General features: G+C 48.4%; 2 protein-coding genes across 3 annotated transcripts in view; one reads left to right on the forward strand and one right to left on the reverse strand.

The window, feature by feature from the left end:
* Window positions 1-1,339: 1,339 nt before the first annotated feature.
* Window positions 1,340-15,820, reverse strand: BNIP3 (BCL2 interacting protein 3). The gene is made up of 6 exons (XM_019034878.3): window positions 15,390-15,820; window positions 7,420-7,570; window positions 6,668-6,752; window positions 4,514-4,620; window positions 4,288-4,437; window positions 1,340-2,223 (listed from the first exon to the last, which is right to left on the reverse strand). The coding sequence occupies exons 1-6, from the start codon at window positions 15,628-15,630 to the stop codon at window positions 2,178-2,180; spliced, it is 780 nt and encodes a 259-aa protein (XP_018890423.2). The 5' UTR covers window positions 15,631-15,820; the 3' UTR covers window positions 1,340-2,177.
* A 54,813-nt stretch (window positions 15,821-70,633) lies between these two features.
* Window positions 70,634-71,002, forward strand: part of JAKMIP3 (Janus kinase and microtubule interacting protein 3) — a 139,525-nt gene continuing 139,156 nt past the window's right edge. The window contains exon 1 of one of the 2 annotated variants that reach the window (XR_010135329.1): window positions 70,634-70,860. The gene's annotated coding sequence lies outside the window, so the exon portion shown is untranslated. The remainder of the gene's footprint in view (window positions 70,861-71,002) is intronic. The other variant, XR_010135314.1, reaches the window with a different exon arrangement.

The following is a 71,002-nucleotide window of genomic DNA, read 5'->3' on the forward strand; positions in this document are numbered from 1 at the left end:
AACCACTGTAGAAAAGAAGGGTTATTTACAAAAGCTATTCAGAAGGCACACTGCCATTATCCTACCTCAAAGATAAAAGCATTCAGATACGCACACACATCAAACTTGTTTCATTTTTAATAGAATGTCTAATGTTACAATCTAACGAAAAACACCTCCAGAAAATTTGATTCTTGGTCTCCCATCTGTCTCAAGCACTCCAGTCCCAGAGTTTTTTTTTCTGAAACAGGGTCTTGCTCTTGCTCAGGCCGTGTGCACTATCCTGGCTCACTGCAGCCTTGAACTCCTGGGCTCAAGGGATCCTCCTGCCTCAGTCTACCAAGTAGCTGGGGCTACAGGTGTGTGCCACCACACGAGGCTAATTTTTGTATTTTGTGTAGAGACAGGGTCTTGCTATGCTCCCCCAGGCTGGTCTCGAACTTCTGGACTCGTGATCCTCCTACCTGGGCCTCCCAAAGTGTTGAGATTACAGGTGTGGAGCCATCACACTGGCCCAGTCCCAGAGCTTAGTACCTCCAACTGGTTTTTTGTTGTTTTTTTTTTTTTGAGGTGGAGTCTCGTTCTCCCTCCCAGGCTGGAGTGCAGTGGCATGATCTCCGCTCACTGCAACCTCTGCCTTCTGGGTTCCAGCGGTTCTCCTGCCTCAGCCTCCCAAATAGCTGGGATTACAGGCACGTGCCACTGCGCCCAGCTAATTTTTGCATTTTTATTAGAGACGGGGTTTCATCATGTTGGCCAGGCCAATCTTGAACTTCTGACCTCAAGTGATCCGCCCACCTCAACCTCCCAAAGTGCTGGGATTACAGGCGTGAGCCACTGTGCCCGGCCATACAGCTGGTTTCACTCAGAGTTCAGCCATTGTCATCTGTGAGGGGGACACGTGGTTGGCTTTGTTGTGTGCTAACTTTGATGGTGACCAGGGGGTTCACTGAGCTCTGTAAGGTGCTGAAACTCCACCGATGTTTGTGATGAAAGACAAACAGCAAACACATTTGCTCTAAAACAAAAACGGAATTCCCTTGACCAGCGTGCTTCGATGATCTCAGACTATTCTGAAGTTAAATTATATAAAGGAATTCTGATGTCATGCCATCCACATTCTCCAAATGTAAGACTGAGAGATGACTGCTTCCAAGGTAGCATCAACAAAGATTTTTACAAATGAAAACGTTAGATTTAACACCCGAATTAAGCGTGGAAAGGTGAAACATCAAGGCGGCAGGCAGCCTTTCTAAAAAGCTTGCTGTAGGAAAGATAATGTCAAAATAGGGACCAGTCCTGGTTTCATTAAGAAGCTATTATGACGTCTGATTTTAAACCATATGTAAATACAGTAATCTGAAGGATTTGGCAAAGATTTATTTTTTTTTCCATTTCCAGTTTTTTAAAGTAGACACAGATTTGCTTAGAATAAAGCTGATTTTAAAAGCACACAAAAGTTGAACCAAAGGAGAGGATTAAATTCACCAATGCAGAGTGATAAACAGGAAAAGATACTGAGCAGGTGCCTTCAGCAGAAAACTGATCATCCAGGGTGATCACCTAATAATCGGAGACTTAATTCCTTATAACGCAAAAGCAAGAAGAGTTTAGTGTACGAACTGTACAGCTGAGTTTGTAGCTCTATCTTGGTTTCTGTTGATTATGAACAATTAGCATAGTTATGTATAATCTTTCTTTAGTAGACAACCTGCATCCATTTAAATTAAATAATACTTTCTACAATAGTGTGATATATAAGGCCATAATATTTATTTTGGACAAACCCCTTAAAGTAGCGATTTTATTATCAATGTTATTCATTCTTTTGAAATATAAAGTACTTCAACTGAATTAAGGTTGCAGATAATTTTTAAAATACAACACACATCATGACTAGTATATTAAAATTATTTATATTCAGATATTTGTATCTAATATCAAATGAAAATTTACTACCAAATTTTTTACAGTAGACATTAATCAGTCTGACATGCTTATTGATCCCATAGGTATAATTATAGATCAACATCATTTTAGTGTCTATTCTTTTATTTTACTAAATTAGGAACGCAGCATTTACAGAACAAATAAACACAAGTGACGTGGCCACCCCAGGATCTAACAGCTCTTCAGTGAGCTATGTTGCAAGCTCAGAAGTAATCCACTAACGAACCAAGTCAGACTCCAGTTCTTCATCAAAAGGTGCTGGTGGAGGTTGTCAGACGCCTTCCAATATAGATCCTTAACAGAAAAATGATCAGTAGTTAATGTATCTTGTGATTCACAGGAGACTGTGTTACAGCTGAAACATGGTAGCTCACTGTGGTTAGAGCTTATGCAAGGGGACTGGTGATTTTATACCCATTATAAAAATTTTGTAATGAATCTATCTGTAATCTTTTATCTAGTGTTTTATCAATATGTATTTTGTATTAATTAACTTAGAAAACATCAGATCGTATTCTTACATAGAAGGATCACCAAACCGAATGCTGTTTCCACCCAGAAAGCTTCTGCTTTGTTCCAACTCAGTGCTGGGGGAAGTCACCTACCAGGGCAAGATGGTGTTGCTAGTTCATCACCACCAGCCTCACCAAAGCCAACTGCTTAAAAATGAAGCCCCTGCCCTCATGTGGTTTAAGTTTGGTAGTGGGAGAGATGTCCCAAACTAAAGATGCAGGAGTGTCAGAACAGGCTTTTCGGCAATAGAGAGGCTCACTCCAGCTGACCAGCGGGCATCACTCCCGGAGGGAGGAGGATGGGTCTCCAGGAAAGGGCAGAATTGGAAGCCTGGCTGGCCTGGCCTGTGGGCAGTGGTGTGGTGGGCACTGTGAGGGCAGACAGTGCTGCAGCAGCTTTCGGGGCAGATTTTATCGTGTGGTTCTGAAAAGCAGCTGAGGGGGTGTGGGTCGCCAGTGGCAGCATCAGGCTCTGAAAACCCGGGCAGGACGAAGGACAGTAGCTGGGAAGTAGTGGCTGCAGAAATCCATCCTGAAAGGAAGGGCTTAAACCTTGTATTTCAAATGAGGATCCCGAGGCCTTGCCCCCAGTCTGCTTGACAGTTCTGGAAAAGTCTCCAGAAAGCAAACTGCCTGGTGATGCTGATGCAGTCTGTGGGTCTGACTCCAAAAAGCACCAGCAGAAATGAAGGTGATGGGACGGGGTGGACGTGAGAATGTGCCCAAGAGCTAGGAGAAAACCACGCACACGGGAGGGCGAGGTGGAGACACGGGCAGCGCTCAGGTCCCGGCCCAGGAAACTCAGTGGCTTTTATCCCGTTTCCTTCAACCCCAGATGTGAGCCCTCTGGCCAACCTACCTAACCCATCTGCCCCCAGTGGCATTCCGGTCTTTCCAGTCTGTCCAATACACGGCAGCCACAGAACACTGTCTGCACGCCAGGACTAGAGCCCTCCTCCCCGCTGAGAGGCTGGGACCAGCCCGAGGAGGAGCCGTTTTGGCTTCCCGCTCTGGCTCCTCACCACTGCTGTGGCTAAAGCGCTTCAGAACCCACAGCGGCGCCTGCCTGGTCTCTGTTTTCTGCAAGGTGAGTGAGTATAAGCAGCCAGAAAAGGCCAGGCGCGGTGGCTCACGCCTGTAATCCCAGCACTTTGGAGGCCGAGGTGAGCCATCCCTTGAGTTCAAGGTCAGGCTGGGCAACGTGGCAAAACCCCGTCTCTATTAAAAATACAAAAATTAGCCAGGCCTGGTGGTGGGCACCTGTAATCCCAGCTACCCAGGAGGCTGAAGCAGGAGAGTCGCTTGAACCCGGGAGGCAGAGGCTGCAGTGAGCCGAGATCACGCCCCTGCACTCAGCCTGGGCAACAAGAGCGAAACTCAAGCCAGTCAAGTCGGAGACTGCATTGGTTCCTTCATTGCTGAGAGTTACTAGAACAACAGTCCTGTCTGGAGGAAGTACAGCAAGTAACTGAGACCCTCCCCCTACAGCAGACAGCTGGGTGCATTCCCGCCACAGTACTACGCAGAAATGAGACTGCTTTCACCTACACACAGGACAAAGAGGTCAGACCTAAGAAGCCCTGCTTTGACTCCGTTTATATTCAGTGAGCAACAGGCAGACTCGTCAGGCCAGACAGCAGCACCACAGGGCGCCTGTGCTGGGGCCTTTGGGGGCTGCAGGCTGGTGGTTTCTGGACCTGAACAGTGACTACGTGGGTGTTTGTGAAAATGCACCAAGCTGTAACTGATGATCTGGACTTCAGGAAACAGGTTACGAATAAATCACCGCGACCCAGAATCGCCCCACGACATGCCATGACAGGAGTCACACAGTCACATCACCTACCCCAATCCGATGGCCAGCAAATGAGAGAGCAGCAGAGATGGAAGGAAAACTTTCAGAAATTCTGCAGAGAATATGCCCCCTTTCTTCATGACGCTCGTGTTCCTCATGCTGAGGGTGGCCGTGCGCTTCGGGTGTTTAAAGAGGAACTCCCTGAGGCGGGAAGAAACGTGTCAGCTGATGTGTCCTCTGTCAAGGGGTGCCCCCGTGACACTGAGAACACACTCACTTGGGGGGAATATTTTCCGGCCGACTTGACCAATCCCATATCCAATCTGAGTTTTTCTTCAAGATGCTTTCAACTTCTTTCCTTCTCTCAATATCATCTTCCTCAGACTAAGATAAAGTCAATGTTAAAGGCAGATCAGTGTACCACACGTGACACGGGAAGCACCCAGCTCCCACCCGAGCTTCAGATCCGCAGGCTCAATTCAAGAGCCCAGAGGCACATGTCAGTGCCTCGGACTGTGGTCCAAGGGGAGTCCTGGGGCTGGGGGCCTTCCCCGGGCCGCGCCGCACTCCCGGCTCACAGCATGCTCACCTCCTCCAGGGACAGATCACCTCTGGGGGAGCCCCACTCAGGGCGTAAATACATTTGGTTCACTGTGAGATTCTGGGGGTACTGACAGCGGCAAACACTGTCCTAGGGAAGTCACGTGACATGAGGGCAAAGATGGTGACTGCAGCACTGGTTATAACAAAAGAAAATGAAAACAGCCGAAAATGGCTCAAAACAGGGATGTGACGAAGGAAACGGACGCTGTATAGTGAGCAGGTTTACAAGATGCTTCCGGGATAAGCAGGAGGGAAAAGGCAGAAATGTCCACATAACCACAGCTGCGGCCAAATCCTCAGAATTATATAACAGCACGAAACATTAAAGAGGATTTTAAATCTGAGAGTCTTAAGTGTTTTTCTCTACTTTTTTGCATTTTCAAAATTCTGTACCTGAACATCTAATTCCTTTTAAAACTAAGGGGGAAGTTTTGTTTAAAACAGTGAAAACGGCAAGACCCTGTCTCAAAAAAAAAGAAAGAAAATTGAAAATACTCAAGAATACAGCTCCCCAAACCCACCAAACATCTGGGTACACCCAAGCTGGGTACAGCCCCAAGTGCCCAGGAGCAGGCCGCACGCCCTGGATGCACCCACACACCCACAGCCAGGGCTCCTGGGGCTCCTGAAATCATGCTGCCCCTCGGAGTGGGGCCAGGGGATGTCCCTGAGAAAGCCTGGGTAACAGGGACTCCTTGTTTCCTTGGTGAAGAAAGCCTTGAGGGAAGCTAGCACCGAAGGGTCAGCTACTAATCCTGCCTGGAAGGCCATGCTTCCTCCCAGAGCTTCCAAAATAAAGTTCTCACCAGCAACAAACACCCAAGAAAACACTGATTGCGCATCTCATCTGCAGCAAGTTAAGGCACTACCACATATAACTGAGCAAGACAGTACTGATCACTGCCTCGAACCCTATCTGTGCCGGAGTAGGAAGGGAGAATGATAGTAAACCAAGGCAATAACCCCAGGTATACTTTTTCCTCTAAGACTCACTCCGCTTTCACAACAATGCTGAAGGCCGCTAGGTAAAGCCCATTCAATAGCTGTTAACAGAAAAGTCATCTTAGGCTGGACACGGTATCTCACACCTATAGTCCCGGTATTTTGGGGAGGATCACTTGAGCCCTGGAGTTCAAGACCACCCTGGGCAACACAGGGAGACCCCGTCTCTACAAAAAAAAACTTTTTTAAAAAAGAAGAAAAAGTGATCTTACACTAAATTATCAGGCTGATCAGCCACTAATGCTACACTGCTCAGGCACCAGTTAGCTCAGGACTAATGCTAGGAAAGGCACAGGGTATAATTTCCGGCAGGCAGTGACAGTGTCTAATGAGGAAGACACCTCAGAGTCACAGCCACAGTGGCCACATGGCCTCAGATGGCCCCGTGGGTAACGCCTGAGTCCCACACAGCATGCAAATATTAAAACCCACTCACTGTCCAACCAGCAACCACGAGGAAAGACCAGCCAGTAGCTGGCTCACTGCCACCCTTTCCAATGGTCCCTCCCTCCTCTCTAGGCTGCAGCCACCAGGGAGCCCTTCCTCCTTTCCGGTGTATCCCTGATGGCAGGCAGGGACAGGAGGCCCCCGCTGCCTGTCCCACTTGGCGCCTCCCCCGCTCAGCTGAGTGTCCAGCCCATGTGCTTGTGGATGTTCCCACCCACAGTTTCTTGGTTTTTTTGTTTCGCTTTTTTGTTTTTTTTAAAAGCAGGAAACACCCTTAAAGCCCGACTTTTCTCTGAGGTGCTCAATTACATTTAAAACCGTTTCCTGTACAAACAGATCACAAATACTTTTACAACTGCACATTCTCCTTCCAGCTTACCTGTGAGCTGTTTTTCTCTCCAATGCTATGGGTATCTGTTTCAGAAGCTCTGTTGGTATCTTGTGGTGTCTGTGAGCGAGGTGGGCTTGGCGATGTGAATAGAATGGGAAAAACAGAACATCATGTGAACATTCTATCATTAGAAGCTCAAACCCCAAAGGCAGTGAACCGCCTCCGTGATGAGGGGCTCTAGCCCGTCAGCGTACGTGTCTTCCCTTCCACCCAGCGCCAGCCAGAGCCAAACTCTTCCTCAGCCCTTTTGGCTGAGCACGACAGGAGTTAGCTAGCCAGTCTTCCAGAGAAGACGCAGAGGCAACTGGCAAGCAGCTGGCTTTGTCACCTGCCACCCTCACGGTCTGTTGCACAGCTCTCAAGGGCACGCAACCTTTGACCCCTGTCAGCCACTCTACCTTGGAGTCACTCAGAAGTACTGTAACCAGGAACCGCTCCTCCTGCGACCAGAGCCCTGCTGAGGTGCGTGAATGCGTTTCTCAGAGTGGGCTTTGTGGCTGTTCCGCTGCCTACTGATGACTTGAACATGGCTCCCCACAGACTAAGTCCCAGGTCACTGCATCCCCAAAGAGGGCGAGGCTCCTATATAAGAACGGACTGCAGCAGGAGCCAGTCCAGAACGCGGCCTGAGGCAAACAGCAGCCCACTGTCCTAGAGGTGACACGGGCACTTCCAGCTGTGACTGTCACCCACTGAAGACATCAGCACTGTAACACATACACTTGTTGACGTGCACCTACCTGTCACAGTGAGAACTCTTGGAGCTACTCCGTCCAGACTCATGCTGTGCGTCCAGCAGTATTTTTTCCATGTCACCATTATAAATAGAAACCGAGGCTGGAACGCTGCTCCCGTTCCCATTATTGCTGAAGTGCAATTCTACCCAGGAGCCTGATGGGGACAAAAAAAGGGGCACAGATGGAATTCTCTACCCACTCTGGAATCTGGTCTTAATATCTAACCAGCCTGCCCTTCCATTTCCAAGAGGTAGCAATGGTGCCACACCAGGAACCATCCCTTAACCCCGACTTGAAGACATCCCTCTGCCAACTCATGGCAGTGACTGTCCACGCACACACTCCCTGGGTACAGGAAGGAAGCCCCCTGGGGCTGAGACCATGTGTCTGTCCAGCTCTTGCAGTCCCTTTATACCAAGCGAATGTCCAATAACTCTGCTGAGTCACCAGAATCCAATTAGAATACTTCCTTGCAGTGAGCTTTTATAAGAAAAAGGCTATTATTTGGAAAAAGAGGTCTTTAAAAAAAACAACACTAATGTCAACATAAGCTTAAGGGATTTGAAGTTTTCTTTAAAAGGTTTAAGCTCTATTTTTTGTTTCTTTTTGAGACGGAGTCTCGCTTTGTCACCCAGGCTGGGGTGCAGTGGCACGATGAAGGCTCACTATAATCTCAAACTCCTGGGTTCAGGCCATCCTCTAGCTGACACCTCTGGAATAACTGGAACTACAGGCATGCACCACTACTCCTGGCTATTTTTTTAGGAGATGGGGTCTCGCTATATTGCCCAGGCTAGTCTCGAACTTCTGGGCCCAAGCAGTCCTCTCACCTCAGCTTCCCAGTGTGCTGGGATTACAGGCGTGAGCCACCATGCCCAGCCTCTATGACTTGCATCGTGTGGCTTACTTTGCATTTATATAATTTCTAACGAGGTTGAAGACGGTTTTACAAGTTTGCTAGCCATCTGGATAGCATCTTTTTTGAACTGGTTCTTCAAATCTCTTATTCTTTTCTATTATCTGTCTTTCTCTTATTTGTGGGCATCCAGCAGTATTTTTTCCATGTCACCATTATAAATAGAAACTGAGGCTGGAACGCTGCTCCCGTTCCCTTACTGCTAAAAGTGCAATTCTGGGATAATTCTGTATTCTAGATATATGTTTTTCTGCATTTAAATACGTTGCAAGTAACTTTCCCTCGGTAGCTTGTTCTTTTCACTTCTGATGTCTTCTGATGTACAGAAGTTCTTGATTTTAATTCAGTCAAATGCAGCAATCCCTTCCTGAGCTGAGATATTCTATTCTATTATTTTCACACAGCTCTACTGTTATGACAGTCACATTTAGATCCAAAATCTACATGGATTAATTTTCCCATTGATGTGAGACGGATGCCCCATTTACTGCAGACAGCTCCCGCCTCACTCTGCGCTGGCTGCTTCCTGTGTCAGAAATCAAGCGTGCATATAGGCACACGTCTATTTCTGTGCCCCAGATAATCTCTCTACTTTGTGTCATAGGTTTATTTATTTAAAGCAAATCTGGTAGGAGCTTCCTCTGGTAGCGTATGGAGGATGGAGTGCAGGGGGAGGAAAGTGCAGGCCACAAAAGACAGAGAAACTTATGGACAAGAACAACGGAATTATCTCATTTTTGCAGTCACTATAATTTTAGTAAGCAGAATAATCACCCTGAGCTGCTGACTGTCCTTAAACCAACACAGCACTAATAACACCATGCAATTAGGGGGAAAGGAGCAGCCTCTTCATCCGTCATGTTCGCTGGAAGCAAAGGCAGGTGCACAGCTTTCCACACACACGAGGCATCTCTCCTGAAAGAGGGCTGGCCTAGGCTCCACACGCCACTTGTTGCAGAGTATATTTCGTATTAACCAGAAAAAAGCAAACCGAAGGCCCAGGAAGGAAAAGCGGATTTGCAACTTATGCCATCAACAGTCTCCCAGTAAGCTGCTAACGAAATGATCACACAAATTTTCAAATGAACGCATGATTGTTCTCTTTGGCCTCTCACGTTGCCTCATGTCCTGGCCCACACGAAGCACATCCCTAATACAAAGGCAAGCCAGGGTCTGTCTCGGAGCCTGGAGCTCAATGGAGGAGAAAGGCCCAGGCCAGTCTGCCCCACACTCTGGCAGAGGCTACATGGTGCCTTCTGAGATGTACAGACCACACCATTCCTGAAGCCGCTCATCTGAGCAGACAGTACTGCCAAGTACTCTGATGTTCACTAGCCCTCCTTCCCTCTCTGCGGTTCAAGATGCCATGCGGCCAGCTAGCCATGGCCTGCCCCTGAGAGAACGGCACCACAGCCTCTGTTTTGGCCAGCTGTCTTTCTCCGCTGAATCTACAGTATTCAGATTCTGGGCCTGCTTCAATTTACTTGACTAAAGTGTTGTTCAGATATCTGACGATATGGAACACAAATGGAACTTGAAGGTGTGGTGTGTCTTCTCTGATGCCACTCTTAACATCAAATGTGGGACACCAAGTCACCACTACGGGGTGTCCAACGATTCAGTTCCATTCTATCTACCTAGACTTAGTGTCGAGCCCACAAGACTTCCCACAGATGCAAGCAGAGAATGGGGTGTCCAGGTTACCCGTATTTCTGCCAGTGCCTCTACCTACTCTACCTACTCAGGGGATCCCACACACCTGCCTCAGGTGCAGTAATTTACTACAATTCACAGAACTCAGAAAAACTCTTTACTTACATTTATCAGTTTACCAGAAACAATTCCAGAGCAGACAAATGGAAATGACATACAGCCCAGATCCCCACCTACCCCACACGTCCCAACCCTAACCCCAACCACACACTCTGCAACCAGACCCCCACCTACCCCACACGTCCCAGCCCTAACCCCAACCATGCTACCCGCACCTCATGGCTCCCCCATCTCCATCTCCAGTCCCCTTCCCTCCTAGGAGGGGCTGCCCTGGGAATTTCTACCTCAAGTAACTATCCTGGGGCCACCCCTGAGCCACTGTATTAGCAGTGTATTCTGAAGGGGCTCCTTACAAGTTACACCAAAAATGGTTAACCAAGGAGCACTTTTGGAGTACACTGCTAATAGGGTGACTTTATGAATAACGCACACACTGGTCAGGTTGTTCTGCCTATGGAGTCACCATCTTTTTACTGTTTTACTTTCTTTAATAAACATGCTTAAGACACTTATTGGCACAGCAGCTCACGCCTGTAATCCCAGCACTTTGGGAGGCCGAGGCGGGCAGATCATCTGAGGTCAGGAGTCAGAGACCAGCCTGACCAACATGGTGAAACCCCGTCTCTACTAAAAATATAAAATTAGCTGGGCCGTGGTGGGCGCCTGTAATCCCAGCTACTCGGGAAGCTGAGGCAGAAGAATCCCTTGAACCTGAGAGGGGGAGGTTGCAGTGAGCCGAGATCATGCCACTGCCCTCCAGCCTGGGCAACAAGAGCGAAACTCTGTGTCTCAAAAAAAAAAAAGACACTGCTCAGGAAACCCCAGGGGTCTAGGTGCTCTGCACCAGGAAGTAGGTAGGGTCAAGACCAAACACATACTGTAATCTGTCACACAAGGGGCAAGCTGAAGACAACAGGGAGAGGAAGATGAAGTAGAGACAAGTGTGTCTCTGTCATCCTCTGCGCTACTGTAACAGAATCCCACAGACTTCGTGATTTACGAACAGAAACTGGTCTCCGTTCTGGAGGCTGGGAAGTCCAAGATCCAGGCACCAACATCTGGTGTCGGGCGAGGGCCTTCCTGCCTCATCCCTTCAATGAGGCTACAGAGGGACCCACCTCCCTCCATCCAGCCCCTTAGAGCACTAATCCCATTCACTAGAGAGGAGCCCCCATGGCCAAGCCACCTCTTTAAGGCCAACCTTTTACTACCATCCCACTGGCAACATGGAGGGACACATTCGAACCAAAGCAGTGCTTTTTAAACATCACCCCAGAAAGGACCCAAAAATCCAGGAAACAAGGAAAAAAAACTCATTCCAGATTGTCCATGGCTAATGACTTTGGGCCCAAAAGCTGTATTCCCAGGAATGATTTACTAAGGGACAGGAGTTTTATTATTAACCCACAGCAACCGGGTAGGAAAGGAGGCACTTCCTGGAGAATGGAGCATGCTGTGTATGTACTCACGTGTTACAGTTCTCCACTCGGATCATTCACCTTTTCAAAGAAAGATGGGGTTACAGTAAGGTTGCTTAATAACCTTAGAAAACTTGCTCATAATCACAAGCAGTTTACACTTCAAATAACTGTAGTATAATTAGGCCTCAGAAGGAAAGGTGCTGCTGTTGCTGCTGCAAGAAAAGCCCTCCTTCCTAATCTCATTTCGCGTCCCTCTCATGTTCCTCCCCCTCCTCACTCACTTATAATTTACACTGCTAACAAGACACACAGCCAGTAAATCTTACCTCCCTCCTATATCAAGGCAGATGAGATTTTGAAAAGCCTAGACTATAAATATTTATATCACAGTACAAAAAGAAAACTGATAGGTCTGCCTCAGAGACAAAATACAGTCCAACAAGAGTTCTTAATCCATTTCTTATTCTCACTTTGTGTAAAAAAAAAAAAAAATCATCTGACATCCAGCTTTTCTAGGTGCCCAAAGCAGTTCTCCCTCCAGTGAGAGACTCCAGGGAATCCCTTCGATTCACTGCCCTCTGTATGTCCCAGGGCAACTCCCTGGGTCCCATTCCTCAACATGGATTCACGGGCCACAGCCACGAGCCCCACGTGGAGTAAACACAGGGCCAAGTTCTCAAGGCCACCCTATGCCCTAACCTGGGGTGACAACCTCAACTCTGGCTATGAAGGGAGAATCACCTGTGGTGTTTTTTCATTGTTCTCCAAAAGCCTAGCCTCAGCCCACTCTGAAAGTGACTATTTGGGATGCTGGGGTGGAATCCAGGCAAATAGATTGAAAAAGCTCTGGGATAAATGTCAGAACAGAGGGAGGCAGCATCCCAGAAAAAAAGCCTGAAGCAGAGGAGCTGTGAACCCCAGAGGGAACTAGCACCCCAAAACCATACAAAGGGCTTCTTCCCCAGGGGAGGTGGGCTCTAAGAAATTGCTGTTTTACCTTTAAAAGCTTCTCAGGTTAGTGGGGAGAGAACAAAAGAGACCCGCCTGACAAAAGATTTCAAGTATCAAGTCAGCTGGGTAAGTAAATCAGGTCCCTGGCTTCCAACGGGGGCTCGTTTCCCTCCACCTTCCTGTTGCCTCCAGGACCTCTGGCCTCCTCTCCTCCAGGACCCTCCAGGGCCTATTGCACGCAGCCTCAGGCATCTGGGCTCCAGGAACCCCACTGCTGCTTCATGCAGAGACCTTGGCTTCTCCTTAAGTGTTGTTGCCAGCCTTATCTTTCACTCCACCTCTAGAACCTCATTGTGAGCATCTATGAAATGCAGGTCTTGCACGAGAATCTCGATGTCTGCAACCCCTTCAGGTCTCAAAGCACACAATGCTACAACTCCACTCCAAAATAAGTAGAAAACATCTTTTCCCCTCATACAACTTTGCCCACGGTGAGTTGCCTCTGACGAGAGAGAACCATCTGCCAGCTGCAGACACAGCAGTGGGTGAAGAGGTGAGGGCTTGGATTATTAAACACGGCCCTCCAGAGTAAATGAGCATGCACTTTACTGAACTGATGCCCTCCTGGTGAACACAGTGGGTCCTTCAAGGAAGTGATGCCCCCGCCACCGTGACACGGTCTCGTCACAGACTCCTACCTCTCCTGCATGTTAGCAGTGACATGTCTAGGAGAAAAGGGCCAAGTTCATGGCTGCAGTGAGCTATAATGATTGTGCTACTGCACTCCAGCCTGGGGGAGTAAGACTGGGCTCGTAAAAAAAAGGAAAAGGACAAATATGAGCATCCTGCGAGTCAACAACTTTAGATAGAATGATCAAGAGATACAAAGGAACAGAATCAGCCCATTTTGCCATTAACTCTTCAGGAAAAGCAGTTGGCCCCAGAGGGTACACTCAGAGGAGAGAGTGCTTGCTGCTTCCATCCGTGGGTCTGGCTGCAAGGCTCCCAGAGTTCTCTGTTCCGAGGTAAACAAGGGGCAGTGAAATCGGACAGGCAGAGGTGAGCGCTGCCTGAGCCACCGCTCCGTCCCGGATTTGCAGGCAGCTGGAGCCCGCGGGACCGGCCAACCCCGCCCACGCCGAGCCCACAGTGGCCCCGTCCTGCCGCGCGGACACTCAGGGCGGCCCAAGGAATCGCCTACATGCGATCCACCCCGCGGGTAACTATCTTTTTATAGAATAAACAAAACAGAAAAACAAAAATCTCGTAACTCCGGCGCTGGCCGTCTTGCACTGCCAATGACTCAGCAGCCTGTGTAAGTTACATATTGGAGAGAGGACCGAGCCCCCCGGAGCCCCCTCCACCTCCCAGCGCCCAGATCCCAGCCAGACAGTGAAACGCATAATGTCAGGAGTAACGCGGCTTCACAACCGGAAAATGGGTGATTTTATGGCAAAGAGTTTATAAAAACATCCCTTGGACTTTATTTTATGACAAAAGATAGGAAAACACCTCTTAATCTATTTCAAAATAGTAATTAGCCAATGTTTAAATTTCAAGAGGAAAAATCCGAATTACAGGATTTTAAAAAATATGGTTCTAGGCCAGGCGCGCCTGGTGGCTCAGTTCCTATAATCCCAGCACTTTGGGAGGCCGAGGCGGGAGGATCGCTTGAGCCCAGTTCAGACCAGCCTGGGCAACATAGTGAGACCCCGTCTCTTAAAAAAAAAAAAAAAGTTAAAAAAAAAAAAGTGGTAGTGTTCATATGTGTATATATATATTATTCAATATATTACGGTAACTAAGTCCTGCCTAGTAAAATCTTTTTGTAATAAAATTAGCAACTCACTAAATTTATGTGAATATATGGTTTTAAAAAGTCTCAATGAAGATTAAAAGTTCACTGTCAGAGGTTTCAGCAGTCCTTTCCCAGGCTTATTTACATGCTAATTTTGCTTAGTAAACTCTGGCTTCAAAGAACACAAAGGTCAGCTGCCACCAGGTCCCTCCTCCGAGGCTTTGGCCCTAGGGACCCTGGGAAGGCGGCTTCAGTGCCCGCTTCCCTGAGCAAAGGCTCGTCTGGACTCTGACGCGGACCCACCGGGTGAGGTGGGTCTCCACGCCACCCGGCTGTGCGTGGGGCAAATCCTGCACCCCGGGCCTGCGTTTCCCGCTGCGTGAACGGATGGTCTTGCGAATCTAGCCAAGCGCACACAGCGAGCCTCTACTCGGGCATTAAGCAGGCTGTAACGACTGAGTGCTGCACGGGCAGCGTCCTTTTGCTTGTGTTTTCTTAACCCGTAAGTCATTTAAAGCTTTGTTTTGGAACGACCCTCTAGTGAAATTGGAACATGCCCATTTAATGCCACATTTTAAAAACGCTGTAACCCCCTCCCATCTCCGCGTTCACCCTTCAGGAAATCCTAACAGTCACCATGGATATAAACATTAATAACAAAATTAAAGCACATAACAGGCCACTTGCCACGCCTTGGTGTTTGGTCATTAAAACCAATACTGGTCTGAACTACAGACCGCGGAGGGCAACGTGGACTTCGAGGCTGTTCGGTCCAACTGCGAGACGCAGATTCACCTCCAGGTGGAATTCTAGCTCGCGCGGAGCTGCAGAATCGGGGCTTTCCCGTGCGGTCCGACCCGGGTCCAAGCCAACCCCCGCCCGAGTGGCGAGGCCGCGAACCCCGGGCAGTACGCGGGGTCCCCACGCCCCGGGCTCCGCATGCCCGCAGGAGGGGTGGGTACGGAAGGGGAGGATGGCGCAGCCTCGCCCGGCCCGCGATGCCCCCTAGGCCTCCCCGGCAACCTCCCCTTGGCGCCCTCTTGGCCTCCCTCTGGCCTTCCCCAGGCTCCCCCCCCGCGCCCCCTCGGCTCCCGCGCCGCCTCCTCCGCCTCACCCTGCAGGCTCTCCTCCTGCATCCCGGGCGCTCCGTTCTGCGACATGGCTCCGGAGGGCAACTGCGGCGATCGGAGTCCGCGCCGGGCTGCGGGATGTGCTTCAGCTGCGGGCGGTGGGAAAGCGGAGGTAGGAGCGCCGCGGCCCAGCTGCGCTCCCGGACTGAGCGGAGCCCCGCAGCCCGGCCGGAGGAACTCACAGGGCAGGGCGGGGCCGGGCGGATCTGCGGCCGCGTCGCCCATTGGCCGCGACTTGGGGCCTGCGCGTGCGCAGGGGCGTGGGGTGCGTGTGGCACGTGCGGCGCGTGCGCGGGGCGGGTCCTGGGGGTGGGCGAGGGGCAGAGGCCTGCGGTGCGCGGGACGCGGGCGGGGAGAGGGGCGGGGCGAGGGGCGCGCAGGCGCGAGGGCGGCAGCAACCGCCTGAGGTGAGCCGGCCCGGGCTGGACGCCGCGGGCGGCGTGACGAGTGGGCTGCGCGGTGGCCGCCGCGGCAGGCGGCGGGCCGGGTTCTCTTTTAAAGGGGCGGTAGGACCGGCGGACGCTCTGGGCACTCGCTACCATGGAGACGCCGCTACGCTTCGGGGCGGGGCCCGTCTTTCCATCCTGCTAGTGGGGAAACTGAGGCGCGGGGCTGGCGGCGTCCGTGCGGGGGGCGTGAGGACGTGCAGGGAAGCGGCCGCTGCGGCTCCGAGACGGCCCGTGGGGTCGGGACCTGCGCCCGGGGCGAGAGCTGCGAGCGGTGGGCCGGAGCTGAGCGTCTCGGGACGGGACCGCGTCCCCGGGTCTCTGCCCGCCCCGCCGGGGCGCCCCTGCGTGAACAGCGGGGCCCGTTGTGTCCGGGGCGTCCGTCCGCAGGAAGAAGCGGAGGCTCGAGCAGAGTCGAAAGAGTCTGCCCGAGGGAGGCGCGGACCCCAGGGGCCCGGGAGAGGCGCGCCGTCCGCCTCTGCGGCAAGGGGCCTCCGGGGTGCAAACGCGGGGTGGGCCGGGGCCTCCGCGGGTCACGGGGCGGAGTGGCGCTTGGTCGGGCCGGGTGGGTGCCCGGCTTCCGTGGGAGCCAGCCTGGCATGGGGGCCTCGCAGCCTCGGGACTGGGAGGCACTTTTCAGAGGAAAGTCGCTTTCTCATTTCCCGCTTTTGATCTAAAGTCTTTCTTCTTGAAAGCATTGTTGATCCAAATCCAAGTGTCAAGGTGCGCCCCAGAAACGCTGCTTCCCAGACAGTCGTGTCTGGTCTTGCGGGAAAGGAGGAGGCGTCCCGCCAAGGAACCAGGCGCTCAGAAGCTGAACCGGGGTCGCAGAGCCGCGAAGCCAGACCTCAGTCTCTGCGTGCATTCCATCACTGCTCTTGCCTGTTGAATCGTCTCTAGTCTTTGGAGGGCCATGATTTTAGTTTTCTCAGGAGTAACAAACATCCAGAGGCCAGTGTGGGGCGCATGCCTTTCATCTCAGCACTTTAGGAGGCCGAGGCAGGAGGATCGCTGGAGCCCAGGAGTTGGAGACCAGTCTGGGCAATATGGCGAAACGCTTTCTCTCCCCTAAAAAAATACAAAAAACTTAGCTGGGTATGGTGGCACCTGCTGTGGGAGGATTCCTTGAGCCCAGGAGGTAAGGGCTACAGTGAGCCATGATCAGGCCGCTACCCTCCAGCCTGGGCAACAGTGTGAGACCCTGTCTCAAAAAAAAAAAAAAAAACAGCCAGAGATACATAGCATAGCATTAATAATTTAGATAGTAGAACTGTAGTGCTGGCCAGGCAGTGGCTCTTGTGTGTAATCCCAGCATTTGGGGAGCCCAAGGCAGGAGGGTCACTTGAGCCTGATAGTTCAAGACCAACCTGGCAACACAGAAAGACTCCATCTCTATTAAAACAAAAATGTTACCAAGTACGGTGCACATAAGGATTACAATGAAAAAGAGAATGTGTATGCCAGAATGAAAAACGGAACCTATTCTAGGGAGTCAACTAAAAGTATTACGAAGAAAATTAAATGGAGAATTGTTTAGAATAGTGTAGCCAAGTGGCTTGTAATTTTTCCCATATGGGTTTCTACTTCGTGGGAAGGGTTTATGCACATCAAGAGGTATTTGCCACCATACATAGACTTGCTTGCTCAGCTAATAATCGAAAGCAATGCAGTCGTCCAGTGCAGCCTTAGCCAGTGAGTCAGTAGCTTTTTGTTGGGCTGTGATGGAGGCAGCAGTTTCATCAGCAATATTTCCTGATAGGCCAGATATGCTCGCAGTCATCCCAAGTAAAAGCAAACAAATACCGACTCTAGGTCCACTGGAATACTAAAGAAAGCACTACATAAATGAGTCACAGTATCTCACTTCCAGCTGCCGAAAGAGGATGGGGCTTTGGTACTACCAGATGTCTGGGGATCACAGTGTTGATGACAGTTCTCAAATCTTGTACAGAATACCAGCTCTTCCCATTCGGCTTCCTTACAAGAAGGATTGGAGTATTACATGCTGGCGCAAGGAATAATTAGACCCCTTTTAATATAGTCTTTTGTTACGGATCTCATTCCTTCAGTTGCTTCAAGCCTTAGAGGATATTGTCTGATATTGGGTAAAGGATTAATCGGGTTTACTTCCACTTTAATGAAAGTGGCTGAATATATTTTACTAATGTCGGTGGAAGACTCTGACCATAAGTGATCTGACAAAGCTTGCCCTAAGCCATCCGTGTCATTAGTGCCAGTTGAGAAAAAAGTTGTTTGATCTGTATTTTTATAATTTCAGTAATTTCTCATTCTGTAGTTTTTCCATTTGCTCCTTCCATTCTAAACCTAAATCCATTTCTTCCTTTTGGGAGAAGGAAAGCATGCATTGTGACGTTCCAACACAAAATGTCTGCCTAAGAGATGTCTGGGAGGTGGGGGAATGAAGAAAAGAATGAGGGCCCTGGGATTCTAAGGGCTTGGACTTGTATCCAGTGATAGGCTGATGAGATAACCCTACCGTTTGTACAGTTCCATTACTCCAAGGAAGGAGACAACTTAAAGTGGACGAAAAGAGTGGCACCAGTGTCTTTGAGGGCATGTGTCTGTTGTTCATTTATGGCAATGTCCATTTCTCCTAAGGCATTAGTGGAAATAGGAACACCTCCCTTCAATCCTCAGAGCAATCCTGTTCATCATGTGGGTTCCTGTTTTTTCACTGGTCCTGCTGTTAAATTTTCTACAATCTTTTTTGAAATGGCCAGGCTTTTTACAGTAGAAGCAAACAGCCCTTTTATCATTAGAAGGAGGCCCTGTCTTTTCTTAAAAGGCCTCATTTGGTTAGTCAGTTCTTGTAGTTGCAAATTCATAATCTTTGAGACCTTAGTTTTTTCTTCCTTCTGAATTGTCTTAGGAAGTTGATCTGCATAGCTTACTAATTTGTGGGTTTGTATATTCACCCGGTTAAGCTGGTATCTTTTTAACTTAGGTAACCAAACCCTCACTTAAGCCATTGAGGAAAGTAGAATTTATGAGGAGTCGTTCTAATGATCTTGGAGGCTAACAGGCATTCCAGAATATTATTTAAAGGTTTTTACAAACCCTTCAAAACATCTAAGCAGAGATTTGTCTGACCTTTGAGTACATTGTTGAGTTCTCCTCCAATCTACATTTTTAGGAAAGAACTGGGGCAAGGCATCAGGAAGAGCCTTGGCTAAAGTCCTTATTCAAAAAAGGGGGGCTTTGGAATTGACCGGGAAGGTGGAGCACCAAAGCCCTACCCATCAGCTCTCACACTTTGGCTTGTTGGGTGAATCTCACTGTCCTCTGGGAATTATGTACTTGTTTTCCCCGCACCCAAGGCCATCTCCCACCTGCAGCCTTTTTTTTTTTTTTTTTTAGAGACGGAGTCTCACTCTGTCACCCAGGCTGGAGTGCAGTGGTGTGATCTCGGCTCACTACAGCCTCAGCCTCCCAAGTAGCTGGGATTACAGGTGCCCACCACCACACCTGGCTAATTTTTGTATTTTTAGTAGAGACAGGGTTTTGCCTTGTTGGCCAGGCTGGTCTCTTAACTCCTGACCTCAAGTGATCCACCCACATCAACCTCCCAAAGTGCTGGGATTGCAGGCGTGAGCCACCGTGCCTGGCCTTGGAGCCTCTCTTCAATGCTCTCCAGCAAGCACTGAATAATCCACCTGCTTCGTTTTAGGGAATCTTTGTTTCAGTGAAATAAACCTCTCTGTCCTTAAATTTTGGATTCACTCACCCATTGTCATCGCCTCTGCTGTCTCTGATGCAGATATTTAAAGAAAACAGGGTTATTTTCCGGCAGCAACAGTGGACAATGAAGCTGTCGTGTGGCAGGACAGCAGGGAGCAGGCAGTTGGTGAGAACTCAGCTTCTACAGGCAGGAATGGAGTGGGAGAGGCCCTCAGTGGTCCAGGATTTGGGAGGATTCTGTGCCTAGTCCCTGTAAAAGCTGCCAAGTGTGTTCAGAATTATTGGACTAGGTTTGCAGACAGGGAGTCCCCAGAGTTTTGGGGGTTGAGATTTCTTCTTGGTACAGCTATGGGTAGATAAAGCAGATGTAGGAATCCCAAAAGGAGCTAATTTGGAGAATATCTGTTTGGAAACAGTGGAGAGGTGGGTGCAGCCAGAAGCAGAAGTTACTTTCTGCAGGGTTAACCAACGAAGGCTCGTTCACCAGAAAATGTGCCCTGCTGATGATATTTACAGAAGTTACTTTCTGCAGGGTTAACCAATGAAGTCTCGTTCACCAGAAGATGTGCCCTGCTGATGATATTTACAGAAGTTACTTTCTGCAGGGTTAACCAGTGAAGGCTCGTACACCAGAAGATGTGCCCTGCTGATGATATTTACAGAAGTTACTTTCTGCAGGGTTAACCAGTGAAGGCTCGTTCACCAGAAGATGTGCCCTGCTGATGATATTTACAGAAGTTACTTTCTGCAGGGTTAACCAGTGAAGGCTCGTACACCAGAAAATGTGGCCTGCTGATGATATTTAAAGAAATGGGCCGGGCGCAGTGGCTCACGCCTGTAATCCCAGCGCTTTGGGAGGCCGAGGTGGGCCAATCACCTGAGGTCGGGAGTTTGAGACCAGCCTGGCCAACATGGAGAAACCCCATCTCTACTAAAAATACAAAATTAGCTGGGCGTGGTGGTGCATACCTGTAATCCCAGCTACTCGGGAGGCGGAGGCAGGAGGAACCTGGAAGGCTGAGGTTGCAGTGACCCAAGATGGCGCCATTGCACTCCAGCCTGGGCAACAAAAGCAAAACTCCGTCTCAAAAAACAAAAAAAATGTCTGCTGCAGGATTGCAGGGGGCATCACAAGTGGTACATTAGGTTTTTTTTTATGATTTCATAGACAAAAATTATTTTTTGAAATCTGACAATACCAAATGCTAACCAGGATATAGAGAAACAAGAACTTGACAAATGGGATCTAGTTAAACTAAAGAGCTTCTGCACAGCAAAAGAAACTACCGTCAGAGTGAACAGGCAACCTACAGAATGGGAGAAAAATTTTACAATCTACCTGTGCGGTGGCTCATACTTGTAATCCCAGTACATTGGGAAGCCAAAGCAACGACCAGCCTGACAAAGGGCTGATATCCAGAATCTACAAAGAACTTAAACAGATTTACAAGAAAAAATCAACCCCATCAAAAAGTGGGCAAAGGATATGAACAGACACTTCTCTGAAGAAGACATTTATGCAGCCAACAGACACATGAAAAAATGCTCATCATCACTGGCCATCAGAGAAATGCAAATCAAAACCACAATGAGATACCATCTCACACCAGTTAGAATGGCGATCATTAAAAACTCAGGAAACAACAGGTGCTGGAGAGGATGTGGAGAAATAGGAATGCTTTTACACTGTTGGTGGGAGTGTAAATTAGTTCAACCATTGTGGAAGACAGTGTGGCGATTCCTCAAGGATCTAAAACTAGAAATATCATTTGACCCAGCCATCCCATTATTGGGTATATACCCAAAGGATTACAAATCATGCTGCTATAAAGGCACATGCACATCTATGTTTATTGTGGCACTATTCACAATAGCAAAGACTTGGAACCAACCCAAATGTTGATCAATGATAGACTGGATTAAGAAAGTGTGGCACATATACACCATGGAATACTATGCAGCCATAAAAAATAGGATGAGTTCATGTCCTTTGTAGGGACATGGATGAAGCTGGAAACCATCATGCTCAGCAAACTATCACAAGGACAGAAAACCAAACACCGCATGTTCTCACTCATAGGTGGGAATTAAACAGTGAGAACACTTGGACACAGGAAGGGGAACATCACACACCGGGGCCTGTCATGGGGTGCGGGGAGCGGGGAGGGATAGCATTAGGAGATATACCTAATGTAAATGACGAGTTAATGGGTGCAGCACACCAACATAGCACATGTATACATATGTAACAAACCTGCACGTTGTGCACATGTACCCTAGAACTTAAAGTATAATTTAAAAAATAAAGATAAAAGGTAAAAAAAGAACTTTCATATATTGCTGGTGGTAACATAAAGTGGTACAGCCATTTTGAAGAACTGATTGCAAGTTTTTCGTGAAGGTAAACACGTGATCCAATAATTCTCTCAAGTATTTCTCAAGATAAATGAAAACATATATCCATAAAATGACGTTTACAAGATATACCTTATTCATAATGGCCAAAAGTCTAAAATAACACAAATGTCAATGAACAAGAGAATGGATAAATGAATTACAGTATATTCATATAATAGAATTCAGCAATAAAAGAAATGAACTACTGATACACGTAACAACATGGATGAATTTCATAAACGTTAGGTAAAAGCCATATACAAAAGAATACTATATAACTCCACTTATATTGTAACCGCCCAGTGGTTTCACCTTGCGGAGCTGCCTAGACACAACCAATTTATCAAGACAGGGAAATGGCAATAGAGAAAGAGTAGTTCACACAGAACCGGCTATGCGGGAGACTGGAGTTTTATTATTCAAATCAGTCTCCTCAAGCATTTGAGCATTCCGGATCAGAGTTTTTAAGGACAAACATTACTGTTTTTTGTTTTTTGTTTTTTGTTTTTGAGACGAAGTCTAGCTCTTGTCCCCCAGGCTGGAGTGCAATGGCACGATCTCGGCTCACTGCAACCTCCGCCTCCCGGGTTCAAGCGATTCTCCTGCCTCAGCCTCCCAAGTAGCTGGGATTACAGGCACCTGCCATCACGCCCGGCTAATTTTTGTATTTTTAATAGAGACAGGGTTTCACCATGTTGGTCAGGCTGGTCTCAAACTCCTGACCTCAGCTGATCCACCCACCTTGGCCTCCCAAAGTGCTGGGATTACAGGCATGAGCTACTGCGCCCAGCCCAAACATTACTGTTTTAAACTACTATAGACTCTAGTCCTTTCTAAGAAAAGTTAGTTGAAGCAAAATGAAGCATGTAAATGGAGGTACAAACTGTAGCAGAGGGAAGCCCAGTCTCTGAAAGGCACAAAGTAAGAACTGAGCAGAGGGAGATAACTGTGACCGGACACATGACGTGTTTTTTAAAAAATAGGGACAGGGACTGGCTATGTTGCCCAGGCTGGTCATTAACTCCTGGGCTCAAGATATCCTCTTGCTTTGGCTTCCCAATGTACTGGGATTACAAGTATGTGCCACTGCACAGGCCCCAATGAGACATAAAGGGAAAGAGGAGGGCCCTGGAATTGTCTTCCAGACCAGCTGGTCTACCAAGAGAAAAGGAGATAGAAAATGTGAACTTGATGGAGAGTTAGAAATGTTACCAGATCAAGTGGTTTCTTTGCCTTTCACATGAAAAAAGGAAAGGTTTCTCACAGCTTCTCAACTTCAAACCCTTTAATAGAAGTGACTTCCTGGACTGAGTCGTTGAAAGCTTCCAGAAGGGAGAAGCGCCCCTCTTTGCATGTGTCATCCACCCCCCAATGCCCTCCCATCACAGTAGAAAATAACTGCTGCTAATGTGGCTGAAAACCCTAAGGTAATTGTTAATAAATTATTCCTGAGATAGAATGAAATAAAAATATAATCTTGCACTAAAATTCCACAGGATTTCAGTTAGAAATTGGAAGAGAGGCAAGGAACTTGTACATTACAGGACATTCAGGAAGAAAAGGCTGTAGATACTGATATGTATAGAAATATGTTAAATATGTTGATGGAAAAAGTAGAAGTTGAACTATGTTTCTTAAAATATAAAGATAACTGGGCCAGGCGCAGTGGCTCACACCTGTAATCCCAGCACTTTGGGAGGCCAAGGCGGGCATATCATGAGGTCAGGAGATCGAGACCATCCTGGTTAACACGGTGAAACCCCGTCTCTACTAAAAATACAAAAAATTAGCTGGGCTTGGTGGCGGGTGCCTGTAGTCCCAGCTACTTGGGAAGCTGAGGCAGGAGAACGGCAGGAACCCGGGAGGTGGAGGTTGCAGTGAGCCAAGATCATGCCACTGCATTCCAGCCTGGGCAACAGAGCAAGACTCCATCTCAAAAAAAAAAAAAATATATATATATATATAAAGATAACCACTAGAAGACTAGATTTAGGCCCTCAACTTTCAAACTACTTGAGAAAAAAAGAGAAAACTAGCAATAGGAAAGGGGAAATAGCAAGTATATAAATAAAACAGTTAACAAACTTGATTTTACATGTCTATATGAACTTTCATAGCAACACACAGAAACTACACGTTTAAATCAAACACTCTTGGATCTTTTTTTCCAATCTGCTAGGTATTGGGTCAGTTTTTTAAAACAGAAAACCTCAAATTATCAAAAGTAGAAATTATTCAGGCTGCATTCTGAATACAATATTGTTCTCAACATCATCTGCAAAAAGAAAACCTCCCGCCAGAAATCATTCCAATTGTTAATTATGAAATCCTTCTGGCTGGGTGCGGTGGCTCATGCCTGTAATCCCAACACTTTGGGAGGCTGAGGCAGGTGGATCACCTGAGGTCAGGAGTTCGAGACCAGCCTGGTCAACATGGGGAAACCCCATCTCTACTAAAAATACAAAAATTAGCTGGGCGTGGTGGCAGGCACCTGTAATCCCAGCTACTCGGGAGGCCGAGGCAGGAGAATCACCTGAGCCCGGAGGCGGAGGTTGCAGTGAGCCGAGATTGCGCCGTTGCACTCCAGCCTGGGTGATAAGAGTGAGACTCCATCTCAAAAAAAAAAAAAAAAAAAAAGAAATCCTTCTAAGTTACTCTTAACATAAATTTAAAGAGGGCCAGGCACGGTGGCTCACACCTGTAGTCCCAGCACTTTGGGAGGCTGAGGTAGGCAGATCGCTTGAGCTCAGGAGTTCAAGACCAGCCTGGGCAACATGACAAAACTCTGTCTCTACCAAAATGATTTTAAAACTAACAGGGCGCCAGCTATTTGGGAGGCCATGGTGGGAGGATCGCTTGAGCCCAGGAGGTCAAGGCTGTAGTAAGCCATGATCACACTGCTACGCTCTAGCCTGGGTGACAAAGCAAGACCTTGTCTCAAAAAAAAAAAAAATCACATTTTATAACACCTAATGAATCAGTGAATCTAACTACTAATCACAGCTGCCGGTATTGCAAAAAGAGACACCGATAGAAATCCTGTGCCTCCTGATGGAAGAGCCTAACATGGCCTATGAAATAGTTTTGTCCGGCTGGGTGCGGTGGCTCACGCCTGTAATCCCAGCACTTTGGGAGGCTGAGGCGGGCGAATCACAAGGTCAGGAGTTCGAGACCAGCCTGGCCAACATGGTAAAACGCCATCTCTACTGAAAATACAAAAAATTAGCTGGGCGTGGTGGCGGGCGCCTGTAATCCCAGCTACTCGGGAGGCTGAGGCAGGACAATCGCTTGAACCCCGGGAGGCGGAGGTTGCAGTGAGCTGAGATTGCGCCACTACACTCCAGTCTAGATGACAGTACGAGACTCCATCTCAAAAAAAAAAAAGAAATAGTTTTGTCCTTTTACCACATCCTCCCTGCAAAATAGAACCTGAACCTGATCCAGGCTTTAGAACTGCCTACCAAATTCAGGACAGAGGAACGTATTAAATGACACTGTGGGCCAGGTAAGTTGGCTCAGGCCTGTAATCCTAGGGCTTTGGAAGGCCAAGGTGGGAGGATTGCTTGAGGCCAGGAGTTTGAGATCAGCCTGGCCAACACAGTGAGATCCCATCTCTATAAAAAATAAAATAGACAAATAATACTGTGGAATTGGAATCAGCAAAATACAGCAAGTGGCGAAGTATGATAAATGAGTTTTTCAATAAATACATTGCAAGAGGAAAAATAGGAGATGGATTTGTTCCTTATCTAAACAAACTAAAAAAGGAGAGAGAAAAGGAATTGGAAATTTGAACGCATGGACATTTGAAGATTTAAAATAGATTATTACTTTTAGATGTGATAATAGTATCGTAGTCTTTTTTTGGCATTCTTTTGGCATTTTTATCTTTTGATGTGTCACCTATATGCTTGCTGAAATATGGGTAAAATGAAATGATGTCTTGGATTTGTTTCAACATAGCACAGGAGGGGGGCGTGGCTGAGGGTATGGATGAAACAGGATTTGCTGCGACTTAACAGTTGTTGAAACCGGGTCTTAGGTACATATTGGTCCATGTTATTCTACTATTGTATATGTTGGATATTTTTCACAATAATAAAAAAAGATTATGAAGTCGATATGTGTTACAACCTGAGTGAGAATTATAGCATACTGAACACATGTTTTAGTGTTGCCTTCCTCTCAAGACCTCATTGAAATGACAGTAAAGACATATGCAAGAGATTAAACCCACAATGGAGAGGAGAACTAGAGTGGGTTCCTCAGTGGACCAGCGTTAATAGCATCTAGAAGACAAAGTGACAGGAACACTGACAATATAAAAGAGCACAGGAAGGCTGGGCACGGTGACTCACCTGTAATCCTAACCCTCTGGGAGGCTGAGGCAGGCAGATGACTTGAGACTAGGAGTCCGAGGCTTGCAGTCAGCTATGATCACGCCACTGCACTCCAGCCTAGGCCACAGAGCGAGACCTGTTACACACACACACACACACACACACACACACACACGAGGAAGCAATCTAGAATGTCCAAAAGCAGAAGCAGATTCAGGCTTCGTAAGACCTTAAAATTATGCAGTTTTAAAATCAGCTTTATTGAGATGTAATTAATATACAAAACCCGCTCATATTTAAAGTTACAATTTGATGACATTTACGTCTGTAGACACCACAAGACCGTCAGGATAATGAACATGCCCGTTATCTCCAAAAGGTTCCTCATCTGGCTGCTTCCACTCAGTGTAATGACTTTGGGATTCGTCAGTGATGCATGCATTCATCAGTAGTTGGTTCCTCTTTATGGCTGAGCAGCATCCATTGTATGGATGTGCCACCATTTGTTTACTGTTCACCTGTTGGACATTTGGGATGTTTTCAGTTCTTGCCGCTGGCAAATCGAGCTGCCGGGAACGTTCACGTTCATGTGCCAGCGTTTGTATCTACATGTTCTTTCATTTCTTGCAGGTAAATGCCTTGGAGTGCAGTGGCTGGGTCGTATGGGGAGGGTGTGCTTCGCTTTTTAAGGAGCTGCCATTGTGTTCTCCAGAGTGCTCGCACATGTTACATGCCCAGCAGCAGGAGAGTGCCAGTGGCTGAACACCCACGCCAACTGTGGTTTAGCCGGGCTTTTTAATTGTAGCCATTCTAATGGGTGTGTGCTGCCGTCTCGTGATTTTTAACTTGCATTTCCCTGTCGTGGCGTCTTTTCATAAACCCACAAACTTTACTTGCCGTTTGTCTATCTTCCTTAGTGAAGTGTCAGTTCAAATCTTTCGCCTAGTTTTTAACTGGGTTGTGTTATTTAGTTCTGAGTTCTGTGTTTATTCTGGATACAAGTCCTTCTGTCAGATATGTGTTTGCAAATATTTACACCTAGTCTATGGTTTGCCTTTTCATAAGTGTCTTTGGAAAAATAAAGTTTTCAATTTTTACAAAATCCAATTTATTGATTTCCTTAATAGTTCATGCTTTTTGTGTCCTAGTATATTAGTTTTCTGTAGCTGCTATAACCAATTACCACAAAGTTATTCTCTCACAGTTCTTGAGGCCAGAAGTTCAACATCAGTTTCACTGGGCAGAAACCAAGGTGCCAGCAGGGCTGCACTCCCTCCAGAGGCTCCAGGGGAAATTTTTTTTGAGACAGGGCTTCACTCTGTCATCCAGGCTGGAGTGCAGTGGCACAATCACAGCTGACTCACTGCAGCCTCGACCTCCCGGGCTCAAGCAATCCTCCCACCTCAGCCTCCCAAGTAGCTGGAAATACAAGTGCATGTCACCCCATCCAGCTAAATTTTGTATTTTTTTTAGAGCTGGGATTTCCCCATGTTGCCCAGGCTACTCTTGAACTCCTGGGCGCAAGTGATCTGCCTATCTAGGCCTTCTGGAGTGCTGGGATTATAGGCGTGAGCCACCCCTGGTGCCAGCATAGAAGGGGTAGTGCTTGTGCTTCATGCTCCACCTCGATGGCCATGGTTTACCTGCAGGACTGGCTGACTCTGCTGTCCTGGCCATGTGGCTGCTCTTTGTTCCTGCCCAGTTCTCAAATCTGGGCCCTCCCAGCCACCTGTGAGCCCTCCAACACTCTGTCAGCAAAGGTGTTTTCCAATTCCATCAGCCAGAGCTGGTCTCTATTACTTGCAACTCAGAAGCTTTCCTGATAAAGCATGTTTACCAGAAGTCCATCGTGAGCACCGTGCTTGGCTGTGAAATATGAGTGGCATTTCCATTTCAGTGGGCAGCAGGCCAGTGGCTGTCATCAGCACCCCTGCTACTCAGCTGTGTTCTGAGGGGCTTAGGCCATGCCCTAAGGCAGGATGGAGAAATGAAGTTTTTCAAATACCAAACAGACACACTGTCTCTATTGCCCACTATCATCCCCACCGTATGTAAGCTCCCTGAGGGTATGGATCCTTGTCTTTCAGGGTCACTGCTGCACATTGAGCACCTAGAACCATGCCTGGTATATAGCAGGTATTCTGTTAACATTTGCTGAATATAAATTCACAAAGAATAGTAAAATTGTTCACCTAAAAAATCCAAGAAAATCAACTGAAAAACTATTTGACAAATAAGAATGCAATAAAGTATGTGTTAAGAGGTGAGCATGTATAAATCAGTAGCTTTCTTATATGCTGGTGATGACCATTTTAGAGATGAACACCACCTCATTTGTAAGATCAACAACAACAAAATCCAAGAATAAATTTGAGAAGAAATGTTCAAGGAAAGGCTCGTGCCTGTCATCCCAGTTACTCAGGAGGCTGAAGTGGGAGGATCTTAAGCCCAGGAGTTTGAAACCAGCCTGGACAATATAAAGAGACGTCATCTCTTAAAAAGTAAAAAATAAAAGTTTTTTTAATTTTAAAAAAAGATTTGGGAGGCTGAGGTGGGAAGATCCCTTGAGCCCAGGAGTTCGAGACCAGCCTAGGCAACGTGGCAAAAACTCACCTATACAAAAAATTAGGTGGGCATAGTGGCAGGTGCCTGTGGTCCCAGCTACCTGGAGGCCGAGGTCAGAGGATCACCTGAGCCTGGGAGGTCGAGGCTGCAGTGAGCCAAGATCGTACCACTGCACTCCAGCCTGGGCAACAGAGTGAGAGAGTGAGACCCCTGTCTCAAAAAAAGAAAAATGTTCAAGACTCAAGACACGTACAAAGAAAATCATAAAACTTTATGTTAAAATATAACAGACACTATTCAGGGCCCCCAGGTCCTACCCAGGACTGCACCCAAGCTGACCAGGTCTTCTTTAAAAACAGAAAAAGAAGCCATTACTAAGGATTATAAGACATAGCGTGTTCTTAAAGGACAAAACTGATCATAACGGTGATCATAAAGACAGCTCAGCTTCTCCTTTGCCTTATCTGGGCCCCACAATGTTCTGAGCACTTGCCATTCACCCGTTTAACACTGTCCAGGACTCATGCAGGCAGGAATTATACTGTTCTTTTTTTACAGAGTGGAGCATCCATTTTATTGAGGTAAAATGGATTTTTGTACATTCACTCCGTGACTGAACTGAAAAGATATGCACCACCCACATAATAGGCAAAGGATTAGTAATGGAATAAGCAAATGGATCTAAAAATCACAGTAAATGTACAAACAACACAATCTTTTTTGTTTGTTTGTTTTTGAGACAGGGTCTGGCTCTGTCGCCCAGGCTGGAATGCAGTGGTGTGATCTCAGCTCACTGCAACCTCGTTCTCCTGGGCTCAAGCAGCCATCCCACCTCAGCTACCTGAGTAGTTGGGACTACAGGTGCAGCCCTCTGGGCCCAGCTAATTTTTTTCTTTCTTTTTTTTTTTTTTTTTTTTTTTTTGTAGAGACAGGGTCCCACCATTTTGCCCAGGCTGGTCTCAAACTCCTGAGTCAAGTGATCCACCTGCCTCAGCCTCCCAAAGCACTGGGATTACAGGCGTGAGCCACCACACCCGGCCCCAGCAGTACAATCTGGTAAGTCGAAAAAGAACTGGCACCTCATGAAAACAGAGAAATGGCCAATGAACTGAAAAGACGCGCAGCCTTAGCAGGTCCAGCGACGTCATGCTAAAGCAATGAAGCCCTTCCTCCTCTCCGGCTGTGCTCACTGCTGGGAACTGGCAGCTCGGGGGTCTCGGTCCTGCCTGCTTCCCCTCCATGGCCCCTTGCTGCCTGTAGCTCCCCACGCATTGGTCCAGCTCCATCTGCTCATTCCCTGGAGTGCACCCTCAGCTGCCTTGTCCCTCTCACCCAGTTGGCCAAGCCCAGCTGGGCACCGGGCCTGCACCCAAGCTGCCAGGAGTGGAAGGAGAGGAGACACAGCCATGGGGATTGGTTTCATTTTAAATTCATGGCCACCAGCTCAAGGGGACACTTGTTGACTACTACATTTCCCCAGCCTGGTGCCACCCAAACATGTCCTCGTGTCCTGGCACACAGAGAGGGCAGAGCTGGGATCACACTGCCTGCCCCTCTAAATGAAAGGTTGCTGAGCAGAGCGGGAAGCTGCACCTTTGCAGGCGGGTCAAGGACCTGGCTTCTGGGACCCAGGGGGACCCCATGTGAAGGGGAGTGGGGCTGGGCTTGTCTAGAATCTGCCTGAAGTGGGGACCTGGAAGAGTGAAACTGAAGGAGGCTGGAAGTATTCACCCGAAGGCAGAGAGACTCCAGACCCCGAAAAAGTGACCGAAGAGGGACAGTCAGCTTTGGTCACCTGGGAGCCCAAGCAGTGTGTAGGCAGCAAAGACCCCCGGCCCTTGCCGCTGGCCTTTGGGCTGTCCCCAGAGGGTCAGGAGCTACAACTGGAGAGGAAGTGGGCAGAGCCCAGGCTGGAGCAGGAGGCATTTCAACTCAGAGTAAAGTTGGGAGTTTTGATGGTTACACCGGCCAGGACACAAAAATTACTTCAGTGAGACCAAATCGAAAATGGGCATGAAAATGGGGCAAGATTTTCACCCGGTGGTGGGTGTGGGGTGGGGAAGAACACTGGGGGAAGGAACAATACAAGCGATTTGTTTCTCTTATATTAATAACTCACAAAGCTGCAAAAGTGGGTGGGGCTTATTCAAATGAATGTAATTCTTCTGTTACCTTCAAACATCAGTGACACTATATGCAGAGGGGACCATCAGGGGGCTGGCGCTGGAGGGGTAGTTCTTCCACCTCTGTGGCACCCAGCTGTGCGCCTGCAAACTGTTCTGCCTCCCTCCCTCTTGCAGGAAAACACTTTTCTATGAATTCACAGTGATATTTGTACTATGCTGGGGTTATTTTTAGGAGTTGGTATGATGAAATATTCAGCATTGTAAACAGTGTGCACACAAACATGTATGTCTCGAGTGTGTACTTGTACTTTGCTGGTGAGTGGAAAGCAGAGGGTGATCTTTGGTAAGAGGCTGGACTGCTTGCTGGAAAACCTTCAAAACAGGAAGCAGCCACTAGACTCAAGTCACATTCCTGCCGGAGGCTAGACGTGATCCCTCAGGCCGGAATCCCAGCAGTGCTGGGCGGGCGTGTTTATTTGTCCTTGGGTACATGAAGCAATAGCTCCGTTGCGCCTCCGTGAGAGATTGCAGAATGTTCTGGCTGGAATAACCAGTCAAGGTAGTGTCAGAAGACAGAGTTACAGCAGATCTAGTTTAGAGGCCTTCATTGGCTTGGGTTTGCTCTTCTAGAATGGGCGACACCTCGTTCTATAAAATAGAGAAAAGGGCCGAGGAAAGCACAAACCAGAACAGAAAGCTGATTGGTCTTTTCACAGTTAAAGGTTTAAGCAGAGGGCTTCCTTACTGTGCTAGCTAAAACTGGCCTGTTTGGGGATTTGGCTACGATCTCCTTCTCTCCTGATTTCTTAGAAGCTCAAACAATTTTCTCTTGGTTGTGTGGAAACTCAACGCAAACAACCCTGTTTGGGTTTGGTCTGTTGGGCTTAGTGCAGGAGCCCTGCCCAAAGCCAGTGCCTCCTGTCAATTTCACTGCACACTGACATGGGACCAACATGCCTAACTCTCGTCTGTCCCGTGGACCCTGTCTCTTTCATTTTTTTATTTTTAGTTTTTAGAGACAGGGTCTTGCTCTGTCTCCTAGGCTGGAGTGCAGTGGTGCAATCACAGGTCACTGCAGCCCTGACCTCCTGGGCTCGAGGGATCCCCTCTTCTCAGCTTTCCAAGGAGCTGGGACTGCAGGCATGTGCCACCAGGCCTGGCTAATTTTTTATTTTTTGTAGAAACAAGTTCTCACTATATTGCCCAGGCTGATCTCAAACTCCTGGCCTCAAGTGATCCTCCCACCTAGGCCTCCCGAGGTGTTGGGATTACCGGCATGAGCCGCTGCACCCGGCTCTGTCTCTTTCAGAGCACAAGTCCACAGTTTTGCTGACACGTGGTGGCGATGGGGAAAGGTCAGCAGGGAGTAGAGAAGAGAACACAGGCTTTTGCCACTGTGTGAGGTGGCAGTGGGAGAGTCTGCAGAGGAGCAGAAAGCAGGGGACAGCTAGGGCTGATATCTGGGCTCCGCTACTAAGGAGCTGTGTCACTTGGAGAAGCGACTCACCTCTGTGAAGGTCCCCATCTTTAAAATGAGAGTGACCACAAGAGCACTGCCCTCTGAGGCTGCCATGATTCTGTGAGTTCACGAGGGCACTGCATTTGGTGCCTGGCAAATTCCAGTGCTTGGTGGGTGGTGCCTGTGCCTGACACTCCTGCCCTGTGTCGTTACCTCCTAACAGCCAGCGAGGGGAGGTGTGCTTTCCTTATCTCACACAGAAGGGGACTGAGGCTCAGAGAGTCCATGGCCACATGAACTGGGACTTGGAAACAGGCCCTCATGGCTGTAAGTGCTGGCCTCATCTCGCGTTGCGTCACCAAAAAAAGACAGGATCGGTGATCAGCTAGAGGGGCCAAGCAGGGGCAGGAGGGTGGGAAGAGTGGTCCCTCCAAGGGGACCCAGAAAATGCCAGTGTGACAGCCCTCGGGGCCCCTGGCTGGGCAAGTGGAAGACAGAGCACTGGCCGGAGCCTGAACCAGCAGGACTGAGCCTTGGCCTCCACAAGAGCCCCAGCAAAAGCCAGCCCGGCACAACAGCTTTGCCCCTCGGTGGAAGCCCCCAGGCTGCGTCTGGAGTGGCAGAGCTCGCATTCCAAGCTCGGAGACACTGTCTCCAAGAGCCCTGCGCTTCTAGCCGAGCCCTTTCCCTGGGTCAAAGGAGAATGGTGGAGCTCTTTTGGGTTACACTGAGGAGACCCAGGCCAGGCTTTGTAGGGAAGGCCCTGATGACCAGTAACTCATGAGGACTAAACTCTGATTTTTTTATCTTGCCCAAATTCCTATCTTAGGGGTCTGGGGAGTCATGCCCTACAAACCGTAAGTTCTCATGGGATGGGTTTTATTTAACCCTATATATCGTGACTTACTTTCCAAGCTGACTCTGGTATAACATTACGAGACAAAGAAGAAAATCAAAATATTTTATCCCAAAACATGTTTCTCTGCCATATCTTGAAATCGCCCTGCAAAGTTGTCCTTTGTGGGGGAAAATCTCCATCTGTAAAGAATGGAGTATCTAGTAACATAGCTACATTTTTTTCTTCCAGGCCCTCCCAATCCTGAAGAGATTTAAAAATCTAGCACCTTTTAAAGATCTGAATAGGGCGGGGCGCGGTGGCTCATGCCTGTAATCCCAGCACTTTGGGAGGCAGAGGTGGGCAGATCATGAGGTCAGGAGTTCAAGACCAGCCTGTCCAATATAGTGAAACCCTGTCTCTACTAAAAAATACAAAAATTAGCTGTGCGTGGTGGTGCGCACCTGTAGTCCCAGCTACTCGGGCGGCTGAGGCAGGAGAATAGGAGAATGGCTTGAACCTGCGAGGCAGAGGTTGCAGTGAGCTGAGATCACGCCACTGCACTCCAGCCTGGGTGACGGAGTGACACTCCATCTCAAAAAAAAAAAAAAATCTGCAAAGGAAACATTTGTAATCTATTGTCTCTAAGGGCAGCCACTATGAGATTCAAAAGAACCTTGGTCTCCACAATCTTTTATCTTAACCTGAATATTCCCTTTCTATCCATCCCAGGACTTTAGACAAACTCAACCAATTATCAACCAATTATCAACCAGAAAATGTTTACATTTACCTATAGCCTGGAAGCCCACCCCCCACCCCCCCGCCCCAGCTATCTTGCCTTTCTGGACCAAACCAATGTATTTCTTAAATGTATTTGATTGATATCTTATGCTTCCCTAAAATGTATAAAACCAAGCTGCAAGTTACAAAGCTACACATGAAGACTTAGCCTGAGACCAGTCTAATTGGTTGCAGGAGGGGACCAATCAGAGGCACTTTCATTTTTCATCTGCAAAGCAGAAAAGTGGGGTTTGCAAAAGGAGTAGCCTCTGATCCAGAAAACCAAGCTGCACCCCGGCCACCTTGGGCACATGCTTCTTCTTGTTCTTTTTTTTTTTTTTTTTTTTTTTTTGAGACGGAATTTTGCTCTTGTTGCCCAGGCTGGAGTGCAGTGACATGATCTCGGCTCACTGCAACCTCCGCCTCCCGGGTCCAAGCGATTCTCCTACCTCAGCCTCCTGAGTAGCTGGGATTATAGGCGTCCGCCACCATGCCCAGGTAATTTTTTGTATTTTTAGTAGAGATAGGGTTTCATCATATTGATCAGGCTGGTCTCGAACTTCTGACCTCAGGTGATCCACCCTCCTCAGCCTCCCAAAGTGCAGGGATTACAGGCATGAGCCACCGTGCCTGGCTGGACACATGCTTTCAAGACCTCCTGAGGGCTGTGTCACTGGCCATGGTCGCTCATATTTGGGTCAGAATAAATCTCTTCAAATATTTCAGAGTCCGACTCTCTTCGTCGACACTCAGCTGAAGAACAGCCAAACTTGCCAGCAGAATGAGGCTGGCTCAGGTGACTAAAGAGGGGGCCGTGCTGTTTGCCAAGAGACAGCTACAGGAAGAGGAGCCCGCGGGAGCTAGGAAGGCAGGGAAGGAGGCTTTGAGTGGGGCTCACGTGCCTGGGGTGACTATGGAATAAACATCCAGGCGCAGGCAGGACTCAGGCTTAGGATCACCAGGAGACAGCAGCGTTGAGGCAGGGAGAATAGGGTCTGGAGGCAGGGAACCTAAGGCCGATTCTCTCTGACTACCTAGAACTGAATCAAAAGGAAAACCCTCATCTCTCCACACCCAAGTAACAAACGGATCAGAGGCTACTCCCTTTGCAAGCCTCACTTTTCTGCTTTGCAGATGAAAAATGAAAGTGCCTCTGATTGGTCCCCTCCTGCAACCAATTAGACTGGTCTCAGGCTAAGTCTTCATGTGTAGCTTTGTAACTTCACTTCAGCCTGTGACTGGCCACCTTCCTCAGCCAATCAGACTGGTTGCAGGCCGCTACTTCATTTACATAGGGTGTAAACCAAGTAACCAATGGGAAACCTCTAGAGGGTATGTAAACCTCAGAAAATTCTGTAACCCGTGATCTTGAGCCTCTTGCTTTGGCCTGTTCCTACTCTGTGGAGTGGGCTTTTGTTTTGATACATCTGCTTTTCTTTGGTTGCTTTGTGTGTTTTGTCCAATTCTTTGTTCAAAACACCAAGAACCTGGACACCCTCCACCAGTAACAGCATTATCTGGCACAGCTGCTGGGAAAAGTCACCCCTGCAATTTGCTCAGAGGGTAGGAGACACTGGCTGTGTACTCTTCCGCAAGGCAGCTCTGGACACCAGCTCTCCCACGTCTGCTCCCAACATCCAGGAATTAGCAAATACCCCACCTACCACCAAGGCTGCACCTTATCTGGCTGTCCTGCCTCCAGCCACGCAGGCGCACACCTGCCATCCTCCCTGCCCACACAGAGGTGGGAGGCCAGGATGCCCAGCTGGGCACATTCTCTCTTCTCCTATCACCATTTTTGCTCATTGACGTTGAGGACTAAGCTCTAATTTTTTTATCTTGCCCGAATGCCTATCTAAGGGGTCTGGGGAACCATAAATTCTCATCAGATGGGTTTTATTTAACCCTATATATTGTGACTTACTTTCCAACCTGACTCTGGCATAATTTTATGAAACAAGGGAGAAAATCAAAATATTTTACCCCAAAACATATTTCTTTGCCATGTCTTGAAATGGCCCTGCAAAGCTGTCCTCCGTGGGGGAAAAGTTGCATCTCTAGTAACATAGCTAGATCTTTTTCTTCCAGGCCCTCCCAATCCTAAAAGGATTAAGAGTCTAGCACCTTTTAAGCATCTGAATAGGAAACATTTGTCATCTATTGTCTCTAAGGGCAGCCACTATAAGACTTCAGAAGAACCTTGGTCTCCACAATCTTTTATCTTAACCTGAATATTCCCTTTCTAGCCATCCCAGGTCTTTAGACAAACTCAACCAATTGTCAACCAAAAAATGTTTAAATTCACCTGTGGCCTGGAAGCCCCGCTTTGAGTTATCCCACCTTTCCGGACCAAACCAATGTATTTGATTGGTGTCTCATGCCCCTGTAGAAGGTATAAAACCAGGCTGCGCCCGAGCACCTTGGACACATGTTCTCAGGACCTCCTGAGGCTGTGTCACAGGCCATGGTCACTCATGTTTGGCTCAGAATAAATCTCTTCAAATATTTTACAGAGTTCGACTCTTTTCATCGACAACATTAATGCCTCAAAAGAAAGAAAAAGGCCAGGCATGCTGGCTCACTCCTGTACTCCCAACACTGGAGGATCACTTGAGGCCAGGAGTCCAAGAACAGCCTGGGCAACAAAGTGAGATCCCATCTCTACAGAAAAAATTAGCTATTCAGGAAGCTGAGGCAGGAGGATCACTTGAGCCTGGGAGGCCAAGGCTACAGGAGCTATGATCTCGCCACTGCACTCCAGAATGGGCAACAGAGCAAGACCCTGTCTCTAAAAAAATAAAGAAGCTCGTGGAAGGTACACTATCTTGCATAGAAGAGATGCTGAGTTCTTCATCCTCTACTGAGCGCCTTTTCCCCACAGCCCCGCCCTCTGTTCCCTTCCCTGAACCAGAGGTGTGAATTCTCACCTGATCCTCTCACAGCTGCCAGGTGTTATCCCTCAGGAAATAGCCCCCTGTCATGTGTAACAACTTGATCTGCCTCTGAGCCCCCTCTGCACTCAGCTGGTGGGAGGAAAGGTCCTCCCTGGGGGTGTGCCCAGGGCTGTGGTCTTCCTTGGGGAGGGAATGGACTATCGGTCTTCAGAGCTTGCTGGCAGATGTCCATCGGGTGGCCCTGTGGTCCCCTGGACTCTGCTGCCCCAAGCTTGGCTGGGAATGGAGCTGCCCCATGCGGGTGGCCCCAGGCACCCTCAGCTGGCTGCTCCAGCATCTGCCATCCCTGGCTGCCATCTGGGAGGGGCTACTGCGCACCCCCCAATCCTCGGGGCAGGCTCTTTGCCCTGAGCCCCTCTTTGCCTTTCCCTGAGCCTCGGCTTTCGGGAGAAGCATCTGGAAAATGTGCAGGCTGATGGGTCCTCTGCTCCCTCTCTCTGCATCACTCCTGGCAGAGCACAGAGCCCAGTCCTGCCGGAACGGGATAAAGGAAGGAGAGAAGTGTACAGAGAGTGTGTGCAGTATTTCCAAGGCCACCCCATGGGCCTTATTTTTCCCGTCTGTTAAATGCAGATAGTGCCAAAACCCACTTCACTGAGTTTGCTGAGGATTACAGAAAGCAACGCACGTGACAGTGGAGCGGGAGACCAGGGTCTGGGGGCAGGAACTTAAGGCCAATGCGTGCTGAATCAAGGAAGAACACCAGGGTCTGGGGGCAGGAACTTAAGGCCAATGCGTGCTGAATCAAGGAAGAACACTAAGGTCTGGGGGCAGGGAATCTGAGGACAATTTGTGCTGACTTCTCAACGCTGGATCAAAAGGAAAAACATCTCCCCACCCCGTAACAGAGGATCAAAGGCCATTCTCCCTACAGCCCTCCCACTTCCACCAAGAGGGAGAGGGCCTTGGAGTGGCCACAGGGCATCCCCTCATCTGCATAAGGCGCCAGTTCACCTTAGCCTTTTTTTTTTTAGACAAACTCATGCTCTATCACCCAGGCTGGAGTGCAGTGGCGCGATCTCGGCTCACTGCAGCTTCCACCTTCTGAGTTCAAGAGATTCTCCTACCTCAGCCTCCCGAGTAGCTGGGCTTACAGGCATGCATCGCCGTGCCTGGCTAATTTTTGTATTTTTAGTAGAGATGAGGTTTCACCATGTTGACCAGGTTGGTCTCGAACTCCTGACCTCAGGTAACCCCTCTGCCTCTGCCTCCCAAAGTGCTGGGATGACAGGTATGAGCCACTGTGCCTGGCCAAGAATGTCGTACGTTTATGGTGTGCTATGATCCCTCTTAGGGGTAAAAACAATTAATATATTTGCTCTAAATTCCCTCCAAGCTACTCCAGGAGTATGATTTGCTGTTCTTTCCTGGTGAAGCCACCTTTGCTAAATTATGACTGAGACAGTGAAAGAGATCTAACGTAACCAACTCCATCTTCCTCCTAACCTCCAAGCTGTCCTTGTTCATTCCTGGGCGTAGGCTGAACTAACTTTGGGAAGAACTTAGTTTATAGTTTAAACAAAGATGGTAACAGCCCTTTCCCAAAGCTGACCTCCTTCTTGCCTTGGGACTAGATGGCCTTTGTAGGGCTAACATTAGCCACAAGCTGAGAAATGATGGTTTAGGAGTCATGCAGCAGGAGGCTACAAGATTCTGACCCTCCCTAAACTGCTCCTAAGATCAGCCCTTGAGATATTGTCCAGAACCTGTGCTTGATGGATCACCTGGTACCACCCAGATCCATAAACTGGCTCATCTGCTCTTATGGCCCCCACCCAGGAAGTGACTCAGCACAAGAAGACAGCTCCAACTCTCTGTGACTTCATCTCTGACCAATCACACTCCTGGCACACTGGCTTCCCCCCACCCACCAAGTTGTCCTTAAAAACTCTGCTCCCTGAATGCTCGGGGAGACTGATTTGAGTAATAATGAAATGCTGGTCTCCTGCACAGCCGGCTCTGTGTGAATTACTCTTTCTCTGTTGCAATTCTCCTGTCTTGATAAATCGGCTCTGTCTAGGTAGCAGGCCAGGTGAGCCCTTGGGCCGTTACACTGGGGCGCTGTAGGCCCCATTTAGTCCACCCCGGGCCCTCCTGAGCCCCAAGGCACTGAGAGGAGGACAGAGGCTGAGGGTGGCAGTGGGGGCCACAGTTCCCACTTCTGAGCCTCCTTCCCTGGGAGGGGGCTCCTCATGTTAGGGGGTTCAAACCAGAGCATCTCCATCTTGAGTGAGGGCTGGGAAAGGAGGCTGGGGCTTGCTGGGCTGCAGTGCCGGAAAGTTAGGTATTCCCAGCCTCTGGATGTTTCTGGTTGAGGGAAAAGATTGACAACATTTACTAAACAGACCCAGACTTAAGAGTGTCCTGATATCCCGATATCTTGAGAACAGAAGCAGTCCTAATTTTGCTTTAAAGATAATATCGATTCTTGCAAAATATAGTAATTAAGAACAGTAACTCTTCATCACAAACCCTCGTAGCAGAGCACATCTCCCCATGATCTTTTTTTATCGTGTGTATAAACAAGTATTGTACCCTGGGTGGACACCTTCCTCCTCTTACTTTTGGGAACACCCTACTCTGTCTATGGAGTATCTGTTCCTTCACCACTTTTGTCAACAAACAGTCAAACTCTGTAATATATTTGAAGACATTTATTCTGACCCAAACGTGAGTGACCATGGCCCATGACACAGCCCTCAGGAGGTCCTGAGAACCTGCACCCCAGGTGGTCGGGGTACAGCCTGGTTTTATATCTTCTATGGAGCCGGGGGCGGGGGGGCGGGGGAGATGAGACATTAATCAAATACATTTAAGAAATACATTGGTTTGGTCCAGAAAGGCGGGACCACTCAAAGTGGGGGTGGGGGTGGGCATGGGGGTGGGAGGGGGTGGGGGTAGGGGTGGGATAGGGCACTTCCAGGCTATAGGTAAATTTAAACATTTTCTGGTTGACAATTGGTTGAGTTTCTCTAAAGACCTGGGATCCATAGAAAGGAAATATTCAGGTTAAGATAAAAGATTGTGGAGACCAAGGTTCTTTTGAAGTCTCATAGTGGCTGCCCTTAGAGACAATAGATGACAATTTTTTCCTATTCAGATGTTCAAAAGGTGTTAGACTCTTAGTTAACCTCTTTAGGATTGGGAGAGCCTGGAAAGAAAAGATCTGGCTGTGTCTCTAGAGATTCTTCACAGTTGCACATTTTCCCCCACGGAGGACAGCTTTGTAGGGCCATCTCAAGATATGGCAGAGAAACATGTTTTGGGGTTAAATATTTTGATTTTCTTCCTTGTCTCATAAAATTATGCCAGGGTCAGGTTGGAAAGTAAGTCACAATATATAGGATTAAATAAAACCCATCTGATGAGAATTTATGGTTTGTAGGGCATGACTCCCCAGACCCCTGAGACAGGAATTTGGGCAAGATGAGAAAATCAGAGCTTAGTCCTCACTTTCTTAACAAACTTGCTTTTGCTTTGCACTGTGGACTTGGCCTGAATTCATTCTTGCGTGAGATCCAAGAACCTTTTCTTGGAGTCTGGATTGGGACTGCTTTCCTGTAACACCTGCTGTAACTGCCCAGTGGATTTCACCTTGCCCACTGCCTAGACAGCTGATTTGTCAAGACAGGGGAATTGCAATACAGAAAGAGTAATTTACCCAGCGCCAGCTATGTGGGAGACAGGAGTTTTATTGTTACTCAAATGAGTCTCTCCGAAAACTCAGGGATCAGAGTGTTTAAGGACAATGTGGTGGGTAGGGGGGCCAGTGAGTCAGGAGTGCTGATTGGTTGGCTCAGGGATGAAATTATAGGGAGTCAAAGCTGTCCCCACCTTTTGTTCTTCTTGAGACAGGGTCTCACTCTATCACCCAGGCTGGAGTGCAGTGGCACAATCTTGGCTCATTGCAACCTCCGCCTCCCAGGTTCAAGGGATTTTCCGGCCCCAGCCACCTGAGTAGCTGGAATTACAGGCACACGCCACCACGGCTGGCTAATTTTTATATTTTTAGTAGAGATGGGATTTCACCATGTTGGCCAGGCTGGTCTCGAACTGGCCTCAAGTGATCTGCCTGCCCCGGCCTCCCAAAGTGTTGGGATTACAGGAGTGAGCCACCTTATCTGGCTGAAGCTGTCCTCTTGAGACAGGAAAATAGGGTCTGCAGGCAGGGAACATAAGGCTGATTCACACTTTGACTATAATAGGAAATATCCTCTCCATAGGGCTATACACCGAGTAAGTGACTTTGTAACTTTACTTCATCCTCTCCATTTACATGGGACATACCCCAAGTAGAGGGTATTTAAACACAAAAACTCTGTAACGGGGCCCTTGAGCCCCTATGCTCGGGCCGGCTCCTACACTGTGGAGTGTACTTTCATTTTCAATAAATCCCTTCATCCCTTCCTTGCTTTGTTTGTGTGTTTTGTCCAGTTCTTTGTTCAAGACGCCAAGAACCTGGACACGCTCCACCGTTAACATATTTTGGCGAGCCAGCCAGGAGAAAGAGGTAAGCCCAAAGTTTGGGATTTATTATTCGTTTCTCCTTTTCCTTTCTGCTTCATCCAGGGCAATCTCTTTCTCTCTCTTTTCCTTTCCAAACTGGGACCCATGTGTAGGTAGCGCCTAAACATGGAAGCAACTGTAGGTTTCCGGCGGTGGCCAGTGAAACTAAGGGGCTTCCATGTGGAGATACCTGACTGCCACCACCAATTTGCTTAAGGGACCAGGGTCTTTTTCATTTCTTTTTTCCTTTCTTTCTTTTTCAGTCTTTCAGCGGCTGTTGCCTAGTAGCTCCTTGGAATTGAGGGCAATTGGCTGGGGTCACAACCCGGTATTGCCTGAGGGCCTAGGAACGAATGGGAATAATTGCCCCAAAGGGGAAAGGACTTTATATATATATATATATATATATTTTTTTTTTTTCCGACACGTGGCCCTGATCCCTAAGTGCGAGGCAGCTCGGAGCAAACTCGCAAGCGTTTCAGGCAACTTAAACCTTTTCTTGGCTGGGCAGGGTGGTTCATGCCTGTATTCCCCGCACGCTGGGAGGCTGAGGCGGGCGGATCACGAGGTCGGGAGTTCGAGACCAGCCTGCCCAACATAGTGAAACCCCCGTTTCTACTAAAAATACAAAAATTAGCTGGGTGTAGTGGTGGGTGCCTGTAATCCAGCTACTCAGGAGGCTAAGGCTGGAAAATCGCTTGAACCTGGGAGGCAGAGGTTGTGGGGAGATCTCGCCACTGCACTCCAGCCTGGGCAACAGAGCAAGACTCTGTCTCAAAAAAAAAAAAAAAACCTTTCTTATGCTAAATTCGTCCCTTCCCCTATTCTACTGGCAAAGGGCAAAGGAAACCCACCCAGCCTCCAGTTGCTGTCTTTAAAGTTCATGGAACAGGAAGCAGGGAAAAGCATGGCCTTATGAAATTATAAGGATGCTAAAAGTCAGGGATTACACTCAGGTACCAAAGGAAAGCTCATAGTGGGCGCTGGAGAACACATGCAGAGCGGCACCGGTGCCCACCTAAGGCCAGAGACGTTTGGAGCTCTAAGATTGGACCCCACAGAAGGACACTTCAGGGGATCCTCTGGACCCCAAGCTCTTCAAAGAGGACATTCTCAGCAGAGGTTCTGAAGTCTAGTAATAAGCCCTCCTTAGAATTTTCTCTCACAGTTGCAATGCTGCTTGGCCCCAAAATTTTTTAGAATCTGAAGTTTACTGTCTAATGGGAAAGTGGGATGGTGTCGCATGGATCCAGGCTTTTGTGCTGCTGTTCTAAGCAGGGGGCCTGGTTAACGTGACACCCTCCTTTGGTACTGTTTGGCTCCAGTGCTCCTTGGAGTCTCGGGAGGTTTAGCCTTTGTTGAGACTGCTTTACCCGAAATTTTGGTTCCCAGCCTTCCTTGGATTACCTACTGGGGCAAAGTCAAACCGGCGAGCTTGTACTGCAATCTCACAGCTAAGGTTCCAAGCTGTTGGGTCTTCATTTATGTGTGTGTATACACGTCTAGATGTGTTTATTTGTATGTACACTTATTGTTATATGTTGTGTCTACCAAATTGGCTTATAAGTAAAAGAGCGCTCATAAATTAAGTAAATAAGTCTAAGCAATTTTCAAGTTCACATGACTTAAGTATAACTTTAGTAAACAAGCTAGCTTTAAAATTAGTGGTGGAATAAAAATAGAAGTGCCTTCAAAATTGTCAGCGTACATGTTGTCTGAATTTGATGTTTGTCGTTGCTGGATTAAAATGTCAGCATTAATTCCAGCTGGCAGCTGCTTGGGGCAAGCCTGTCCCCCATTCTTTTCAGAGTCTCACTGAGATCAATGAATATCTGATTGCTTCCTTTGGAAAGGCTAATCAGAAATGCAGAAGAATGCAACCGTTTGTCTCCCACCTGTGATCTAAAAACCCCCAAGCCTCCTCCCTGCCTCCAGTTTTCCCACCTTTCTGGACCAAACCAATGTTCATTTTGAATGTGTTGACTGACATCTCCTGTCTCCCTTGTTGAAAGTAAAAATTAAGTACAGTGAATGAAATAAATGTTTTAGGTAAACTTTTTGTGTAAATTAAAATCTTAAAGTTATTTTTGATGCTCATTCAATATCTGGGTCATTTCCAATAAAGAAAGGGTTGTGATATGGGGAAATATATTTCTGAAATTGTGAAATTGTTCTTATCTATAAATGCCAATATCTGATAGCTCAGGATTTCCTGCTTTTTAGGATTTCACTGAAGTTTTAGGTTACTAAGGATAAAATTCTAGTTAACATGTAATTCTGTATACAAAATGTACCAGAAAGGGTTATGTTATTAGTTTAAAAAAAAAAGAATAATTTTGTCTAATTCAGAAGTTATCTAAAAGTTCAAATTACAGATTTGAAAAGGTTATTTCTGAAACAATGTAGTAAGGAACCATTAAGTACAGGAGAAAGATGTGGAAAAAGTTTAAATAATAAAATCTTTAAAACGTGACAGAGAATTGGAGACATTTGGCTAGTTAACATTTTCATAGTTAAAGCTCTTAGTCTTGATTAAAGTAAAATAAGAAGTATTGTAAAATGCATCAGCAGCTTGGCAATTTTTTTTTAAATATAGTTAAGCATGAAGCTGGATTTAGTGTGAAGCCAATTTTCACATACATGCTTCACACTTTGGAAAATTGTTTCTTGTTTAGTGTGGGTAGTGCTGGAGTACTTCTCAGTCATGTGCCTAAAGTGGATTTCTGGATTGCACAGAAGGTCTAATGATATTAGGAAACTTAAGGACATTACATCGTGTATCAGGAATAGAATATTCATTATGTGGGTGTTTTGGGGCCCTGGGTAACCATAGCCTCCAGGGCACATTTAGTATGAAAATTTAGGATTGGTTTTTTATTTGTTTTTGCTTGTAGTTTTCATTCGTTTGCTGTTTATTCTCTGGCTTTGCTTGTGTATCCACATATATAAAACCATGCGAGTGAAGACTTCTTCCGTTCTGTGAATAGTTATTTTGTTTCCTCTGCGTTTTTAGGAAGTCATCATTCCTTCCATTTATCTGGAATTCCCAAGCTACCTTTGTCGGGCTGCAGGAATTAATGGAGTACACCAGCTTTTTATCCTTAAATCAACTTTGGGGATTTTAGGCTTCCTGATACTTTAAGCGTGTTGAGTATATTCTTACAAATAGAATTTGAGTCATCTTTCTTTCTCTGCTGAGTTTCTCCAAAATGTGTCAACTATATCTGTGAATATTCTGAATTCATGGCGATGTGTTTGTTTGCATACAGTCAGGCAGGGCCGCCAGGGCCGCTCAGGGAGAGAGAACCCGGAAACCTGGCACGCCGGCAAAAGGGGAAGAATTTCTTACGTCAGTCTCTGGCCTCTTTCTCTCTCTGCAAACTGGTGAATTTCCTCTGTGAAGTTTTAAATTAATTGGTTTAATAATAATAAGAGCTTACATCAAATATTTTGTCAGAAAAGTAGAAAGTGTAATGCCCTTTAGTTCATGTGACTTTAGCAATCTTTGGGAAATAAAGATGGTTTTAAAGATTATTGGTAAAATACAAATGTCTTCAAAATGTAAACGTATGGTCTAAAATATGTTCAATATTAGGTTTGCTAAATGCTTTAAGGTCATAAACTGTTTCTTCGGGTTTTGAAAATTGTTGGACTTGCCTGCTTTCCAGCTAGGTAAGGTCTGGGGACTTGTGGAGTTGGCCACACCCCTGGCTGTGCTGGAAATAGTCAAACTGTATCAGAACATAACTTACCAGGTCTTACGTTGAAATTCACCATTATAACATGCAATTAAGACTGCTAGAAACAGTTTTACATGCAAAGTGTGTAAGAACAGTAGAATGTGTGTGTCTATGTGTGTGTGTGTGTTTTTTGAGATGGAGTTTCTCTCTTGTTGCCCAGGCTGGAGTGCAGTGGCGCAATCTCGGCTCACTGCAACCTCTGCCTCCTGGGCTCAAGTGATTCTCCTGTCTTAGCCTCCTGAGTAGCTGGGATTACAGGCACATGCCACCATGACCAGCTAATTTTTGTATTTTTAGTAGGGACGGGGTTTCATTATATTTGTCAGGCTGGTCTCAAACTCCTGACCTCAGGTGATCCGCCCACCTCGGCTTCCCAAAGTGCTGGGATTACAGGTGTGTGCCACCGCGGCCAGCCACGTGTGTGTTTTTTAAAGATTATAAAAGGTTTTTCCTTCTTTAAAATGTCTGAGTCATCATTTTGACAAAATAAGTAAGTAATGGTAATCTGGAATTTCAAAATCAAACTTCAGTTTCAAAATTGTCTTTCCTAATGCCTGGCTTTCTTGGACAAATCAGAGAGCCCCTGAAAGCATCCAGAAATGAGATAAACAGAATTATTTGATGTGTTTAGGTACATGGGATTGCCACAATGACGCTCAATCTTCTTTAGGTTGTATTTTTGTGAATAATACTAATATATATTCCCAACTTATATGAGATTTCTAAAATTCTAATGTCTAAGTGTATTCCATCAATTATAATTATGGTTATTATGTTATTTTATTGTAAACCACAAAAATAACCAAATTTCCTTGTCAGTGCTATGCACTTAATTTGGAAAAACAACTGGTATCCAAGAGGATATAAACATGGACTCCTGGAGAACCAGGATGGCCACCTTGTCCTTCCTGAGTCCTTAAAGCTTTTATTATTAAAACTTCTGCATTCCATGACTCCTCATAGAAACGATATAATGATCCAAATTGGATACATTGGTGTAGTGACTTACAAATTAGTAAAATAGTTTATAACCAATGCTTGATCCCGTATTCCTGGGAAAACAATTAAAGCTTCAGATATATTTGGTCACCTGGTGAGCCATTAAACATTTTATGAAGGGATTTCATTCAGTGGTTATTTTTGATGTATGTGTTCTGGTTGTATAAATCTTTCCCATGCAAGAGGACTGATGGTATAACAGTAGATTATTTTGTCACAGTGTATTTTCACCAGGTTGAAAAAAAGGCTTTTTATGGTTTAGATCTTCTGGGAACATCAGAGAAAGACTGTCCTTGCCATCCACACTACAACAAAACTTCAGGACCTTGAACTTTGGGTTTATAATGTCACAACTGAGAAGGGTCCCTCCACACTCTTGGAGCTGTGCACCCGTTGGAACCCTTAAGGTAAAAATAATCAGGGAAATTTCTCCCAAGACGAGGATGGCATCCTTGTTGTGAACAGCTTTTCCCGAGTTCACAGATTAAGACTTCTGTCATGAAACTTCTCTTTGAATACTTTTTCTTGCTTATACCTCTATGAACACTAGAAGTAGAAAAGGGTCTGTTATGTGCACTTACGGGTTATACTTTCATTTGTGAAGGAGTTTGCAGCCAGTCTTATACATGGATAACCTTATACTTTGATAGATAAAAGGTGAAGGCCCAGTGTAGGTAAGAAATTTTACTGGTACGCACGTTGCCTCATAGTCAATCAAAAACAAAACATTGGTTCACTGCTGTGAACCCACATCATGGGTTAAAGAGAACATTGCCAGGAGGCCTTCACTCTTCTAAAAAGGCATCATCTGTTGGGTCCTTTTTCCATGATTTAAAATAAAAGAAGCAATGATTAGAAATGTATCCCTCTTGGGAGGCTGAGGCGGGCAGATCATGAGGTCAGGAGTTGGAGACCAGCCTGGTGAAACCCCGTCTCTACTAAAAATACAAAAAATTAGCCAGGCGTGGTGGTGTGTGCCTGTAGTCCCAGCTACTTGGGAGGCTGAGGCACGAGAATCACTTGGACCCTAGAGGTGGAGGTTGCAGTGAGCTGAGATCGCGCCACTGCACTTCAGCCCGGGCAACAGAGCGAGACTCCATCTCAAAAAAAAAAAAAAAAAAGGAAAGAAAGAAATGTTTCCCTCATGATAGGCTCTCTAGAAGATTCTCCTGTAAAGGCTACAGTTACGCAACAGACTTTAAATTCTCTTGTGAAAGTTATAATAGAATTGGCTGACCAGAGAAGTATCTGTGCAGCTGCTGGCACTTGTGGCCTATGGAGAAATACAGCAAATGAAGATTATAGAAATTCAGTGGTAGGAGATGGATGAAGAAATTGCTTAGTCAAGTGAGTGAGCTTTTTATGTAGCTCTTTCTTTGATCTATCTGATTTTGAGAGGTTCAGTTTATGAGAACCCTGGCTAAGGGGCGTAGTCCAAACTCTTGGTATTATCCTCCCAGTAGTCATAATAATAGTCTCCCTGGCGCGCTGTGTTCCCTCAGGTTGTAAATGCTTGCTTGTAGCTATCTCTAGAATGTCACATGGTCTCTCTTCAGCTGAAATAGCAGGAGCTAAAATAAATGTGCAACCACGAGGGCCCCGTAACCTATAAATGATGTGCTGAGACTGGAAACCCAAAATGATGGTAACTGAGAGTGGCGTGAAGCCCCTAAGCTTTGGTCACTCTCTCGCCGAAGTGAGAACCTGACCAAAAAGGAGGCATTTTTTAAACAAAATTCTGGGAGGCCACTGTTTTGGACTAAGCTCATGCACTAGGCCCCAACAAACCAAACCAAACCAAACCCAAATGGAGTGACTTGTGCTAAGACTTTAAGGAAACACACAGATTCTAGAACAGACCAGGTTTTGTTTTTTCTCTCCTGCAAATCTCTATAACGAACATTTCTGACTGCATGGGTATCCACCTCCGAAGTTCCTATTAAATCTTTTAACCAAATTTATTTCCTCTCGCCTAAAGACCATCAAGCCTCAGATGATCACGCAACAAATGTTCCAGCCAGTTCCCGGTGAAGACACCACCCCTGGCTATCAAACAGCTACCCTTCCTCCACTAGACAGAGCAGGGCGAGAGTTCCATGATTCCCAATAGGAAGGGACTACGCTCCAAGTCAGCATGAAGCAGTTACAGAAAAAAGACCATTGGTCCCTCTGCCTCCCGTAAAGATTTATGGGGATCACATCTTGGGGGGATATGAGACAGGAAAATAGGGTCTGCAGGCAGGAAACATGAGGCCGATTCACACTTCAGCTATAACAGGAAATATCCTCTCCACAGGGCATACACCGAGTAAATGACTTTGTAAATTTACTTTATCTTTTTCATTTACATAGGACGTACCCCAGGTAGAGGGTATTTAAACTCACAAAAACTCTGTAACGGGGCCCTTGAGCCCCTATGCTTAGGCCCCGCTCGCACACTGTGGAGTGCACTTTCATTTTCAATAAATCCCTTCATCTCTTCCTTGCTTTGTTTGTAGGTTTTGTCCAATTCTTTGTTCGAGACACCGAGAATCTGGACACCCTCCACCATGAACACCCATGTCAGGGGCATTCAGATCACAACATCTCTCTCTTGAGTGAGTGTTCGTAATGCTTCTTCCCTGGTGCCATAAAGAAATAGCACTTGAACATAAATTTAATTTCCTCAGCAAGGGCATTTTTTTACTTTCTGCAGAAAGGGTACACTTGCCAGCAGTTTTGCCATGAGAGTACACTGAACAAAGGAGGCAGGGTCATTTATAACCTGACGTGTCCACCCTACGTCTGTGTCCGGTTTCCATTGGCTGGAACGGGACCTCACATTCTGTTTTTGTCCCAGTTGGCTAGCAACTTATAACAGGTCTGTCGCCCAGGCCGGAGTGCAATGGCACGATCTCGGCTCACGGCAACCTCCTCCTCCTGGGTTCAAATGATTCTCTTGCCTCAGCTTCCCGAGTAGCTGGGATTACAGGTGCCCGCCACCATGTCCGGCCAATTTTTATATTTTTAGTAGGGACAGGGTTTCACCACATTGGCCAGGCTGGTCCCAAACTCCTGACCTCGTGATCCACCCGCCTCAGCCTCCCAAAGTGCTGGGATTACAGGCCTGAGCCACTGCGCCCGGCTGCAACTTAGAACTTTGTAAAAGAGGCAAAGTCATAGGAGAACAAAGAAAGGAGGAAGTAACTTGTGGAATGCTGAGGAAGGTAAAAACACCTTCAAATAAGGAAGAGGAACAGGCTCTGACCTAATGCTTGCTCAGGCTACTATGAGCATGCCAGGGCAAATATTTAGGCTACATTGGGGGAGCTAAGAACTTAAAGGACATTGATTTCTTTATTACAGCTAGCAGATATTTAAGAATGTTAGCACAGGTCTTTGAACAAATTTTTGCCTCTAAGAGAAGTTGCTATTTATTCCTAATTAGATGGGGAGGAAAGTCTTTGAAGAGGAACCTCTACTTTACTTTTTACAGTGAGGGCTGGGAAAGGAGGCTGGGGCTTGCTGGGCTGCAGTGCCGGAAAGTTAGGTATTCCCAGCCTCTGGATGTTTATGGTTAAGGGAACAGATTGACAACATTTACTAAGCAGACCCAGACATAGGAGTGTCCTGATATCCCGATATCTTGAGAACAGAAGCAGTCCTATTTTGCTTTAAAGATAATATCGATTCTTGCAAAATATAGTAATTAAGAACAGTAACTCTTCATCACAAACCCTGGTAGCAGAGCACATCTCCCCATGATCTTTTTTTATCGTGTGTATAAACAAGTATTGTACCCTGGGTGGACACATTCCTCCTCTTACTTTTGGGAACACCCTACTCTGTCTATGGAGTAGCTGTTCCTTCACTTTACTTTTGTCAATGAAAAGAGTCAAACTCTGAAAAATATTTGAAGAGATTTATTCTGACCGAAACATTAGCGACCATGGCCCGTGACACAGCCCTCAGGAGGTCCTGAGAACCTGCGCCCCAGGTGGTCGGGGTACAGCCTGGTTTTATATCTTCTGCGGGGCAGGGGGTCATGAGACATCAATCAAATACATTTAAGAAATACATTGGTTTGGTCCAGAAAGGCAGGCAACTCAAAGTGGGGGGCGGGGCTTCCAGGCTATAGGTAAATTTAAACATTTTCTGGTTGACAATTGGTTGAGTTTGTCTAAAGTCCTGGGATCCATAGAAAGGAAATATTAGGTTAAGATAAAAGACTGTGGAGACCAAGGTTCTTTTGAAGCCTCATAGTGGCTGCCCTTAGAGACAATAGATGACAAATATTTCCTATTCAGATGCTTAGAAGGTGCTAGACTCTCTGTAACCGAAGAAGTTTTCTCAACAGATTCTTTTTCTCTAAACATTCACAAATGCAAAAACACATTTTGTATATTTGTGCATGAGTGATCTACAGAAGTCCTTGTCTTAATGAAAGTTCATGGAGACATGATACCTTTATCACTTACTGTGCACTCACACATCACTGGTTTCAAACATTTCTCACCCGTGTGATGGGGCACTGGGTGCCTCTGAGAACATGCTGATTTTTGGACTGGACATATTCTTCACTCCTCACTTGACTTCATGGTTTCTCGCTCATACAGATGTCTCTGTGACTGAAAACCCAACACTGATATCCAGCAGATTTTCCTCTTATGAGATTCATATTCTCTCTCTCCCTTTCTCTCCATGTCTCTATTTTTCTCTGCCAATGCTATTACTGAATCATACTGAATCCTGCCAACAGTCTCCATCTCACGTTCTGCCAATCTTCTGCCTCAAAGATAATTAGGGGCAAACTCATCCTTGCCCAAGGTGGGAAAACTCTCCAGACTTATACCAGATTTACAGCCTCATATGAAGAACCATGATCAAACATTATTTGTTTTTAGATTATACCTCAAAACGAAAAATGCTTTTTCAAAATAGCTATGGCATTCTATATTCCCACCATTACGCAAAGCAGCATGGAGGCTCCCAAATACATTAAAACAGAAATACCATATGACCAGCGATCCTTCTGGGGCTCCTTCCCTGAGAGGGGGTCCTCGCTTCTGAGCATCCTTCCCTGGGAGACGGTCCCCACTTCTGGGGTTCTTTCCCTGGGAGGAGGTCCTCGCTTCTGATCATCCTTCCCTGGGAGACGGTCCCCACTTCTGGGGTTCCTTCCCTGGGAGGGGGTCCTCGCTTCTGAGCATCCTTCCCTGGGAGACGGTCCCCACTTCTGGGGTTCTTTCCCTGGGAGGAGGTCCTCGCTTCTGATCATCCTTCCCTGGGAGATGGTCCCCACTTCTGGGGTTCCTTCCCTGGGAGGGGGTCCTCGCTTCTGAGCATCCTTCCCTGGGAGACGGTCCCCACTTCTGGGGTTCCTTCTCTGGGAAGGGTCCTCGCTTCTGAGCATCCTTCCCTGGGAGATGGTCCCCACTTCTGGGGTTCCTTCCCTGGGAGGGGGTCCTCGCTTCTGAGCATCCTTCCCTGGGAGACGGTCCCCACTTCTGGGGTTCCTTCTCTGGGAAGGGTCCTCGCTTCTGAGCATCCTTCCCTGGGAGATGGTCCCCACTTCTGGGGTTCCTTCCCTGGGAGGGGGTCCTCGCTTCTGAGCATCCTTCCCTGGGAGACGGTCCCCACTTCTTGGGCTCCTTCCCTGGGAGGGGGTCCCCACTTCTGGGGCTCCTTCCCTGGGAGGGGGTCCTCGCTTCTGAGCATCCTTCCCTGGGAGACGGTCCCCACTTCTTGGGCTCCTTCCCTGGGAGGGGGTCCCCACTTCTGGGGCTCCTTCCCTGGGAGGGGGTCCTCGCTTCTGAGCATCCTTCCCTGGGAGACGGTCCCCACTTCTGGGGTTCCTTCCCTGGGAGGGGGTCCTCGCTTCTGAGCATCCTTCCCTAAGAGAGGGTCCCCACTTCTGGGGCTCCTTCCCTGGGTGGGGGGTCCCCACGTCTGAGCCTCCTTCCCTGGGAGTGTGCTGCATATGGAGCCATCCTGGGACCTCAGAAGCCTGGGCTGGGTTCAGGGGCATGAGGAGCCTGAGGGCCTGAGGGGTGCCCAGGGCTGGGGACCCACAGGGATCTGGGAAGGTGTCTTCCTCTCTGGGGTTTGGTTAACTGTTCAACTCTGACTTTCAGCCACTGCTCAAATTAGCCGTTGCCAGTAACAAGGGGAATATTTTGGGCTCCATCTGCTTTTGTTTTATTTCTCTCTCTGTTCAGTACTCAAGCAAGGAAAAGGGATGCTGTTCATTATGGGACTCTTAGAGGCGCTAAACACTTGCAGCTTAAATTGCTGGAGAGGAACTATCTAAAGAGACACCAAAGGCAGGTAAAGTCAGATCTTCAGCATGAGACGTGGGCTTGGGCTCTCATCTGTATTTGTGACTAGGCCTCACCTGCTTTTTTTTTTTTTTTTAATAAACTTTAGTTTATTATTTTTGTGTGTGCCTAGGGATGGGGTCTCATCATGTCGCCTGGAGTGATCTTGAACTCCTGGCCTCAACCAATCCTCTCTTTTCAGCCTGGCTCTGGCCTGGGCGCTGGCTCTCTGTGAGGCTGTGGCTGGACCAGGTGCACTGCAAGCAGCTTCCAAGGCTGCCACTGGGAGATGCAGTGGTGCTGGAAGCTTGGAGACTCCAGGAACCACAGGGCCCCAAAGAGGGAGTTACAGCCCTGGCTCAGGGAGCTTCGAGGACTGGGCTCCCTGAAGGGACACAGCTCTTGTCTCCTTCTCTTCACCTGCAACATGGAGAGCAAGGGGCGTGTTTCAGCCCTGTTTGTGTTACTACTCTTTCAGCTCTGCCATTCAGCAGGTCTTGAGTTCTTGTCCTGTGTCCAGGAAGAATGAGGTATGTGGACAAGTGGAGGGTTTGTGTTATAGCTCTTTCAGCTCTGCCATTCAGCAGGTCCTGAGTTCTTGTTCTGTGTCCTGGAAGAATGAGGTATGTGGACAAATGGAGGGTGAGCAAGATGAAGAGGAGCTTCATTGAGTGACAGAATAGCTCACAGGAGGCCCTGGAGTGAGTAGCTCCTCTCTGTAACTGCTCATCCCAATGTCTGCTCAGCTCTGGCTGAGCCCAGGCTTTTATGGGCCTCAGAGGGGAGGACGTGCACACCAATTGGTCCATGGGTGGCCATGGGCAGGCCTGGAAAAGGCACCACAAGTCCCCTCTCTGGTCTGCAGGACTGGCAGCCCTGCCCCTAGCCTTCAGGCACCCCCTGGCCTAAAGGTGGGCTCTCACCAGGGACCCACCCCCTTCCATCCGGGAGCCTGTCTGCCTCCTGCTGCTGTTCATAGTGTCCAGGCTGTAGGTGCCAAGGGCTGCCTGCAGGCCAGCGCAGACCTGGCCTCAGACCCCATCGGCTTCCTTCCCAAGCTCGTCAATGCCCAAAGTCTGGAGGGGGCCAGGCAGAAGGGGGTTGACATGTCAGCACTGCTCCATGTGCATGCACACCCAACTGGGCTGTGACAGCACCCAGGCTTGGCCCCAATTTTGCTCTGAGACTGGAGTGGACACTGAAAGCAGGGAGAAGCCAGGCAGTGGGAGCAGGCACTTCTGAGCCTGTGAGGGCAGGGGGATGCCTTCCTGGGCCCCCAAGAGTGCAGGGATGCCTGGGTCCACAGCCATGGTTTGGGCGGCTGCAACTGCGCCTGGAGGGTGGGGGGCACAGGGCTCCTGCCTTCTCCATGGAGTAGGAGGCCCAGGTCTACAGCTGTGACTTGGGTGGCTGTAGCTGAGCCTGGGAGGGCGGGGCTCCTGCCTGCTCCAGTCCCCCTAAGAACACAGGGAGGCCCAGGTCTGCAGCCATGACTTGGGCAGCTGCAGCTGTGCCTGACGGGGGTAGGCAGGGCTCTTGTCTGCTCCTTGCAGTGGCAGGCTCCGGTCTGCAGCCACAACTTGGCTGGCTGTGGCTGCACCTACAGAGCTCCTGCCCCATCAACTCAGAAGGGGCAGGGATCCCACTTGTCCCTGGCTCCCGCCGGCTCTGTGGAGTGTGCAGCCCATATGCAGCCCCAGCCACACCTCCCCACTGTACCCAGCATGATGGCAGCCACCGCTCCAGATGGGCCGCCTCTGCCATCATCACTATCATCCAGAGTCCACGTTAGGGTCCACTCTTGGTGTTGGACATTCTATGGGTTTGGACGGATGTGTAATGACATGTATCCCTCATGACAGTATCACGCAGAGCACTTTCACTGCCCCAAGTCCTCTATCCTCTGCCTGTTCCTCCCTCCCTCCCTCCCCTGTCCCCTGGCAACCACTCATCTTTTTACTGTCTCCATAGTTTTGCCTCCTCTGGAATGTCGAAGAGCTGGGATCATACAGTGTGTAGCCTTTTAGATTGACTTCTTTCACAGAGTAATGTGCATTTAAGGGACCTTCATGTCTTTTCCTGGCTTGATAGCTCATTTCTTTCTAACCCTGAACCACACTTGATGGGATGAACCACAACTGATGGTTCCATTCACCTGCTGAAGGACATCCCAGCAGCTTCCAAGTTTTGGTGAGTATGAACAAAGTCGCTGTAAACATCCACGTGCAGGTTTTGTGTGGACACGTTTCCAGTTCCTCTGGGTAAAAAGCCAGGAGCTCAACCTCCACCTGTGTCTCTTAGGCAGCCCTCTTCTGCCGAGCTCTTCCTGCTCTTCTTGTCTCCAAGCCTGGCCCCGTGCCCTGGCTCTTCTCTCTGCCTCCTGAGTCCTCCCAAGCCTGGCCCAGACCCCAGGCTCACTCCCTCCTCCAGATGCTGCAGCAGCCATTGCCTAGAGACTCACTGAGCACCTGCTCCCTTGTTACCACTGATCTTCCGGGTGTGCGTGTTCTCTAAGGGCCTCGTGTCTTCACAGGACAGACTTCGTCGTGCTCCCCTGAGGCTTCTCTCAGGGCTCAGCAGCTTTGGGGGCCAACTTGATGGGTAGTTTGGTTGATGGTTGCTGTGAGATCTCAGAGTCTTGTCTTCTTAGTTTAAGGGAGTTTAAACAAGAGACACACAGCAAAGGAGACGGCATGTATAGTCATTTAGTGCAAAAGAAAAATAATATGAGAAAAGTTTGGTGCAGAACGGACAGTACACTCTGAAAGAGAGGATTCGGGGTCGGCGGCTCATGAGATGAGACAGCAAAGACTGGAAGGAGGGAGATTCCCTCTATGGGAGTCTTCCATGATTACGCATGAGGAGGTGGGAGAGGCGTTGCTAGGAAGCTTGTTCCGGGTGCTCCTCCAGGTGCGCATACGCAGTACCCGTCCACGCTTGTTCATACGTCGCCTGTCTCACTAGCATCTTCAACGCTAGGGTCGGTCTGAGGACAGGTAAGTTCACAGTGCGCGTGCTCTCCAGAGGGGAAGGTCCCTACTGAAGATAGCTGTGCTCAAATGAGCTCAATTACACTGCCAATGCTGAGGCTTGCTGTGTTGACCGTACGGTCACCATGGTCGCCATGCCCCGAGGACCCGGTCACTTCCTTGACTACCTGTCCTGCCTCGGGTTTGATGCCCACATTTACAGGGCACTTTGAGATGCTGCTGCTGCCAGAAATGAAAATGTCATTAAGGTGTCACACTTGGCCCTCCTCAATCTATCCCATTGGGCCTCCTCTCTCTGCTGGATGCCATGGCAGTGCTGTGGGCACGGGCTGCACGGCTGCTGTGTGGTGTGGGTCCAGGTGCGGGAGATGCAGGCATTGCAGAGAGACGCCCAGGTGCACAGGGGCGGCTGCAGGAGAGCTTGAGGCTCAGGGCCTGGGAGGGTTGGGAGGAGAGATGTCTCCACACAGCACGTGTGAGCCTAGCACGTGCTCATTACCAGGGAGCGGGTGGGGTGGGTGGGAGAGGTGTTGGTAGATGGGGATCCAGAACAAAGGGCAGTGTGTCTGGCACTATGACAGTGAGTGCCCGGCGCTGGCCTTGGTGGGAACAGGCTGGCCAACCCACGTGGCACTCCTTGCCTGCTCCCCGTCCCCTTGTGGGTCCCTTTGGTCGCTCAGGACCCCAGACCTGCCCTCTCCAACCCACACTCATCAGGCGCTCAGACCTGCAGCTTCCTAACCTGCTGCATGTGGCCTGGTCAGCGAGTTCAAATGACCAATTCCCAGGTCCCAGCCCAGACCTCAGGATTACTGGGGAGGGGGCCGGACTCTGCATTTTAAACAAGGTTTCGATGACTCTGGAAGCCGCACTGTGAACCAAGTCACTCCACTCTTGCTGGAACCAGTCTGTCGGCATCTGATGCCCTCCTGCCCACCACTCTGCTTTCCATTTTAGCGTCGAAAGTGGCTTCCAGCAGAGGACACTTGGGAGGGACACAGCCACACCCAGGACCCAAGGCCCAGGTGAGATCCGGAGGCTGTAGGAACGCTAAGGGCCGGTGCTGGTGGCCCAAGGACGTCCCCCGCAGAGTGGACCAGGAAGAACGTGTCAGAGGATCTCTGCGCCGCAGCATCTGGGTTGCATCCTGTGAGAGACGCCGCGGGAGCCCAGCAGCACGGCGTTTTCTGAGTGTGGCCCCATGGGCAGCAGCAGTGAGGCCTGCAGGGCGTGAGGGCCTCCCCTGCTGCTCCCCTGCCCTGTCACTCACCACATCCCGCATGTGAGGCCTCCCTGCTGGTGATGAAACCTACCACACTTGGGCCACTGGTCGTGATTCCTGCAATAACCAGCTCCCTGATAATTAAGATCTGTTGGCCAGGCGCGGTGACTTACACCTGTGATCGCAGCACTTTGGGAGGCCGAGGTGGGTGGATCACGAGGTCAGGAGTTCAAGACTAGCCTGGCCAACATGGTGAAACCCTGTCTCTACTAAAAATACAAAAAATTAGCTGGGCATGGTGGCAGGGACCTGTAATCCCAGCTACTCGGGAGGCTGAGGCAGGAGAATCCCTTGAACCCGGGAGGCGGACGTTGCAGTGAGCCAAGATCAAGCCACTGCACTCCAGCCTGGGCGACAGTTCGAGATTCCATCTCAAAAAAAAGAACTGTCTGCCAGTCATGGTGGTGCATACCTGTGATCCCAGCTCTTTGGGAGGCCGTGGCTGGAGGACCGGAGCTTAGGGGTTCAAGACCAGCCTGGGCAACATATGGAGACCCTGTCTCTAAAAAGAAATTGTCGTATCGAACAAAGTTCCTTAATATCTGGAATATGCTGACGCCTTTCTTCCTGGATCTATTCCTGAGAAGGTGGTCACTGAGCTTCCTCCTCCGAGACAGCCTGGCGCTCTGGTCGCTTGGCTTCCGCTCGCTGGCTCGCCGACGCCCTCTGCTGTCCACGGTTGGGAGACCTGAAAGTAGCAAGAGCGTGCCCGAGACAGGAGGCTGTGCGCAAGAAGACGTTTACAGCCGTTTTATTTGTAATAGCCCCAAACTGGAAAGCAGACGGGTGTCCTTCAACAGGAGGATAGATACATACACCGTGGCAAATTTGTACAAGAGAACAATCTCCAGCAATAAATAAGAGCACACCACTGATGCGCGTGGCAATTTGGAAACCTTCCACAGAACAGCACACGGATTGCATGGATGCAAAGCTCCCCTCAACTAATCTATGGGGAAAATCATCAGAAAAAATGGGTGCCTCTGGGAGAGTAAGGGCAGGGACTAGCCAGAAGGGGCAGCAGGGCCGGGTGGAGACTCATTCGCCTCTGTGGATACTCTGGTCATGCGTCTTTGGGAGTGCGTGTCCCTTGAAGAGCCTGATCCAGAAACAGTGCCGTGTTTTCTGAAACTGAATGCAACGAAGTGCGGCTTCACCCACTGAGTCACTGCCCATCCCCCCAAGGATCCCCAAGGAGGCGACGCTGAGTCCAGAACGCAGGGAACTAAGTGCGGCTTCATCCACTGAGTCACTGCCCATCCCCCCAAGAATCCCCAAGGAGGCGACGCTGAGTCCAGAACGCAGGGAACTAAGTGCGGCTTCATCCACTGAGTCACTGCGCATCTGCCCAAGGATCCCCGAGGAGGCGACGCTGAGTCCGGAACGCAGGAGGGAGACCGTTGTTCACGTGAGGAACATGCTCCAGGGTCCGGAGTCTACGGAAAAATAGGAGGGTTTGAGAAAGTGAAACCCGTTCATTTTCTGTGGCGCAGAATCAGCAAATGCTGTCTCGGGGGGCCCTGTGGGCCTCGGGAAGCATTTTGGACTAAGCCAGAGGATAATGAGACACCACTGGAGGTTTACCAGCAGAGGCGGTGCCATGGGGTTTGCGTCTCTAGAAGATTCTATGGGGGGGATCACCAGCACGCCCAGCTAATTTTTGTATTTTTAGTACGTTGGCCAGGCTGGTCTTGAACTCCTGACCTTCTGATCCACCCGCCTCGGCCTCCCAAAGTGCTGGGATTACAGGCGTGAGCCACCATGCCTGGTCCAATTTTTGTATCTTTAGTAGAGACAGGGTTTCACCATGTTGGCCAGGCTGGTCTCGAACTCCTGACCTCATGATCCGCACACCTCAGCCTCCCAAGTGCTGGGATTACAGGCATGAGCCACCGCACCCAGCCCATTTCTTTTACCAGTACATCAAAGACTCAACAGTTACCTCTTCAGATATTGCTTCTGGCTATTTCCTGTCTGATCTTTTCTGGAACACTAATTGAACATATATTAAACTTTTTTTTTTTTTTACTCTGTTCTCCATCTCTCTTAACCTCTCTTTCTGATTTTTAATTTTTTGTATCTCTGGGTTGCTTCTGGGTTCTTCTACCTGTTTTATGGTTCACTAATTCTTTCTTTGGCTGTGGCTAATTTGTTGTTAAACCTGGTTTTTAATTTTATTATATTTTTTCATTTCCAGAAATTCTATTGAGTTGCTTTTCAAATATGCTAGTTTATTTTATACAGTTCCTGTCTTTCCTCAGAAAATTTCTTCTTGCTTTTCATGTCTCTAATCATAGTGTGCATAGTTTTAATATCTTCGTCTGGTAGTTTGAATATCTGAAGTCTTTCTAGGTCTGTCTAGCTGTCTTTTCCTTCCCACCCACCCCCTCCTATTTCTTCTCCTGTTTTTCTTCTTATCTGATTCACTCCCATAATACCTTATTTTCTGTGTCATGATTGTTTTCAGCTGTCCTTGAAAAATTGCTTGTAGGTGTCCTGTGAGCCCTGCACGAAGCTGTCCCTCCAAAGAGGCTGGCATTTGCTTCTTCCAGGCACCCAGGGGCCGTGGTAATCTGGGACCACTTTACATTAATTACATTAAATTACAGGCTTAAAGAGTTCTCGGTCATGCGTGTGATCCAGGTCACCCGTGTGATGCAGCTTTGGACATGGCTGGCTCACGCTTCTGTCTTCTCTGAAAAGGGTTTTCTCCTGCCCCTTCCCCGCTTGTCTTGCCATCCCTTGATGATGTGGGGTTGGGGGGTGTTACCTCTGATTCACCCTTACCCTCAGGGTGTAGCCTTTGGGGGCCTCAGTTTTATGGAGAGAGGGCTTCCTCCGACACTCCCCACTGGCTTGGCGTTTTACTCTTGTGCCTCTTGCCCTGAAAGACCATTAAAAACTATGCTCAAGTAAACTGGGGCGGGCGAATGCCCCCGTAGTAAAAAGAGCTGCCGTCTTCAGCCCACCCATCTTGTTCCCGCTTCGATTTAGATTTTTGGCCTAGTAAGTCCTTGCTGTCTCATCACTTCTCTGATGAGTTTAAGGAGATTTAAAAAATCTTAACAGCATTTTCTTTTGTTCTTTTTTTTTTTTTTGAGACAGTGTCTCACTCTGTTGTTGCCCAGGCTGGAGTGCAATGGCGCGATCTTGGTTCACTGCAACCTCTGTCTCCCGGGTTCAAGCGATTCTCCTGCCTCAGCCTCCCAAGTAGCTGGGATTACAGGCACCCGCCACCACGCCCAGCTAATATTTGTATTTTTAGTAGAGTCAGGGTTTTGCTGTGTTGGCCAGGCTGGTCCTGAACTCCCGACCTCAGGTGATCTGCCCGCCTCGGCCTCCCAAAGTGCTGGGATTACAGGCATGAGCCACCACACCCAGCCCTTAGCATCATTTTCATCGTTCTATGAAAGGGTTCGTTCAAATAATCTAATAAAAATATAAGACAAATGTTTATTTTTATAACGATCCCAGTTAACTCCGCGGATATTCACATCATGACCATGGGTCTTTGCTGGGGTCTAGGCATCTTTGGTTACCAAGCAAACCTCCCCTCCCAACCTAACGTTAACACCTGGGGTGTGTGGACCACATTTCACAAAACACTCCTCTATATAACCCAGAGTATTTGGAGTTTTAGAGGGTGCTCTTAGAGAGAGGCGAGAAGGAAGTGAGGTGGGAGGGAGCAGGAAGGGGGATGCATGCACAGTGGGGTAGAGGCCAACGGCCTTTCCAGGAGCAGAGATGCCTAAGACTGCCTGTACAGTTATTATTGTCGGACCCTTAGCAAATCTCTCCTTCCCATGAAAATTTTGTATTTGGGTTGGAAACGATAGAGGAATGAGGTTATCAAAAAAGGATTGTGATATGGAACCAACAACACGACCACACCCTCGGTCACAAGCCCCGGGGTAGAGTGATCATTGGACACACGAGTCTCAGAAACCAAAAAGGCCGAAGCTTCCTTATGCTTCCACGAGGCACGAATTCCAGGCACCTTTTCCAACATCTTCAGGGGGCAGGAAGGCTCCAGGGTAGATGTGGATGGCGTGGCTATTTCCTGCAGTTTTCCACAGCTCAAGCGCTTTCTCATCTATTACTGTTTTTGTTTTTGTTTTTGTTTTGATATGGAGTCTCGCTCTGTCACCCAGGCTGGAGTGCAGTGGCGCGATCTCGGCTCACTGTAAGCTCCGCCTCCCGGGTTCACACCATTCTCCTGCCTCAGCCTCCCTAGTAGCTGGGACTACAGGTGCCCACCACCACGCTCGGCTAATTTTTTGTATTTTTTAGTAGAGACGGGGTTTCACTGTGTTAGCCAGGCTGGTCTCAAACTCCTGACCTCATGATCCACCCACCTTGGCCTCCCAAAGTGCTGGGATTACAGGCATGAGCCACCGTGCCTTTTGAGACAGTCTCACTCACTCTTCGCCCAGGCTGGAGTGCAGTGGTGTGATCTCGGCTCACTGCAACTTCCGCCTCCTGGGTTCAAGCGATTCTCCTGCCTCAGCCTCCCCAGTAGCTGGGCCTACAGATGCCTGGCTAATTTTTGTATTTTTAGTAGAGATGGGGTTTTGCCATGTTGCCCAGGCTGGTCTCGAACTCCTGACCTCAGGTGACCTGCCCACTTCGGCCTCCCAAAATGCTGGGGTTACAGAAGTGAGCCACCATGCCTGACCTTTCTTATCTACTACAAATCCTTGTCCCTACAACCACCTCTGGAGGTAGGAAGTGACAGGAATCATTATCCACATTTTATACACACCGATCATGCTGTAAAACAGACAGGTGGACAGAGACTTTGGGGAGAGCCCCACCGATGACTGCTCTTGTAAATGCTGCACATTCGCTCACTACCTGGGAGAATCAGAGGCAAAGACAAAGATGTGAGACAAAGGGGTTGAGGCTGAAGGAAGCCCTCTGTCAGCACCGGCACTGCCCGTCACGTGGCAGCACTGATGCCCTGGCACCTCAGAATTATAAAAAAAAGGGTGAAGCACCAATACTAGTGGCAAACATTTTGCACAAAGGAAAATAATGCCACAATCACCACCCAAACACAATAATTTCCAATTGTGGACGTCTATTTCCATTTAGCACATGCAGGCAAATATTATGACAGGGATTTAATGAACACTCTCTTGTCTCTGCTTTTTAAACTCAGTATCTGTTGTGGTCACATGATTGACCCCCAACATTCATTCCACATGGATGAGTCCGCTGAGCTGACCAGGGTTATACTGCCTCTCTCATGAATGATGGCTTAGAAGGGTTTAGATGGTTTAGAAGGAAAGCCTGCTCCAGGGATTTGGGGAAAAGAGGCTGTTCATCCCTTCTTTTGGTCCCTGTCATTACTGAGTGTGATGTGTGGAGCCGCTGCAGCCACCTTGGCACCATGTGGCTAACCAGCCTTAGGCTGAGGATGGGGGTAAGAGGGAAAGGAGCCTGTGTCTTTGGTGATGATGATATGGAGATGTTTAATCAGCCAGTCTTGGTGTCTGCCCTACCTGTGGATTTCTCACTATGTGAGGTGATAGATTTACTTAGTCTTCAAGTGTGTTGGAGGGTTTTTCTTTTCTTCCTTGTTGGTTACTTGCTGCTAAGACATTGAACTCATATAATTTTATGTCACAAGACCTTTTTTCTTTTTCTTTTTTTCTTTCTTTTTTTCTTTTTGTTTTTTGAGACAGAGTCTCGCTCTGTCACCCAGACTGGAGTGCAGTGGCGTGATCTCAGCTCACTGCAACCTCTGCCACCCAGGTTCAAGCGACTCTCCTGCCTCAGCCTCCCGAGTACCTGGGACTACAGGTGCACGCCACCACGCCTGGCTAATGTTTGTATTTTTAGGAGAGACAGGGTTTCACCATCTTGGCCAGGCTGGTCTTAAACTCCTGACCTCATGATCCACCCGCCTCAGCCTCCCAAAGTGCTGGGATTACAGATGTGAGCCACCACGGCCGACCAAAATCTTGTTTCTCTATAGTCCTCATATCTGTAGTTTCTCTACAGTCCTCATATCTGTAGTTTCTCTATAGTCCTCACATCTATAATTTTAGATACATGCTTTGAAGCAGTTTCACATTGATGGAAGAGCGACAGCAATGGTGACTGTACCCATGCTGTCCCTCATCCAGCTTCACCCTCTTCCTTCTCTTCTTGCAAAAACACTGCTCTTTCATTGGAGCTTAATTCAAGTCTTTCTGAGCAGACACTCCTAGTCAGATAAGCGGTTTTCTCCTCAGCATTCTTGCAGGATTTCCTGACACTTCTCTTAGGACCTGGTTTTTTTCTACCCGTGGGTTCAGTATAGCAGATCACCCCACTCATTGTCTATTTTGACTTCCTTCTGGCACCTTCCTGGATGTAGAGATTGAAGAGTTAAATGCCAGCTCCTCTGGCAGCTCTAGGCTTCCAGGTGCGATTCAGTTTCCACTAATCAAATGAAACTGAACAAGATCTGGGGTCAGGATTTGGTTAAGTGGGAAGTGAGGTTCTGCTGTGAGAGTCGTCATTTTACTGCTGTGGATCTAATGGGTGTGGCATATTTCTGGGACCGAAAGTTGTGCCTTCCTGTCCCTCGGAGGGAGTATAGCTGGTGTTGCCTGATCACAGAGCCAGTGGTGGGGTCGGTGGGTTTCTGAACACAGTCTTTTTTTTTTTTTTTTAATTTAAAAGTAAACTTTAATGTCAAAAATGCAAACTTGGGGAGGACAGAAAGATCACACATAAGGCTGCCACTTCACACTTGGAGGGTTGCACAGCAGCCGGGCAGAGAGGCTCCTCGTGTCCCAGATGGCAGGGGGGCAGCAGCCAGGCAGAGGCGATCCTCACTTCCCAGACGGGAACACGGTCTCTTTTGAACTGTGTTTTTTTGAACTCAGTTCTTGTTTTTGTCACAGTAGGTGTTCCCTTGCTGGGCTGTCTCTGTGGGGTTATTCTGGGAGTGACATCCTGAGACCCAGCCTGGAGCCCATTCTTCCAGTCTCTTGATGATTTTATAAGCAGTCAATTTCTTGTTTGAAAATTATTTCTGCTAAAAATTGTGTTGTTTCTTCATATGCATTTGACCTATGACAGTATTATTTCCTCAAGTGGTTGTAAGCAATACATCCTCGGGGATGGGAGTCTGAGACGTATCTGCCTGGCTGAGTTTGAAGACAGGAGATTATCATTGTCTCCTTATGGCCAGCATCGGGTCACCATAGTGTATGGTCAGCATCGGTTACCATAGCGTGTGGTCAGCGTTTGGGCACCTGCAGCCCCTGGGCATGGTGGCCTGGAAAGACACGTTGGCTGAAGGCCTGGCTTTGGCTGGCCAGGTGGCCCCTGTGTAGCACAGGATAATACAGAGCTAAATGCAAGGAGTGTGAGGGTCTTGGACTGGAATGGTGGCCCTTGCCGGGGTCTGGGTAATTGTGAACACCCTGAGGAGACTGCTCCTGCTTTGCTTGAAGACTCACGGCAACCTCACCTGTGGTCGTCACAGGCCAGGAGGCTGCAGTTCCCTCTCCTACCTTCTCTGTGGTTCTGGGCCAGAAGGGTGGTTAGAGACTAGCCTGCTGCAGGGACCAATGACAAAGTCAAACCTGGTCAGAGAAGCTCACACATCAGAGGGGCTGCAGGAGCTGATCATGTATTTTGGCAAAATTGTGGGGAACCTATGAGGAAATGGATTCTGAGGGTGCCAGACCACGGACGGGGATGAGAACTTGAAAAAAAATGTAATCTGACGTGATCCAGACTTCCAGAGGATTGCAAGAATAGGGCAAAGAATTATTACATAGACTTCACTTAGATTCCTCAAATATTTTACCACATCTACTTCATAACTATGTATTTATGCATGTGTACACATGTGTGTTTATACCATTTTATGTACATATAATTTTTTCAGAACCATTTGAAAGTAAATTATAAACATGAGGCCCTCTTTCCCCAAATAATTTATTGTGTATTTCCTAAAAACAAGGAGATGTTCTTATGTAACCACATAAAAACTATTAAAATCAGGCAATTAATATTGATATAATATTTGCTAATCAAATTTTCCCACATCCTCTAGGCTGGGCGCAGTGGCTCACACCTGTAATCCCAGCACTTTGGGAGGCCAAGGCGGGAGGATCACTGGAGCCCAGGAGTTCAAGACCAACCTGGGCAACACAGGGAGACCTGTCTCTACAGAAAATTTAAAAATTAGCTGGACATGGTGTGGTGGTGCACACCTGTAGTCCCAGCTACTCGGGAGGCTGAGGTGGGAGGATCACTTGATCTCAGGAGGATGAGGCTGCAGTGAGCTGTGATTGCGCTACTGCACTTCAGCCTGGGGAACAGAGCAAGACGCTGTCTCAAAAAAAAACAAAAAACAAAAAACAAAAAACCAAACAGATTGTTCCACATTCTACTAATGTTTGTATAGGAAAACAAACTCCTGGATGGCGAGTTGGCCTTTTGTGGCGTCTCTTTGCTTTCCTTGAATTCAGAGCAGCCCCTCAGCCTGCTTTGCAGCATCTTGATATTTTTCTGAGCGCTGGGCTACAGTTATTTTGCAGCAATGTCCCTCAACTTCAGATGTTTGCTCATTGTACGAATTTGGGCAGAAATACCTCAGAAATGAAATTGTGTCTCAGTTCTCTTTTGAGGCTCATAGTTATTTGCCCTCTTACAGATGTCGTTAATGTTAATTTCTCGGTTAAACGGGTGCCTGCCAGGTTTCCCCTCTGTAAATATACCATATCCCCATTTGCTGTCAATAAGCACCTTGGGAAGAGGTGCTTTGAGGCCACTTATGTATCCTACTTCTCCTGTTTCTCAGCCGACTCTCACTCAGTGCCGTTTCCTCTTTCTTGTGCTGTTATTTGGGGCACATTTTTCTCGACGCGGGTTTGCTCACTTGTGAGTAAGCAGAGATTCTGCACTCAACGTACAAACTCCAACAATGGGAGCAGTTCCAAATGGGTATTTGTTTCAGTGAGATCTGAGCTCAGTGGTAACTTAAGTGGAAAGCATTTGAGAGGCAAGCAATTCCTTTACGTACACGAAAGCCTCTGAATGCTCAGGGACACAGGTGCATTGAAGTGGATTTTTTTTTTTTTTTTTTTTGAGATGGAGTTTCGCTCTGCCATCCAGGCTGGAATGAAGTGGTACGATCTCGGCTCACTGCAACCTCTGCCTCCTGGGTTCAAGCAATTCCCCTGCTGCAGCCTCCCTAATAGCTGGGATTACAGGCACCCACCACCATGCCCAGCTGCTTTTTGTATTTTTAGTAGAGACAGGGTTTTGCCATGTTGGCCAGGCTGGTCTGGAACTCCTGACCTCAGGTGATCCGCCTGCCTCAGCCTCCCAAAGTGCTGGGATTACAGGCGTGAGCCACCGTGCCTGGCCGAATTTTTTCTTCTTTTTTAATAGTGATGGGGATTTGCTCTGACACCCAGGCTGGAGTGCAGTGGAATGATCATAGCTCACTGTAGCCTTGACCTCCTGGGCTCAAGCAGTCCTCCTGCCTCGGCCTCCCAAAGTGTTGGGATTATGGGTGTGTACCACTACTGTGCCTGGCTGAGGGGGTGGATTCATTTCTTACCACCCCCATTTCCCCCTGGAGGGCACAGAGGCACTCACCTCCCCAGGACAATAAGACACCCATCAGTGAGGCAGGTGCCTGAATCCCTGGATGGCACCTCAGTGGCTGTCTCTGGAGGCCAAGGTAGAGGGATTGCTGCAAATGGACTTCCTGATTTCAGTGGAGAGTTGGACCCTGTGGAGGCAGAGGTCGGGTAACAGCTCTTAACTGCCAAAGCAACACAGGTGAAGTTACCTTAATTGTCAGAAGAATTGGGTGGTGATCAGAAGAGCTTGACCCACAGGAGTGTTTTATGGTAGTAAATTGCCATGCAGTTGCCAAGAGTGAAATAGATGGGAAGCCCACTAAGGGTCTATTTGCCACTTTTTTTTTTTTTTTTTGAGGTGGAGTCTCGCTCCCATCACACAGGCTGGAGGGCAATGGCACGATCTCCACTCACTGCAACCTCCTCCTCCCAGGTTCAAGTGATTCTCCTTCCTCAGCCTCCCAAGCAGCTGGGATTACAGGCATGTGCCACCATGCCCTGCTAATTTTTGTATTTTTAGTAGAGATAGGGTTTCACCATGTTGGCCAGGCTGGTCTTGAACTCCTGACCTCAGGTGATCCACCCGCCTCAGCCTCCCAAAGTGCTGGGATTACAGGCGTGAGCCACCGTGCCTGGCCTATTTGACACATTTGATTGAAATAACAAACTCTAAGTTAAGCAAACAGAGCCAGAGCCTTCAGTCACTGTGTAGAAATTCCAGTTCCTCAGTCCACGCAAGGACCTGAATCCGTTCACAGACACACAGTCCCTTCAGTAAGGGAAAGGTTTGATGTCCCTGGGGAAGGATCCTATGCCAGCACCAGAAACATGTTTTTAGAAAGTTCCTCCAGCTTTTCCTAAAGAAACTGCAGCCAGGTTCCCTAGACCAGGCACCGGGGAAAGGGGCGTATTCAGAGCTGTGGGAGATGACTGGACACTAACTCAGAACCAACACGGATCACCAGGAGACAGAACTCAGTGACCTGTTGGGCAAAGTGAGGGTTTATTTACTTATTTATTTATTTGAGACAGAGTCTTGATCTGTTGCCCAGGCTAGAGTGTAGTGGCGCGATCTCAGCTCACTGCAACCTCCGCCTCCCAAGTGATTCTACTGCCTCAGTCTCCCGAGTAGCTGGGACTACAGGCACGTGCCACCATGCCTGGCTAAGTTTTGTATTTTTAGTAGAGACGGGGTTTTGTCATGTTGCCCAGGCTGGTCTCAAACTCCTGACCTCAGGTGATCTGCCCACCTCTGCCTCCCATAGTGCTGCGATTACAGGTGTGAGTCACCATGCCCGCCAAGAGTGAGGGTCTATAACGAGCAGAATGAACACAAGTTTTGCTGTGAGTCCAACTCCCAGGGGGCCCAGTCCGTGACTCTAGCCTGTGGTTGTTCCTTTGCTTTTCAGAATAGAGTCAGAATAGACAGAAATATTCAGTGATGGATGGGATTCCCAGATCTGCTCCCTGATTCTGGAAAGATGGCCGTAAGGTGGAAAGTTCCTGGGATCCTGTGGGACCCCTGCCCGGCACCACAACAGTAACCCCAAAGCACTGTTGCCTACCTGGGGAGAATCACGTAGATTAGTGCCACATCAAAATCTCGAAACATTTGGGGGTGGTGATTTTTTAATTCACTTTCTGGCCTGCGTGGAAACAGATGGATGATGGGGCAGGGCTGTGAGTTATCCTAAGCTTTGTGAAGTCGTGATCTCAATTGAATGGCTACTGCGGATGGGGCATGTTGATTGAAACAATGGAGCAAATCAGTTCACTTCCCGGCATCTAGCATGTGACTATAGAACTGGCAAATGCATTTTATTTTCTCTGTACCAGCAATCACAGAATACCAGGAAGAGTTCACTTTCACACTGTAGGGACATCAGTACACCTTCACAGTCTTGATTCAACAGTAACCAAGTCTGTTCTGTGCCACAGTTTAGTCCAGGGCGGCCTTTGTCATCCCCACCAAATGATGCTGATCAGCTGTGTTGCAAGCATCACAGCCACAGGACCTGACGAACAGGAAGTAGCAAGTACCCTGGACACCTGGCTAAAGGCACTTGGGTGCCAGGTGAGGGGAGAAGATAGCCATGAAAGTTCGAGTCCCCCTCAGCATCGTTTCTGGGGTTCAGAGGATGGGAACATGTCAGAAAGTCCTCCAAAGTGAGGAGAGGCAGTCTGCCGTAACCTGTGTGTGTCACTATTAAAACCTCTTTGAATGTTGGAGGCTGATGTGGTTAGGCTTTCTGTCCCCACCCAAATCTCATCCTGCATTGTAATCCCCAGGTGTTGAGGGAAGGACCTGGTGGGAGGTGACTGGATCACGGGGGCGCTTTCCCCCATGCTGTTCTCGTGATAGTGAGTGAGTTCTCATGAGATTTGCTGGTTTTATAAGGGGCTCTTCCTGCTTCGTTCTCTCATCTCTCTCTCACCTGCCACCACGTGAGATGCACCTTCTTCCCCTTCCACTGTGATTGTAAGTTTCCTGAGGCCTCCCCAGCCATGTGGAACTGTGAGTCATTGAATCTCCTTTCTTTATAAATTACCCAGTCTTGGGTATTTCTTTATTGCAGTGTGGGAATGGACTAATACAGAGGCCATATATACAAAATTTGGGTGTGCTTTCCTATTTAACAAGGAACTTTGAGTGAGATTCAGAGCAAGAGAAATGCTGGCCTGCTGACTAGGCTGCCAGACAAGCCTTTCTTCCACTTGGCCCTATGACGTGGTGAACCCATGGCAATCTGAGTGTCTGAGGAGTGTGAGAATGTCATACGGAGGGCCAGGCACGTGGGGCTCACACCTGTAGTCCCAGCACCTGGGGAGGCTGTGGCACGTCGATCACTTGAGTGCAGGGAGTTCAAGACCAGCCTGGGCAATATAGTAAGACCCCATCTCTTAAAAGAATGTTGTGTGGAGCCTGTGGCAAACCTTGACAGGACAACCACAGTCATGGTTATTGATGAGTATTGTTGAGTGATCGCCTCATCAACAGGTCACCATTCCCTTTTGAGAAACAGCTGCTGGCTTGCTCATGGGTTGAGTAGACAGTACATTTCACTACAGTTCACTAAAAGGTCATGCAACATAAGCTGTCAATCAGTACCTGGTGTTATCTGATCCACCAAGCCATAGAGATGGGCCTGTCCAACAAAACTATCATAAACATGGAGGCAGTACATGTGAGGTTTGTTATGGACTGAATAGTGTTCCCCCAAAATTCATATTTTGAAGGCCTAGACCCCGTTTGCAGACAGGACCTTTAAGGAAGTGAGGTAACCATCAAGGTTAGGTGAGGTCATCAGGGTGGGTCCTGACCCAATGAGACTGTTGTCCATAAGAAAAGGTGTGACACCAGACATGAGCACACACAGGAGAGACCACGTGAGGACCTGCAGAGAAGGCGGCTCTCTGTGAGGCAAGGAGAGAGGCCTCAGCAGAAACCAACCCCATCAGCACCTTGATCTTGGACTTCTAGCCTCTAGAGCCGTGAGAAATACACTTCCATTATGACAGCCCCAACAGACTGACACGAGGTTGTCCTCAAGCATATCTGAGACACCCTGAGACACCACATGAGCAGGAGGCTCGCCCTCCAAAGGCACCCATTCCCTCTGCAATCCTTGTTCCTCCACCTGCATTTTTGGTTTTATGGGGAGTTCCCTAAAACAAGTTGAGGAATGAAAAATGGAGCCTGGTGTACAGATGGTTCCGCATACTAGGCTGGTGCGGCGGGCCGGGCTCAGCATCACAGCCCTACTCCAGCTGGCCCTGATGGACGGGGTGGAAAGGAATTCCACGCAGCTGGCCAAACTTCAAGCCTCACACCTGATTATCCTCTCCTTTACCTGGAGGGACAGTTGATGATCAGGGGCTTAGAAGGCACAGGTTTGGAGGATTGGGGTTGAGGAGGTATGTGGACCGACAGACCGTGTGGAGGGGGCTGGAGGTGAGGGGGCTTTTGTGCTCCACGTGCGTGCTCCCCAGGGCTCCTCCTGCACCTGCAAGCTCGTTGGGGGTGGGGGGCGTGGTTCAGGGGATTCCCAGCTCTGCAGAGGTCGCCAGCTCTGCTGCTCTATCCCAGCCTTTCACAAAGCGCGCATCAGTGTGGCCGTGGTGGCGTGGGTGGAGATTATATGTGGGCTGAACACCAACAAGTGGGTGCGGACCTTCCTCCCGCTTTACCCTGAAGTCCCAGCCCGGAGCACGCGGCCGTGGTGAGCTGCGAACCCAGGCCCCGGCGCAGCGCTGAGATTGTGGCTCTGAATCCGCAGCAGCTGCTTCATTTGCTCAATGCCAGACTCCAAAAAGCATTTCTCTCGCAACAGGCCAGGGGAGGCAGCGTTCGGGGATGGGACGCCAAGAGTTAAGGGTGAGGCCGCACGCGTGCAGCTCCCCCGTGCTGCGCATGGCGCTGGGATCGGCCTGAGCGGCGGGTGAGTCCCTCTAAGCCGGCGGCGCCCGGTCCCCGGCTCCCTACGCGCGCCCCGCGGCCCCCGGGCTATTTTCAGCCACGCCGAGCCCTGTTTTAGGAGCTTGCACAGCGGCTCCGCGGAGACCGGGACTGCGTGGGGGAGG

This window comes from Gorilla gorilla, chromosome 8, assembly GCF_029281585.2.
Source record: "Gorilla gorilla gorilla isolate KB3781 chromosome 8, NHGRI_mGorGor1-v2.1_pri, whole genome shotgun sequence".
NCBI classification, from domain to species: Eukaryota; Metazoa; Chordata; class Mammalia; order Primates; family Hominidae; genus Gorilla; species Gorilla gorilla.

Excerpts from the sequence above, each read along its gene's own strand:
- BNIP3 (XM_019034878.3), bottom strand. The coding sequence starts at position 15,630 with ATGGGCGACGCGGCCGCAGATCCGCCCGGCCCCGCCCTGCCCTGTGAG. Across the intron at positions 6,753-7,419 it reads AAGAGTTCTCACTGTGACAG|CCCACCTCGCTCACAGACAC; the intron begins GTAGGTGCACGT and ends CACATCGCCAAG. Across the intron at positions 4,438-4,513 it reads CCGGAAAATATTCCCCCCAA|GGAGTTCCTCTTTAAACACC; the intron begins GTGAGTGTGTTC and ends TTCCCGCCTCAG.